The 66088-nt window shown below is 38.7% G+C and overlaps 1 protein-coding gene across 4 annotated transcripts; it reads left to right on the top strand.

The window, feature by feature from the left end:
- The first annotated feature begins 29227 nt into the window (after positions 1-29227).
- On the top strand, positions 29228-59297 carry LOC127442707 (RNA-binding protein FXR1-like). Of its 4 annotated transcripts, none has more exons than XM_051700902.1 (17): positions 29228-29859; positions 33051-33103; positions 34714-34807; positions 39406-39477; positions 42208-42356; positions 42466-42559; positions 44423-44539; positions 45849-46019; positions 47166-47244; positions 47380-47537; positions 47746-47832; positions 49415-49634; positions 50735-50914; positions 51036-51239; positions 54040-54138; positions 57068-57159; positions 57531-59297. In XM_051700902.1, exons 1-17 carry the CDS (start codon positions 29809-29811, stop codon positions 57636-57638), a joined length of 2028 nt encoding a protein of 675 aa, XP_051556862.1. In that variant the 5' UTR covers positions 29228-29808; the 3' UTR covers positions 57639-59297. The 4 variants fall into 4 exon arrangements, with proteins under 4 accessions (XP_051556862.1, XP_051556867.1, XP_051556868.1 ...); XM_051700907.1 differs by having other exon boundaries at positions 54043-54138; XM_051700908.1 differs by lacking the exon at positions 54040-54138.
- The last annotated feature ends 6791 nt before the right edge of the window (positions 59298-66088 follow it).

Genomic DNA, 66088 nt, shown 5'->3' on the forward strand with positions numbered 1-66088 from the left:
ACACACTGTTCTTGAGCTAATCTGAAGGCCACATGAACTTTGGAGGTCTGTAGCGATTGACTCTGCAGAAAGTTGGAGACCTCTGCACACTATGTGCCTCAGCATCCACTGACCCCGCTCTGTCATTTTACGTGGCCTACCACTTCGAGGCTGAGTTGCTGTCATTCCCAATCGCTTCCACTTTGTTATAATACCACTGACAGTTGACTGTGGAATATTTAGTAGCGAGGAAATTTCACAACTGGACTTGTTGCACAGGTGGCATCCTATCCCAGTACCACGCTGGAATTCACTGAGCTCCTGAGAGTGGTCCATTCTTTCACAAATGTTTGTAGAAGCAGTCTGCATGCCTAGGTGCTTCATTTTATACACCTGTGGCCTTGGAAGTGATTGGAACACCTGAATTCAATTATTTGGATGGGTGAGTGAATACTTTTGGCAATATAGTGTATTGTCAAATGCAATTTATTCCTGGGATCAAAGCTGAATTTTCAGCATCATTACTGCAGTCTTGAGTGTCGCATGATCCTTCAGAAATCATTCTAATATGCTGATTTACTGCTCAGCAAACATTTATTATTATCAATGTTGAAAACAGTTGTGTACAATTTTTTTTCAGGATTCTTTGATGAACGGATGAAACAACACAGAGCAGTGGTACAAAAGACAGTGCAAAAGAGACATTCAGGGCAAAAGTGCAAACATGTACAGTGCAAGATGAAAGAAAAATAATTAAAGTGTCCAGTGCACATAGGGAGAGACGAGAGTATTACCGAAGGTGGATGGTTTGTATGAGCCCACTCATCCACCTATGTGTAGCCTACCTGAATGTTTGACTTGGCCCTCTTTGCAACAGGTGTCTGATCACTATTATTCTTATAGCTGTAAAACAAACAAACAAACAACTCTGAGCATGTTTGTTACACAAAGAACTATGTTATCACTAATTATATAAACAAAATTAAACTAACATCTGTAAAATAGTGGGTAAATGTGTACTTACTCTTTCTGATTTTCCATTACGTTGCTGCATGCCCTCCTAGTGCGAATGGCAGGTGAAGGCGAGAGTGATGCAGCCACATTCCTTTCAAGTAAATAAATAAATTGTAAAGTCATACAGGTCACATACTGTATTATCACTAATTATATAAACAAAATTAAACTAACATCTGTAAAATAGTGAGTAAATGTGTAATTACTCTTTCTGATTTTCGACTTGGGTGCTGCGTGCCCTCTTAGTGTAAATGGCAGGTGAAGGCGAGAGTGATGCAGCCACATTCCTTTCAAAAAATAAATAAAAATAAATAAATAAATAAATTGTAAAGTCATACAGGCACATATTGTATAATCACTAATTATATAAACAAAATTAAACTAATATCTGTAAAATAGTGGGTAAATGTGTACTTTCTCTTTCTGATTTTCCATTACATTGCTGCATGCCCTCCTAGTGAAAATGGCAGGTGAAGGCGAGAGTGATGCAGCCACATTCCTTTCAAAAATAAATAAATTGTAAAGTCATACAGGCACATATTGTATTATCACTAATTATATAAACAACATTAAACTAACATCTGTAAAATAGTGGGTAAATGTGAAATTACTCTTTCTGATTTTCGACTGGGGTGCTGCGTGCCCTCCTAGTGCGAATGGCAGGTGATGCAGCCACATTCCTAAAAAAAAGTTGAAAATTATTATTACATATACACTATATTGCCAAAAGTATTCGCTCACCTGCCTTTAGACGCATATGAATTTAAGTGACATCCCATTCTTAATCCATAGGGTTTAATACGATGTCGGCCCACCCTTTGCAGCTATAACAGCTTCAACTCTTCAGGGAAGGCTTTCCACAAGGTTTAGGAATGTGTTTATGGGAATTTTTGACCATTCTTCCAGAAGCGCATTTGTGAGGTCAGACACTGATGTTGGACGAGAAGGCCTGGCTCGCAGTCTTCACTCTAATTCATCCCAAAGGTGCTCTGTCGGGTTGAGGTCAGGACTCTGTGCAGGCCAGCCAAGTTCTTCCACACCAAACTCGCTCATCCATGTCTTTATGGACCTTGCTTTGTGCACTGGTGCGCAGTCATGTTGGAACAGGAAGGTGCCATCCCCAAACTGTTCCCACAAAGTTGGGAGCATGGAATTGTCCAAAATCACTTGGTATGCTGAAGCATTCAGAGTTCCTTTCACTGGAACTAAGGGGCCAAGCCCAGCTCCTGAAAAACAACCCCACACCATAATCCCCCTCCACCAAACTTCACAGTTGGCACAATGCAGTCAGACAAGTACCGTTCTCCTGGCAACCGCCAAACCCAGACTCGTCCATCAGATTGCCAGATGGAGAAGCGTGATTCGTCACTCCAGAGAACGCGTCTCCACTGCTCTAGAGTCCAGTGGCGGCGTGCTTTACACCACTGCATCCGACGCTTTGCATTGTACTTGGTGATGTATGGCTTGGATGCAGCTGCTCGGCCATGGAAACCCATTCCATGAAGCTCTCTACGCACTGTTCTTGAGCTAATCTGAAGGCCACATGAACTTTGGAGGTCTGTAGCGATTGACTCTGCAGAAACTTGGCGACCTCTGCGCACTATGCGCCTCAGCATCCACTGACCCCGCTCTGTCATTTTACGTGGCCTACCACTTCGTGGCTGAGTTGCTGTCATTCCCAATCGCTTCCACTTTGTTATAATACCACTGACAGTTGACTGTGGAATATTTAGTAGTGAGGAAAGTTCTGCATGCCTAGGTGCTTCATTTTATAAACCTGTGGCCATGGAAGTGATTGGAACACCTGAATTCAATTATTTGGATGGGTGAGCGAATACTTTTGGCAATATAGTGTATATTCCAAAGTATAATACCAGTAGCCTATATGCATAAATGACGGAAAATTAATGGGTATAGACGCGTGCTCTATATGTCTGTCAATGGTCCATTACCAGAGATAGCACACCGCAAACATTTACTCATTTACGTACTTCATCGACCGAGCATATTTACTAAACAATTTACACATTTACACCCGAACAGATATTTGCGAGCACAAGTTTCCTTGATGATAATACTAGTTAAAATATAATCTAAACATTCATATTACTTTTATATCATATTACATATCATATTTATATCATACAGCATACAATTTAAATACCTGCTTTAGCCGAAACAACATTTAAATGTAACTAAAACTTGCCTATTAGGACATATTTCAAATTTCAATACTCTGAATACTGGCTGGCAAGTCTGGAAATAGTCCAGCTAGTAACATATGTCCATGTTTATATAAAATAGCATGTCAACTAATGTAAGTAAAACTAAATGACTTACTCATCCGGAATTGTATCCTTGGCTGGATCAAGTCGCTCTTCAAAATGTAAACGTTCATCATCGGAATCCCGCTCTTCTTCTGAGGAAAATGTGAACACTTCATCACTATCCAGGACCATATGTAGAGCTTCCTCACCTGTGTAGCGTGCCATCTTCCAAACGCGCAGGAAAGTGAATGAATCTGATGATGAACTTGATGTTTTTTAAGGCATTGTTGTGGGGGCGTTTACCATTTGCATTAATCGTCTCAGCACATTACCGTATGAATAGCGCGCTTTGTTGGTGGGTGGGATCACATTAGCGACAATGAGCTGAGCCAGGAGAAACTGTACATCGCTTTGTTTCATACAGATTACATTGCAGGAGAATATTTGTTTTAAATTTGAATTGTTTTATTTAAAAGTAGACATTTTAAGCTTTCTTTAGACATATGTATCATGTTTGTGTGATAAGTATTTCAGCGGAGTTTCACTTCATTTTTGTGATGTGTTTCAGAAAGATGCTCGTGGAGACAGAGACGGCTGAAAGCGCACCCTGTTTATTTTATTTATTTTACAAAAACACACGGTTTTGTTGTTATTGTGTGTACACAAATAAAAGTAGACCTTTTATAGTTTCTAATGATGTCTTACACTTATCTGTGTGCCCAAAAATGACGGAGTATTTTAAGTTGTTTCCGCTGTTATGTGGAAAAAATCCAGCAGGACGCGCCGGCGTGTCCGTCAACCCCAGAGGGTTAAGGGCTCTTGTCAGATCTGGATGAATTTGTCAACAAGAGAGGTTTGGAAGCATTTCTAGTAATTATTACAGTGAAAACATGAAAATGTCCCACAATATATACATTATATATAATGCTGAAATATAAACCAAAGCAAGATCATGTTTTATTAATGCCTACTTTAGCTATTTCATAGCTTTTAAAATCCTGTGTGGATTTATTTCAGTGTAGTTACAGTTTTCAGTGTTGAAAGAATTTAGATCATTAGTTCTGTACAGCAGTACCTCCGCTCTCTAAATGCAGAATACGCAGCCTAGTGCGTAGGGCACCAACCCTGGTCATGAAACACTAGCTGTGTCTGAAATTGCCCCCATCCACTATATAGTGCACTATTTCGGGTGTCTGCCTTTTTGTAGGAGTGTCTAAATTCTGAGTGAGCCACTCGTTCCCTACTTTTGTTCACTCATTATTACCCACAATGCACTCGAGTGTAATTTCGAGTGTACATTTGATGTACACTCGATGACGGTTAATTGCCCACAATCCACTACGGGGAAGACGTACCAGCTGGAAGTTTACTGCTTCCTTCTCTCCTGCAATGTTTTATTTCATGCTGAATGTAGTAAATTACTTTTTGACAAATCATTACTTGATTAAAATAACATAATAACATATAGAGAGGCAAAACATACAAATACATTTTAAAATGTACTCTTTATTTGATAAAATGTGTTTACTCCTTATATTAACACACAGTATATATTAAAAATGGCAATCAGAATAAAGATTTTTGTATTAATATATTATTTAATAAGAATAAAAAGTAAGGCCCAAGTATTTTCAAATTTCATATGTGATGTTGTTTCTGCAACAGCCCCAGAGCTCCGAAACTCGGTGTATACATCAGCGTCCGAATCACTCATTAATTTCGTTCACTCACTGCTGAGATATAGTGCACTAACTGCCATTCACTATATAGGAAATAGTGAATGTGTGAACGATTTCAGACACAGCCACTCCCTTCACCGTACGATCGTCTCACGCCCGCACACCTCGCTGTGCACGCGCAGAAATGCTGTCTGTTCGCACTCCAGTTGTCGATCACACGAATGGCAGAGCAAAATTAATTTATTTACACTCATCTTGGATGTTTACATGGATTTATACAGTTAACCACCTGAAGTAGCTGCGATAGTTTCCAGTACCCCCGCGAGGGCGTGGGGTAAATGCGTAAATACTGCTCATGACATGCGGGACGTGGGACAAAGCTCACTGATATATTATTGCTGCACTGATTTAAAAATGTACACTTAAAAACTGATGTCATAAGAGCCCAGTTACAGAATCACCCTGAAAATGACCATCTCATTACACAGAAAAGCTCGCATTAGGATTAGAGCCAAAGCTTACCTCAGCGTGCTGCCTTAAGTTGGAGCTGTGATTTTAATCTTGAAATATCCACTTGTCTTGGTGTTAAATGAAGGCACTGCATGACGAAACTATTCTTTTTTTCACTGTGCAGAGCAAAGAATGTGTTTCACTTTGAAGAGTTTGATGCTGCAGCAGTGATTGAGTGACAGTCGGTGACAGCAGCGCGCGCAGCTGCATGAACTTCCGCTCTCGTAAATGTCCCATTCAATAATCTCAATAAATTACGCATGAACTAAAATTAAACCCAGTAATGTAACGACAGGAACACCACCAATTATAAAGAAGTAAATGTAAAAAAATTTCATTCGAAATTTACTTGAGTGAGAGTAAAAAGTACCCACTTTTAAACCTACTCTAAAAGTAATTTTTTTCAAAAAGTTAATCAAATAAATGTAATGGAGTAAATGTAGTGCAGTACTACCCACCTCTGTGACCAACCTTTAGGAGATTTCGGTATTTTCCCATTCAAGTAGATAGGAGCTGTAATTTTAAGACAGTTGTGTCCATAAAAAAAAGCTGCCTGGGAGCGTTCCCAAGATGGCCACCAAGTGGACTGACTTGCCACGAATAGCTCTTTGATTGTAGTTTCCCATGATGTGCACAAAGATGAGCGTGGAGACAGGTTAACTGGTAGACATGATGAAAAATTCAGTATGGAAATAAATAGCAAAACATTTTTTTTTTAAAACTGCAAATGGTATGCAATTCACATTTGGGAAGACCCAAATTTCTTTTTATGTTTTTTAAGATCACAAGAAAATCTACAGAATATGCAGATCGTTTTGTATTCTTAAATACAAATGTAAAATGTGTTCAAATTAAAATAGCAAGCAGCGTATTAAATATGCTAAAATATCTTGAAGTAAGCCTACACAATCTGAATCTGTATATCTACAGTACTTTTGGCAAAGAAGGCAATGATTGTTTGTTTGTTTTTTTTGTTTTGTTTTTTTTGGTGCTTTTTTGTCATTTTTGGAGCTTAACAGATGTGTTCACTGTAAATATGAAAATTCTTCAAGATTTCTCCTTTTGTGTTCCACAGGAAAAAAAAACAAATAACAGCATATGTGAGTTGACAACATAATGACAACATTTTTATTTTGGGGTAAACTATTCCTTTAAGTGCAAGTCAAGTTAAGTCATTTTTAATTGTGTAGTACTTTTCACAATACACATCATTTCAAAGCAGCAAATCAGTAAAAATAAATAAATAAATAAATAAATAAAGAAAAACAAATACTGAAAACCAGGCTGTTATGTCTAATGTTTAAAATGTCTTAAAAGTCCCCATTGAGCAGTTACCTTGAAAACGGCATTGTAAACCATGCCTAAAATATTTTGTCTTTTGGCCCCCAGTGAGCAAGCCAAAGGTGACTTTGGCAAGGAACAGAAAATTACATAAGATATTCGTTTATGGAAAAAAGAAAAGAAAAAAAAACTGGGAGAAACCAGGCCCAGCGGGGGAGCCAGTTCCCGTCTGGCTATACAGTATCATATACAACATAATGCCAGTATCAGTTAGCTTTATATGTAATACATATTATGTATTAACTGAGTAAAGTGAGTTGATTTTTGGTAGTCAAATTTTCAAACTAAAGGGTAATGATTGAACTGTAAGATTAACGATTAAGTGTCTTGGAAGTCCATCCCGAACTGACTGTGGAAGTTCGACTGTTCTTTAATCAGTATATAATCATTAAACTGTAAAATGTGACTGGTTAATATAACTTTAAAAAAGAGAGCCTGTAATGTCTGACATTTTAATGTTCTCTAACTGCATATAAAGTTGTGCAGCAATGCACTACACAGATGCTGCCTCAGGGCCACTCTGATTGCCAATAATTTGTTTATTAATAATGACTCAAGGGATATATGAGAGCAAGGTAAAAAAATATTGTGAAGAAGTATTATGAATGATCCTTTGCAATTTAAAATGGTATGAAAGTGTTTGAAACTCTCGGTTGTACGCAGCATTTAAATACTTTGCAATCACAGGCTGTCAGGGTTGTATGTGTTTTTGTTCCATGCCATGTTAGTTCATCTTTCTTTGTCATGTGATCTTATCATATGTTTCCCATGTTCTTTTGTCTTGCCCTCATTGGTTCATCGTTTGATTAGGTTGTTAGCAGTCTTGTTATCTTGTTTAGAGTTCTAAGTGTTCATTGGTTTTCATTGTCATGTGTTCTCCCATGTCCAAGTATTTAACCCTCTTGTTTGCGATAGTCTATTGTCAGGTATTGTTTGTGTCAAGTTGAGGTTCATGTTTTGTTCTGTTCACGTTTGGATTTCACTTATGTAAATAAACTGCACTTGGGTTTTTCACATCGTCTTCGTCAGCCTGTCATTGCTAAGTGTACATTACACAGGCCCTGTTTTAAGTATTGAAAAATATAAAGCACTGACAGAATGTTGGCACTCAGAATGAGACACTCACTGTTTTTTATTATTATTGTCACAACAGCCCAAGATTCCACACGTACATATGCTGAGAAAGATAGAGGTAAATTATAAACCACATACCAACATTTATAAATTATATAAATGTAATTTTTTAAGATAGTATAGTTGAATGTCCACATTCCAAACTTTGACATATGAAAAAGTATATATGAAACACTGTAAATTGACTGTATCCAAGAATAGACTTGATATGATAACTAACCTGAGATATTTTTAATTTGTGTCCATGAACTATGTTTAAATTCAACAACATATACATTCAAGTTTAACCAAAACCGCTCCTACCCGAGAAGGAGACGAGAGGACAGACAGACTTGTGTTCACTCACACTAAAAGAGGGATGGAGATCAACTATTAGGACATGCACACAAAAAGACACAAGTAGATGTGCAGCATAGTCAGGAATACATATTTAAAATACAAAATATAAGTAACTGTATTCCACTACAGTTACAGTTTAAATCATTGGTATTCAGAATACAGTTACATTCAAAAAGTATTTTGATTACTGAAGAGATTACTTTGCATTTTATTGTCATTTGTTTCATTTAATATTTAGTTCTTTCAGATGGAAAACATTTATCCATATAAATGATGCGATCCAAGGTGCATTTGAACAGCAGTGAAACACTTTCTTATGATGTGGTACATTCATATGAGCAGACAGAGAAGTAAGTTTGAAGTAAGTTTGGAGCAGAAGAAATAGAAATAAACCTTGTGTTAATTGTCAGCTTTACGCTAAGCTAAAATGCTATTTCTAACCATTTTACATGCACATGTTACCAGGCACGATCATATTTTTTTATCAAGAAAATTCAGTTGGATCATAATTTCTTTTTTTCTAGTACGACCTTTGATATTAGGGCAAAAATCATATTTTTGATAATAATTTTTGTATTGTTTTCCTGTAAAAAAATATCTAAAATTCCTTAAAACAAGATCAATTTGATTTATCTTGTTTTAGAAACAACACTACATAAGATATTTAAGTTTTTCAGAGATTGTATTTTTAACATGTGTATTTTGTCTTACTGTACTGGCAGAGTTTTTAAAGTCAAAACAAGTGAAAAAATCTACCAGTGCTGAAGAAGTAATCCAAAGTATTTAGAATACGTTGCTGACCTTGAGTAATCTAAAGAAATACGTTACAAATTACATTTTACAGCATGTATTCTGTAATCTGTAGTGGAATACATTTCAAAAGTAACCCTCCCAACCCTGAGCATAGTTTAAGTACCTTCTCAAAGTCTCTGGTCAGGCTAGTTATATCTGTAATGAAGGAAATCCATCATTCTGTAGAAAAATAATTCTAAGAAAAAAATGTGCTCGGGCAACATTCTGTGGAAAAACTGCAGAAAAATGTCAGTCAAGTAAATGCAATGATGAGTGCAGGGAACAAATTTATTTCCACACAGGTGAATGGTTAAAATAATGTGTTTTCAATAAATGAATGCTTAATACTAAATATATCCCCCAAAATAATTATAATATCTCAAATACATAATTGGCCATCTAAAACTTGACAACCTGCCCCAATCTGCCATTTATTAAATATACCCATGTCCTGAGAACGTAGATTTTCTGATAAAAAATACCATCATTATATCATGGACTCAGGCCTGCATGTACACCATTTAATTATGTACACAGGAATTATTTACACTGACCCACTCGGTCCTTATCTGGGGGTTTCTGGAGAGGGATTGAATGGGACATCAAAACCAAGCTAGGCATTGGAGGGGCGGCTGACGCAGTCTCGTGGCACACCTCTCAAGTTGCTCTCCTACTTAATCTGTTGGAGGATTGGTTTAAGGACAGGCAATGGACAGGTGGTAGGCAGAGATTGATAGCTTGTGTTTTTTCTAACAGAGAAGAGGCCTTGGATGTAGGGTAGGTCTGCTAATGGGTGAGGGGACGTATTGAACCCTGGTTGTATGGTATGTCTCGATGGGAAAGGAGGAATTTCTTGATGGGAAAGCAAGAATGAGATGCAATCACAAGTATCCAGTTTCCATCTGCTGGTGGTGGCAGGAAGACATCCATAACCGTTGCCCCACCAGGAGATGTTCTGGGATTATTGGGGCGAAACATCCATGATAGGTGGCTCCTGGCTGATTGACACCGCAGCTGGATAACTGAAGGCCGTGGCAGAGGTTCGGCATGTAGTAATGCCCAGCAGGTTTAGACATTTACCTGTGCATCTGAGTAATATTCTGGGAGGCCAGTGACTACTGTGAATAGGGCAGATGGAGTTCAGAGAAGACTAACTTCAGGAAAGTCTGCACAGGGGTGGGCAGGCTAGTTACCTTACCCACAGGTCCTCATACAGGTGACACCCTAACTAACTAGGGGCACTATACAAGAAAACAGCCCGGTGGTCCTCCGAGAGAAGGACCAATTAGGACAGACTCTATGGACATGACTGGAATGGCCGTGGATAATGAGCAAAGGATCCTTAGGAAGTGCAGCTGTGGGTGGACGAGGTTAATGGCTTACAAGGTGCTGCGGATTCATCAAGGAAGGATGAAATGTGGCAGGAACAGCCAGACACAACCTTGCACTGCAGCAGCAGGTCAGACAAGAAGGATACAGAGCCAGGAACTAGACCAAAACCTGTGCTCCACCTTGGAGAATGCACTCAACGGAAGGGTGGAGGCCAAGCTTAATATGTTTAGTGACATTGTTAATGAAGAATGCATAGGTAGATTTGAGGAAGCATCAGGGAAGCAGCATGGTTCCAGGGTGATGGGTAAGAGAGAAAAGGAAATACTTCAGCTGGTGAAAGAGTGGAGGCAGCTTCACAAAACATAGAGAAGAGCAGATGAGCATAAGAAGGAGGGCTTGAAGGTGTTGTGGGATGCATAAGCGCTAGGTTGTTGGTTTTGAGGAGGACAGAGAGAATTCAACAGCAGAGAAGAAGGAAGGAGCTCGAAGAGAAGAGGAGTGAAAAGTTGGTGATGCCGAAGCAAGATCTAGATCACATGAAAGAACAACTAGGGGATCCCCATAAAGCCAGCCCGCTAGGCTCACCTGGATATGTCCCACAGCCAGCGGGTGTGAGATCAGGCAAGTGGTATAAAAAACCAGGGCAACTTCATCCCCGGGCCCAACCGGGATACCTTATAGGTTGTATAAGTGGCAGACTACTGAGAGTTGCCTGGAAGAAGCAGTGCATACCCCTGGACTGGTGAAAGGCAGTGGCCATCTTTATACCCAAAGAACAGGAATCCACCAACATAAGTATGTTTAGGAGTATTGCACTACTGAATGTATAGGGAAATATTTTCTTTTCGGTTGTAGTAAGGAGGATGTCGGATCTCCTCCTGAAGGGTGGATACATAGACACAAGCTGCCAGAAGGCAGGCATACCAGGTTTTCCTGGATGTGTGGGGCATTCGTCAGTAATATGGGAGCAGATTCAGTCTGCCAAGAGAGACAAGAAAGACCTCCATATAGTGTGGCTGGACCTGGCAAATGCCTATGGATCAGTTCCACACCAGCTCATCAGATATGCACTGGAGTTTTTCCATGTACCAGAGTGTATTAAGAGCTTGGTAGATAGTTACTATGGGGACCTGAAAATATGTCATGCAACACAGGAGTACATAACAGGATGGAAGTAACTGGAAAAAAGGATTGTGATGGGATGTTCAATCTCTCCCATCCAGTTCACACCTCCATTCAAGATCATCTTAACTGGTGCCAGACAGATGGCCCGACGAATCCATGCACAATCTGGGGTGAGATTGCCAGCACTGCAGAGCTATTTGGATGATGTCACAAGTATCCTCCAGACTGCTGCATGTACAAATAGCCTCTTAAAAAGGCTGGAAGAGCTTTTGACATTGGCCAGGATGAAGCTCAAGCCAGAAAGTTACGTAGCCTTTCTATTCGTAAGGGGATTAGAAGTGACCAGATATCATTTGAGGTGAATGGTGAAAGAATCCCGATGCTGGCAGAACAGCCCTTTCGAAGTTTAGGGAGATCATACACAGTAGATCTGTCAGATAAACACATGGCAGGGTTGGTTCTGAAGCAGCTGAAAGAGGGCTTGGATAAGATAGACAATTGTCATCTCCCAGGCAAATAGAAGGTCTGGTGTTACCAATTTACGTTGTATTGCCTGATGTGGCCGCTAAAGATGTGTGAGATCACTGCAGTGGCAGTGGTAAGGATGGACACCAAGGCCAACAGTTATTTCAGGAAGTGGCTGGGCTTGCCGTGTTGTCTTTCAGACATAGCATTGTTTGGAAGAAATGCCTTACAACTGCCATTAAAGTCCATCACCCTAGGTTACAAGCAGGAGAAGACCAGGCTGTTCTTAGAACTAAGGGAATCAACAGACCAGTCAGTGAAGGCTGGTCAAGCCCAGGTCTGAACAGACTGTGCCTGGAAGGTAGAGGAGGTTGTAAACAGGATGGTTACAAGACTGAAGCAACAAGAGTTTGTTGGAAGAACCCAATCAGGAATAGCAAGCCTTGGATGGGAGATGGCTCCCAAACTGTGGTCAGCAGCCTCTAATAAACAGAAGAAAGTGATGGTAGTGACAGAATAACTAAGATGGAAGAGGAAGGGTATATGATTCGAGCAGTCAGCCAGCAGCAAGGGTGCTGGACAATATGGGAAGGTGCATCTAATAGAGTTTTAGGATGGGCTGACCTGTGGAAGATACCCCAAGCTGGGTTAATAAAATCCACCTATGACACTCTTCCAAGCCCTGGAAATTTGTCTCTGTGGTAAGGTAAAGAGGAGAGTTGTCCCCTCTGCAGCACATGTTGGCTAGGTGCAAGACCGAACTTGGCAAATGGACAGTCTGACCTTGGCACAAGGATGGTATAGATGTCAGCATGATCAGGTTCTGTGAAAGCTGTCAGATCTTTGAGGTGTGTAGAATAAAGGCCAACAAAGACCATTAAGTACATTGAGTTTGTTAAAAAGGGTGGTGCCGCACAAGGCACGGCACGGCGGAAGGTCAATCATGGCACATGGAAGTGATTGGACAATGGTGGTTGATCTTGGCCAGCAGCTAAAACTTCCTTCTGAGATCACCATTACCTCCTTGAGGCTGAAATTGGTGCTATGGTCGGCATCAACTAGGAAAGTGATTGAATTTACTGTCCCATGGGAAAAGGGACCTGTGGAGGTTGGGTGTCAAGGGTTTAATGGAACATCAACGCAGCACCTGTTGACAAACATTGGTATCTTTGGATCAGAGTTGAAGAAGTCTCCGAAGGAAATGGCAGAGGAAGCAGAAAAAGGGAGCTTCTGGCTATGGTTAAGAAGGAAGGATGAAAAATGGGGTGTGCAGAAATGAGAAAGTAGGAATAGGGAACAATTGCGATATGTGGTGAGGTAGCATGTAGAAGAGAAAAGGAGTGGGGAGGAATTATTTACGCTTACCCACTCGATCTTTATCCAGGGGTTTTTGGAGAGAGATTGAATGGGGGAGCAAAATCAGGCCAAGCTAGGCATTGGAGGGACGGCTAATGCAGTCTTGCGGCTCGCCTCTGTAGGAATTTTAGCTCATTACTGGTTAAAAGGGGGAATAAAGATCTAATCTCTAGGGAATCTAACAGAATTAATATTTAACACCAAATCAACGTATTCTTCCACTGATATGTTGAAACTCGCGTCTTTATCAATTCTGGGAGGAATATCACCTAGTGGCCAACAAAATAATATCCTTAATTTAGCATAAACACTGTTTATAAGCAAGTAACAGGATCAGACAGTTAACTTTATGAGCATGAAGTACAAGACACTTCTCTTTGAATACAAACAAGACTTTATTAAACTATTCTAAACCTAATACATAAACTAATCTAGTGCACACACACACACACACACACACAAAGTGAAGAGTAAAGACAACAAGATTTGGAATACTGAAAATGCAGAATATTGAATTATGGCAATGTATGAAATTTAGCAAACCATGACAGAACAAACCATCAATCTAACCGTTTGTGACGAGGAGGAGGGTGTGGCCGAGCCGTGATGGTGCACAGCCGGCGCTGGATCAGCTGATCAGTGGGAGTGCAAGATAATGGGGAGCCGGAGGCTGCAGTTCAAGAGAGAAAGATGCACGCAGCCGTGCTGCATGTATGTTTGTTTATGTTTTATGTAGCTTTAAGTTCATTTATATCATTAAACCTTTATGCTGACTGTTCAGCCAGTTCCCGCCTCCTCCTTACCCATCCTTATGCTGTTACACCATTTCACATTTGTATTAGCCCACAATAACGTTATTGATTTAAACTAATACACCAGTTTAGCGAGACATGGAAATACTGTACTTGGTTACTTGGTCAGTTGATAAGTTGTTCTTTCGTTGTGTCGGCAGTCTGGGAGTTGAGTCAAAGATGACGTGAGGGGTCAGAGAATCCAATTGGGAATGACGAGTCAAGAGATGAATGAGCCAGGTTTCATTCATAGGCAGGTTGCTGCGGTGCGTTCAAGGACCGAAGGCAGTTGCGGCGAAATAAACTATCGTGAAAGACTTTGTGGAAAACAAAGACTGCATGATAATGCTAAAAGCTAAAAAGAAATATAGACTCAGCATAGACTTTGTGTTCAGCATAGATTCGGTGTTCAGCGTAGATTCTTAGTAGCCTTGGACACTGTTTTCAGCATCAACTCAACCCAACTCATTTTAACTCAACTCATTCATTCAATGTCATGAGGTTTTAACCTTTCTGACTGGGCACAACCCAGAAGACTTCTGACCAGTCAGAAATGAACTTGACCACAAGGCGTAAACAGCTTTTCCCGCCTCAAGTTAATTAGCATATCATTCTCTTGTTACATGCTTTCCAATATTTTCCTGCTCTCACTAAAGGTATTTCAGTCCTAAACTTTGATAGCAACAATACAATGCAAGTTATTGGATTTTACCCAACATCAACATGGACTTCATAGATACCAAACATGAGGGTAATGGTAATAATCATTACAATGGTCATAACATTCATGACAAATGATTAAAAGTGTAAAAAGAATAAATCATATAGTTAATGCCAGGATAACATTACATGAGGTAATAAGAATAAATCATATGGTTCAAGCAAGGATAACATTACATGAGGTAGTCTGACAATATTTAAGGTAGATATACATTTTAGAAGGACAAGAAAAATGTTAGTTCCATGTGTTAGTAAACCCAGATTAAAACGTATAATGGTTACTCCATTAACTTAGAACATGGTGATGCTTGATTATCTGTTATTGCAGAAGATATAGTCAGGCTAAGCCTGGGTATAAAATGATCTTGTAAGTTTTGTCCCACACACAGAGTTCAAAAGTTTGGTGCTTGTGTGGAAAAGTTCAGAAGGTCATAAACTGAGAACTGAATCAACCCTATGTCACTGTCCCGTGGGTTAAAGGGGGCCTCCCTAAGTAATGGCCCTTTTGTTTTAAATCATGCTGTTTTTGCTGTTTTAGCAGGATGGTTGACTCCTTAACCAGCCATTTGGCACTCGTTAATTATCTCAAATCAACAACCTAAAAGGAGTTAAGTCTCTCAACAGGGGACTCCTGAGGGGAGTGTGATCTTCCTCACAGTTCTTTTGTTCAGGAAAAAGGTCACAGGATGCAGTTGGGAGACTTTCGGCACCAAATGTACAGATTCATAGATTTATGGCCTGAAAAGGCCCTAAGGTCATTCTTACAGAAGGTTTGTTTATTGCTTTGTGGGTCCTTTTGAATGTTTTCTTCTTGGTGCACTTAAATCCTACACCTCTCACGTCGCTCTCCTACTTAAACCAATTCTCCAACAGATTAAGGATAGGCACTGGATGGGTGTTAGGCAGAGACTGATAGCTTGTGTTTTTTCTAACAAAGAAGAGGCCTTGAACATAGGGTAGGTCTGCTCATGCGGGGGGTGGGGTGGGAGGGTTGTGTATTGAACCCTGGTTGTATGGTACGTCTCAAAGAGAAAGGAAGAATATCTTGATGGGAAAGCAAGACCGAGAGGCAATCGAAAAGATCCGATGTCCAGCTGCGGGGGGTGGCAGGGAGACATCCCTTACTGCTGCCCCACCAACAGAAGATGTTCCACGATTAACACTTTCCAGCCGGAGCATCCAAATTTGGGAATAATTTTCCCATGATTCCTGTCTCAATATCTTCGCCGTCCAATCATGATTTTATTTCTGAAAACTGCCAGATACTCATGACAATATAAGCTAAAAGCACATATGATTGGTTAAGGGGTTGCTGGGCGTGAATAATAAATGTATCTTCATCGGCATCATCCTCCATTTGCCTGATCGAAGCCAGAGAGGATACGCCAGGAGATTACCTCCAGTGTTGGACTTACTGCTTCAAATTGAAAACGGAGGCGATCTTTTGAGGTAAGACAAGTTATTTAACGTGTTGTCAATACTGTCTATTGAAAGTCAAAACATTTTAGTTACGAAGCATTTATTTGTAGGAGTAACGCTAGTTATTTCTGGAAAAAATGACATGACCGTCGGTGTTCATCGGACAGGCAGCCAGCCTCTATTTTTAAGCAAATTTCTGTGAAACTTGCTAAATAAACATTAGCTAGCAGTACTATGTACATTTTTAGCTAAATATCAATAACTTTTTTGGCTTGTGAAAAATCCACCTGAATTTATGTGAGGCAGAGACCAGATGCTGTTCAGACCTTTTTTCTTTTTCTTTTTTTTTTACGCTGTTCAGACCTGCTTGGAAACTGGCTTGCTAGTTAGGTAAGTTATCTAGCTTGTTGATTTTCCCTTGTAATAAAACAAATGGTAGATACACTCACAGAAATATTTAAGCCTATTTGTAAGATTTATGTAATTTAAATGCATATAAAATTTCCATTCATTTGCATTACATAGTTTTAATATAAACATGTTTATATTAAAACTATGTAATGCAAATTAATGGAAATTTTATATGCAATTAAATTACATAAATCTTACAAATAGGCTCAAATATTTCTGTGAGTGTATATTTCTATAATTTAGCAGATAGCCTTACCCATCCATTACACAGACATGATTTTAGATTGTGTGTAGCTTCCTGTTCACAAGGAAAGTGTGATAGGGCTGTCTGCAGTTGGACATTCTGGTTAGTCTGCAAGCCTTTGGTGACTATTCAGTGTACGGATTTGGGAAGAACACACTGCTGGCTACCAATTGTGTACTTTTTTTCTGTTGTAGAGATGGATAGAGACTATGGCTCCCTGTTTAGCACCCTCAAGAGGAGGAGGCAGCTGACTGCTGATGAGTTTAGGTTCATAGCAGAGGAGGACATGGATCATGAGGGCATGTGCACACAGGAGGAAGATCTGCTGGACCAGGAACTACTGCAGGAAGACCCGGACCATGAGGAGATGGAGGATGAGATGGAACCTGATCCCCAGCCAAGACCATCAAATGGGTATATATGAATGTGTATGTATTGTTTGTTTCTATTTCTAATATGACTGATACTCACAGTAACACTAACACTTACTCTTATTATTTTGGGTATGGCTAGCCATTCTCACACAGGTCCCAAGTCAGCTAGAAAGCGTAAACGCTTCCCTGACTCTGTTTCTTATCCCTCGTAATCTGACATTGATTCACAGGCACCAAAACCTCTCCCATTTAAGCCTAGCCGTCCATTCGGTATTGACTTAGGTAGCGTGCGTCAGGCTGTGCGGTCAACCTCCAATGTGATGTTGCGAGAAATTGACTTTTTCATGCTGTTTTTTACTCAGGCTGTAGTTGCTGAGATATGCAGCTTTACAAACCGTCAGGGGTGGCAGCTCGTCCTAAACTGTCTGTCATATTCCAGCTACCAAGGAGCTTGGATGGAGGTGACCCCCGATGAATTTTACAAATTTCTTGGGTTGCTTATTTACATGGGGTTTTCAATTCTCCCTGATTCCCATCGTCATTGGGGAACCAAGTCACTTCAGGGCACGTGGGCGAAGGGATTTATGTCATGTGATCGCTACAAGGCTCTTTTAGCAGCTCTACATGTTGTAGACCCTACCACAGATGATAATCAGGATCACCTTAGGAACCTGCATTATCTTATGGACCACCTCAAACAAAAATGCCAGCAGCTCTTTCAGCCTAACAAAAATCCCGCAATAGATGAACGTATGGTCAAGTCTAAAGCTCTGTCAGGATTTAAACAATACATGAAGGGCAAGCCTCGACTTTAATGTTTACACAGGTAGTCATGATGGGCGTGTCACTGACTTGGCCACCAAAGTAGTTGAATCGTTACTGCAGCCATTCAAAGACCAGGGCTACAATGTTTGGTTTGACAACTTTTACACGTCCCCAGCTCTTATGGTTAAGTTGTTAGAAATGGGAACTCATGCCTGTGGGACATGCAGGGTGAATTGTAAACTGTATCCTGCAGAATTTAAAGACATCAAAAGATGGGAACTTAAGACATCTCTTGGGGATATGAGGTGGTGTAGGATTGAGGGGAATATACTTGTAATTCAGTGGAAGGCCACGCGTGCAGTTACATGCCTCTCCAATTTCCACAATGCGAATGGCTCAACCGAAATTACTAGGTTTGTAAAAAATGATGGCAACTGGACAAAAGAAGTATCCCTCCAGCCCACTGTCATCAGCGATTATAAAAAAAATTTTTTTTAAAATAAATAAATAAAAAAACATGGGCTGTGTTGATAGGTCAGACCAAATGATAAAATCTTACGACGTCTTACAAAAAACTCAGAAGTGGTGGAAGACTCTTTTTTTTTTTCACTTCATAGACATTGCCGTCATCAGTAGTTTCATATTGTTTAAGGAATGGCAACACATTCATGCAGCACCAGGGGATGAGCATAGACCAGTGAACTTAACCCAGATAGATTTCAGAGAAAACCTGGCTCTTCAGCTGGGAGGTATCAATATTCACGCAAGTTTCCCTTTGCATACACAAAAGCCTGTAGTCCCTCCATCATCACTCCACACAGCCCATGTCCCTAAATTTTAAGAGTCCTCTAAGAGATGTTGGCTATGCTATCGGAAAAGCAGGACTGACAATAAAGCTAAAGTAGCTTGTTGTGCATAGGAACGTAATGGCAAAAGACTTTGCTTGGTTCGCAATAGGAAATGTTTTCAGTCTTGGCACTCAGCTGAGTGTGACCAGTTTCGCGAAGAGGCCTAGGTTGGGCTGTGTTAACTGGTGTTGTCGTCCTCCCCCTCCCCTCTTTTCTCCCTCTCTTCTCTCCACAGGTATTGCAGTTGTTGAGTATTTATGAATTTATATATATTCTGTTCCTGCACTCTTTATTAAAAATGTATTTACTGTAGATAGTTCGAAATTTTGTATGTTTTGCTGTGTAATTTGTGTGTAATTCTAATGTTCAAATTAAATAAAGTGTGTGTTTTATTGAACACATAAAATGTATATTTCAGTGTTTGTGTCCTTCAATTTCAGATGCAATCTCAATTTATTATTACAGGTGCTCAAAAGGAGTATTTGAGGAGTGGTCATGTGAAATGAATCTAAATGTTTGTTTTATTCTGTTTTCCCACTAATCACTAGAATGGTCATAACTTATAAACAATAGATTATATTTCTAATCTGTCTGCTATTCTACATTGCCCACAAAATGATGCATATTTCATACACTCTAAGTTTCCCTCTAGCTTGTAATTAAAATGGTTAAAAAATGCAGTTGGAAGTATTGTGGCCGGAGAAGTTTTTGTAAAAATTGCTGTGTGAAATCTTATTGATAAAGGATGATAAGCCTTAAATAATCATACATATATTTATATCATTTGAAAGCCCTAATTCTTCTCTTCAATGTGGTATATACAGTTCAGGTGTGATATTATATAAATATGAATGTAATATGAATATGGATATGAATATCCTATTCTGGCACAGAATGGAATTTTCAGAATTTTGGGCTCAAGCTTTAAAGGGTTAATGGGGTGAAACATCTTTCCATGTCTTTTTATACACACAATGCGAACTGCAAAACATTTTGTTATTTTATTTTTATTCAACTATTTAGCTTATGTTATTAATATAGGCCAATCCAGTTATTTTTAGGAGAACATGTTTAAATCAGTATGAGGTTTTTATGCTTTCAGCACAGTATTTGTGGTTAATGGTCATATTCAAGTGTCAAAAGTATCACTGGTAATCAGCCACTGCCCATGCATTTTAAGTCTAGGCCTTCAGTGCGATTCATGCCATTAAGAAAACACAGTTTCACAATGAATAAGACACCATATGCCTATCATACATTATGTGTGTCATGGCAGATTCCCCAAAACAGCAATCGGAGCACTGTTGAGTCAAAGATTTCTCGGAGACGCAAAGTTCTGATTCTAAAAATAGACTTTTATTACAGAGTAACAAAGCTGAGGTGGTCTATGGAGCATATAAAATTACACTTTAGAACATGCATATTTTATACATTTTCTGTCCTCCTTATCTCTTTAGGTGATGGCCTCTTCATCTAATAAAATCATCTTATGCCCCCCTAGTTTCGTCACCACCATCTCCCTTCTAGCTGGTCATCCTGACCCAACTTGCTTCAATGGTGGCAAAAGCATGACTATTTCATTTTATATGCATAAAACACACTGTAATCACTTCATATGGTTACATATTTTATACTGACTAACAATCATTACTTTCTGCATTAATTTGATTAGTATATTAAATGATTTCCCTTATTACAGTCGTTGGTTACACAAAACATCCCTGTAAGATGGAGAAATGTGTGCGCTGCAACAGGAGGTGTTTGATCCTCAACACACACACACATCTCTCCCAATCCCTCCAGTGTTATTACACATATACATTCGTTTCATCTCGTTTCTAGCACTAATTAACGCACATATATTATCTGCATCTTTCAGGCACCAGGTAGTGCCTGACTCTGCTCTAATTGAAACATTAGATCATCCTTTTAGTATCGACACACACATCTCCTTCTGGGTTATTCACAGAAAGGGTCATACAGAGAAATACAGAGAGAGGCTATAATTCTCCATAGAGAAGTTAATTTGTATTTTTCCATTGATTTGCACTTTGATTATTAAACTGAGCAGAGCATGTGAGTGGAGCGGAGGGAGAGCAGAGCGTTGAGCGGAGCGGTGATCATTTCACCTGAGCGGAGAGCGCCTTTTTGAAGATTCCGCTCCGCTCGCTCAACCCAGAATGCGCTTCGTGATATGCTGGTTTGGGAATCTGCGAAATAAGCAATAGGCCTGATGTCATGGAGCTCTAACATTGTTTTAGTGAATTTGCCTACCTTATAACGTAAATAAATGCAGAGTATAAATCAAAGCTAAGAACGAGAAATCGAAAGGTAGTGTGGACTGTGGAGAGACCGTGAGAATTAGCAAATATTCCTTTTGGAGTCGTACCTGTCACATTGCCAGAGAGCACGAGGTTGTGCTACGCGAACATGGTAGCGCAGCAAAAGGTGAGCTAGTAGAGTACACTACTATTCGATAATAAATTAATAGATAAGTAAGGTATCTTGTTGTTTTGCCATCATATCAGTGCAGCTGCCAGCTTGATGCAGGCCTGGTTCTGCGGGGTTGTGAACATTAGAGCACCCTCAATTGAATATGTAAGCTTAATAATACTGTATATTGGCAAAGCATATTTCCTTGAATCCCGGCGAACACACACAAAAAAATCCCTGCATCAAATCCAATAAACATGTATGATCTTGCAGATCAGTGTGTCCTAATTTGCAGGCGCAGCATTCTGCTTTCATGCCTCTGTTGTACAATTGAGCATATGATTAGTAAAGATTTCCGCTCTCGCATAGAGAATTTCTTTGCAGAATTATCTCACTTAATCGACCGCCTGTTGTTTTCGATTTCTGCTTCGGGATAAAGTGGCACATAACTGCTGGTCAGTTTCCCAAAGCCAAATCCATACCTTAACGATAAGTGAAACGTAAAAAAAAAAAAAAAAAGACTAGATTAGTGGTTGCAGATAACATCTTCGACATTGCTTGCTGCATTCATGCGCAGAGAAAAAAGCTATAAATTATTGTACATTAGAAAAAAAAATGTCTTAAATGAAGGCAGTGTAATTTGTGAATTAAATAATTTTTATTTGTTTTAGGATCATTAAACATGAAACATGAAAACATTTCATCTTATATATATATATATATATATATATATATATATATATATATATATATATATATATATATATATATATATATGGACAAAATCTCACTTTATGCAGGACAAATATTTTTTATTTGTTAAATCCATGGTTAAACTCTGCTGTACATATAAAGAGTGCATGTACAACACATTGTTTGATGCATATAAAGTCCAGATTCACTTTATAATGCTTTAAAAATATCAAGAAAAAACAAAGGGGGCACATGGTATCTACTAATATAATAATTATTATATAAATAACCACAGTCCTTTATATTGCATATGATTCGTACATATAAAATTATAGGGAATATTAATAAAGCAACAACACTGAAAAAGAGAAAAACATTCACTGCTCTTTTCTGGATAACTTAATATACCCTTTAAAACTGAACACAAAATTAGGATGAGAAATTGCTCATATTAATTTACAGACCCAAAGCCTGATAGCATTAAATCAGAAATATATTAATGTATCAAATCTATAATCATTCCGTGGAGACAACGCAACTGAAAAACAATTATGAATTTCACTTTTACCTGGTACCAGTCCATGTTTTCATTATTGCCATAAACAACTCGAACAAACTTTAAAGTTGAAAAGATTGTGTTTTTCTGGGTCAGTTTTATCACTCGGGTCCAGTTTAAACTGAAAAGTGCAAATTTGCACGTAAGCGAGTTTCCTTGCCAACGCACGTTTTATCACTTGTAGAGGCATGTTTTATGACTTGTTTAAAGTAAATAAAGGTAATTAGAACTGAAATTTTTAGAACTGAAAAGTATTATTTGAAGATGTTGATGACATATGTGCTAACAGAGAAATATTTGACTGATTACAAATGATAAGGAAGTTCTGGTTGACCTGATTATCTAACAGCCGTTGCAAACCAGTCCAAAATAAACAATGAGATTTTATATACTAAAACACAACAATACAATCACATAATTTCAGATGTGTACATTACTAATCATTTGATAATTTAATAAATGTCAGCCTATGGTCTATATTTCACCCAGAGGGGCTCCTCAGCCCATGTGGGCAAAGGGGCAGTTGCTTGGGCCACTGTAGCTACCCTCCTGTGTACGTGTTTGGAACCAAGTATACTACAGAGAAATTTAATTTCGGAGCAGGATTTGAGCGGACGCTTTTTTACCAGTGAGCGTGAGCGGTACTTGAGCGGAGCATCCGCTTGGGCCGTGAGCGGCTTAGTGGAGCGCACACGCATGGAGTGGGTTATTGAGCAGAGTGTCACACTGCTCCGCTTCGCTCACATGCTTTGAAACTGAGTAAATGATAATTAAATCAATAAATGAATGATTAAATATCTAACATATTGACTAACATTCATAATGCAGTTATTCATAGTACATTGATTACACATTGTCATTTTTAGATCATTGCATATTGCATAAATTTTAATTCAATTATCAAAATAGATTAACTGAATGATTAAATGAAAATATTCCATACATGGCAGTCAACTAATAATAACAACTGACATTTTAAAAAACATGCACGAAAGCCAGAACCAAGGAGCTCTAATACCAAGAAAAAGCTCTCTAATAATATTTGTGATTTAAATTTTGCTTGCAATAAATTTTGTTTCATCAGGGTACACGGTTACTTTTCAAAACTTGATCCGGCACTGAATGCACAAGCAGCCTAATTTACATTTAGAAAACTCCTGATGTTGCTATAACAATGCAAAAAGCACTTACCAATTTCCTTGAAGTGAAAATCAGTCCTCCTTTCCTGTTTAATTAATCAATCGCACGATCGTGCAGAACATCTCTGGTTTTTAAATCCATAAGGATCTCTTTCTCAATGGCAATAACAGCAGTGATGACAGCCTTCTTGTCAGCAAGATCTCGCGCTCTTCGCTTTCAAATTACGTACATCACTTAAAGCGTGATTGCGTCACTCAAGGCCAGCTAGAAGGCCTGGACTGTGACATATCCTAAAGACCACCCACCAAGAACAAATAAATCAATCTGATTGGCTGATGAATCTGACAGTCTGAATTTAGATGCCCATTCACTGCACTGTTGAGGGATTCTGAAGATTATGAAGGCCTGGGGGTGGAGCTCAAACTCACGCGCTGCTTCGGCTAACAAGCTTGGCTTCGGGCATGCAATTTGTGAAACAGTTGTCACACTTTGCCTGTAAGCAATGAGGAATAAATTCTGATTGGATAAACTTTTAGTTTTTTGCTATTCGTTTGTAGATGAATTAGGAGTGGAAAGAGTTGAAAATACATAGGCAAAAAGGTCAATGAGAATGAAAGGATGAACAAATATTTATTTATTAGGCATGTTACGCCAGCAGAGAAGGCTTTGCTGGCCCTGAGAAATTGCCACTGCTGGTAATATTGAAACACTGTTGACAAGTGTGTACTCTCTTTCTTTTCTGTAGGATATAAAAAAGCAATTGCTTGCTGTTGCAGAGCTAATGGTGTGACCCTGAAGGGTATTATGTAGGAACTGCTCAGAGGCTAGTGTAGTAAAGCACCTATAGGGAAACGGTCGGAAGGTAGCCTAAGTAAAAGCCCCTAGAGAAACGCTAGGAAGGTAGCACAAGTAAAGCACCTAAGGAAATGCTTGGAAACTAACCTTATTAAAGTGGCTATAGGGAAACACTTGGAAGCTAGCCCTAATAATGTCCATAGGGAAATGCTCGAAAGCGTGCCCTAGCAAAGCAACAAGGGAAACGCTTGTAAGCTGGCCCTAGTAAAGCACCTAGGGAAATGCTCAGAAGCAGGCCCTACTAAAGTGCAATTGGGTAACATTTGGAAGATAGCCCTTGTGAAGTGCCAAGGGAAATGCTCTGAATCAATCTATCTATCTATCTATCTATCTATCTATGTGTCTCGTTTCTAAGGCTGTGTCCTCCGAAGTTCGCATTTGTCGGCCGCATATGTCATCGAGGCTGTCTCGTTTTAGAAAAACGAGTAGGACACTCCGAATGCATCCTTCGAATGCGACCTTCTTTCACGGGAATTCGGGGGATGCATGAGGTGTATCCTTCATGGGCACTCACAACTCACAATTCTTTGCTTCAACGGAAATGAACATCATTAAAATTATGCTAATTTGCCTGAAAATATGATGTTCAAACTCAAGTAATATTAATTCCCAAGTTGAAGTACCTCAGTAGACGGGTGTAGAGTATATAATATGTATAATTATAGTAATATATAATTAAAATATATTATTATAGACAAAGTACACCTGTAAAATCTAATTTCTTTTCTCTCTACATCATTATAACTCTCCTAAAATGTACCTCATACATTCCCTTCCAGAGGGACTTTGTTCCCTTCTCACTCAAAGTGCTCGAGCTTGTTGAAGAGTGGCGTGCTGTCATAGCAACCATGTTATGTTCTTTTTCCATTTGTCCTACGAAGGCCTTCTCCTTTAAATGAGGCTTGTTTAAAGGAGGGCGCTCGGTATACTGCAACCTTCAAAGGACACGTCCTAGCTAGCATGCAGCCTTCCAAACGAGACACAGCATATCTATCTACCTACCTACCTACTTAACTACCTACCTTTTGTCTAAGTATCTATACTTATATAGGACACATCATATATATATATATATCGGTGCTGTGAGTGTAAATTTCACTATAATAGTACAAATATTTATTGAACAAGATCACAAATTCAAATCAACAAGCTCTCGGTTCTGCAACACTGTATGGATGAACATTGTGTGCTAAAACTGTTCTCTTGTTGTAACAGGCACATGGTCATGATAGCACTACATTGCCCACTGTTGGTAGCAGAATGTAACTACAGAAACATGCCGAGCATAAGGAGGGGAAGCTTTGTGTTGTTTTGTTTGGCTAGCCATCACAGCTTATATCTGACTAATATGTTTTCCTTGCACCTGTTCTGTCACATTCTGAGGGGGTATTTACACTTGGTTACTTCATGCGTTTTTGTTGATCGAATAGCTATCCGATCATGAAAAATCATAGACGGGTAGATGCCCTCCAAGATGGATTTGGGACAGATATAAATCTGATCACTCAAACCAACTAAGGAGGGGGTTTGAGGTGCATTAATTCCAGACAAAACTTGGTCACGTGTAAATGCATCTGGCTGTTCAAGCCATATAGAGTAAGTACACTTTACTCCGCCCGAACATTGCTGCATCAGCATAGGGAAAATGCGAAACATAATAGCTGCTACCAAGTATTTGTATCCTGCCTGGCATTAACATCGAAAGTGAACTGTTTTATTTGCATATATCACAGGAATTGAAGGTCGGATTTATATCCGTTTGGCGAACACACATTTATGTGGCAAGTGTAAATGGAAAGTGCTTATTCAATTGGATAGCAATCCAATCCGTAAAGAAACGCATGGAGTAGGGCTGCACGATTATGACGAAAATCTAAATTGCAGATAAGTTCCTTTGATATTGTAATTGTGATTATTCATTTCAATTAATAGAATTTACATTAAATACTTATTTTGTGTGGGGCAGTTTCATGCCATATTCTTTATGTTGGCTCTGCATCAAAACAACTTGAGAACTGTGGTCCTGAATTGCTTTAATATTTTAACTGCATGAAAAAGAAATAGTGTTTTTCACATTTTTAATACATTTTACACAGTATCATTTAGATTGTGAGGATTACTGATATGCCTTTAGACTGGTTTAAACACGTCAGATTTTCCTTTGCATTCATGCACACAATGGCCCAAAACATATGCTGTAAACAATATTTTGGCACAATGGGAGTACACCTAAATGGAATTTTCACGATTATATAATTACAGCTGCCTGTAACTGTAATCTCAATTATATTTTCGATTAATTGTGCAGGCTTTGCATGAAGTGGCCAAGTGTAAATACCCCCTGACTTAACCTGCTTTGCTTGACTAAGAAGCAAATGGTTGTAATATACTGTACTCAGCTGTTCCCCCTTTAACCTCCCCCTGAGATCCTCTCTCATGGTCATGCTGTTTGATGTGTCATTCCTCACTCATCCACAAATGCTCAAGTCAGCCAACATCCTGGAGAAGTTTACACCTTCCACATTTGTTGTTAAGTAACCAAGCATCGTGCAGAGTTTATCGTGTATATTATTTTGTGGTTAGACATTATAAACCTCTTAATGAACTTTTGTTCTTTCCTATCAAATATCAGTCCAGTGTATATGTAAAATTGTCTGCAACATTAAACAAAGAGGTAAATTTGAGTTCCAAGCTGTAAGAATCAAACGTAATATTTTCCCAGCTAGTGGGCACATGTATTTTACTCCTTTGCTTGGCTAGACCAGTGAAACAAATGTATGCCTTTTCTAAATTAAAAAAATGTATAGATAGTCAAAGTATGAGTATTTTTAATTTAATTTAATTTTTGTTGTTTTACAATCAGGCAATTGTGGGGGAAATGAAATGATAAACCAAGAATAAATGCATATTTCTTTTTAATTTACTTTGTTTCATTTATCGTAACAATACTTTAAAATCTGCAATTTTATAATAGTTCTCAATGAGTCGCATATTTGTAAAAAAATACAGTATATATATTCAAAGTACGTGTTTACTTGTCCTGTGAACATGATTTACAGTATATGAGCCAGAATAATTGTATTACTAAATCATAATAGACCCTTTTAACATTATGTACAAAATATGGTAGTTGTAAGTGTTTTGTGACAGGTTTTACATGCTTCCGTTTAAGGAGCTTTGACAGAGACATCATCTTTCAGAGGGACACAGTGGAATTATTTGTTCATGTTACTAATTGCACCACCCATGTAAAAATGTTCACATTAAATCAATTCATGACAATAATTGACAACTCTTTGTAAAAAAAAAAACAAAAACGTAGGCCCTTCAAATTTCAAACTAAATTTCGGTCACAATTGTAACCAGTGGTATAAAATGTGTTGAGGCTTTTTTTTTTTTTACAAAGATTTTGTTACAAAAAAGTGCTGTGGCAGTACCGTGGTTCAGTAATTATATCAGAAGGTAATGCCATGGTATTTTTATAATATCATATATAGAATATGGTACTGTTTTAACATTAATGCATTAGGTATCATGATGAACAAACAACTGAAAATATATTTTTTACAGCATTTATTCATCTTAGTTAATGTTAGTTAATACAAATACAGTTGTTCATTGTTAGTTCATTGTGCATTAACTAATGTTAACAAATACAACTTTTGATTTTAAAAGTGTATTTGTCTATGTTGGAATTAATGTTAACTAAGATTAGTAAATGCTTTAAGAGTATTGTTCATTGTTAGTTCATGTTAACTACTGTAGTTAACTAATGGTTAATAAACAGATCCTTATTGTAGTGTTACTGATATTTTCATATAGGCCTACAATTGTGGTGGAATGATACTGTAAGGTACTTCAAACCATACCATGGTATTACCATCATGGCAGTGTAACAAAAGAAGAAGTTATATTTATGGTAATAGCATTGCACTTTTTGTAGTATATATATATATATATATATATATATATATATATATATATATATATATATATATATATATATATATATATATAAAGCAGCATCCAAAACGAAACTGAGTACAATTTTTAAGATTCTTCCTCGAAAATTATTCAAAAAGAAATGCACACTGATTATTATACAAATAAAATTTGCTGGAACTAAAAAATAAATAAAAATAATCAATCTGAAAGCAGTGTATTTTAAATTTGATATATTTGATGATTATTTATATTGTGGTTGCACGATGTGTTTGATGTCATGAAAGGCCCTAAAACATCTCTTCAAAATATATCTTAAAATAAGCATCACATTCCGTGTATGACAAAATACACAGCAGAGACCTGGAGACTGCAGATAATAATCACATTTTCCTTATAACGTGCATCAGTAGCTTTTTGAAACTGTTTTCTTTATGTGACAATAACGTAAAGGCCATTTTTGTGAATCAGTAGCATCTGGAAAAAAAGGGTGGGGGGGGGGCGGTAAAAACAGTGCCACCTAAATTTAGCAACTACGCAACTGACGCGATCCGGGACACACCCCACTGGCACTGGCTTCGCGTCGACCGGCCCTCAACAGTTTCACCAATCACAGCACGCGGCTGTTTTTGAGTGTCAGGTCATTAGACCACTCACGAGATACAAAGTCATGATGGGCGGGGCGTAGACTGCCGAGGGGTGGAGATTTGGCGGTCATTCACAATCTTGCTGCTCCACTCTGGACGGCGTGTGTTGAGGGGAAGGGTGAAGTAGCACAGCACTACAGTATTTATAAAGAAACGTCCTAACTAACAAAGTTCCGAGGCACTTCAGAAAGGGTCTTCGCGTGGAGCATCAGGAAATCAGTTCGACAGATGCAGTAACCGTGAGTTTAAGTGTCGGTGACCGTTGATTAGCGGCTGCGCTAGCTGTTGTGCTAACATCGTTTACATCCACCGTCATCAAGCAGCATCAGCCCCGTCCTCTTCAGAACCGAGTTGATTCGCTCCACCCCCGCCTCTGACGGGACTCCTGCGAGCACTCGCGCTTTAGGCAGCCGTTATTGAGTTCACCCGCCCCGCTGGAAAGGGTGTCGGAGCTGAGACCTTCTCTGTGGCTCCCTTGCCCCCCCTTCACCTTTGCCCCTCACCCTCACCTGAAACACTGGACACACACAAGCGGCCGGAGAACAGCGAGAGGCCCGTGAAGCTGGGGGTGGTACCGGACTCGCACGCTGTCGGAGCGCCCAAAGAGAGGCACAGTCGTGGGGACGCGCCGACGAGCATGGACGGGATGGCGGTGGAGGTGCGCGGCTCAAACGGGGCCTTCTACAAGGTAACTTCATAAAAATAGAGATTTAAACAATAAGAAAACACATTATGCACGTGAGAGTGGTCCAGTTTAGGCATGCAACTCCATGTCAGGTCAGCTGAAGTGTGATTCACAACTGATCTGAGTCTGCTGAGTGCAATATCACTTTCAAAGAGGCCCGAGACGGAAGGACGCTTTGGATCGGCGGTACCGGGTCGGGTGTTTTGGGGAAGCGTCGACCCTGGTCGCATTAACTGTTCATAGCCAGGCTTGGGTGTAGTTTATTCATTAGTTGGTAAGCTAGAGAACCATTGAGTCCTGTCAGCAGGTTAGCTAATGGGTCCGTGTAAAGGAGCCAGTGGCATCTGACTAGGTTTTGAGCCACAAGGCCGTATATATGAAAAACGTCAGGGTTATATTGTGTATGATGTCCGATATGGGACATCTGCTGCCCATGCTTCTGTGATCACACCACTGTGCTCTTTGTTTGGTCGGTCAGCTTGAGTTTAGGTTAGTCCGTGGGAAACCACTCAGTCAAGCTTTTTAGATGAGAAAACATGTTGCTTCTGTGTCAAACAGATGGGATGTTTGGACCCAATACTCGTTTCTGTGCCTGGGTTGCTTAATATTAAGGTAAATTAGTTCAGATCAGTCCTAGTTGAGATGAGCTTTTAGTCACACCCTCCAGCAATAACAAAGCCATTGTCTAAGTGCAACAGCTATTTCACATACATGTATCAAACAGAGTCACACACTTTTTATATTCTAAACAAAACAGAGGGGCGAATCCCTTTACTATGAATACAGCTCGGTCAGTGTTTTGGTTCTGGCATCAGACCATTTTTGTCTGTCTGTGGGCAGATGATATCATGGTTTGTGATTTCTTCTGTGGTGTACTTTTTTGCAGTGAGGTGACAGTTACGGCTGTCTCGAACTGTAAAACTCTGAGGGGCTGAAGCAGGTGGGAGAGGAACAAGTGATCTTTTTCCTGACACTGGACACTCTACAACCCCCCACCAATACTATTACTACCAGTCTCATCTCTGTCCTTATCCTTCTCTCTTTTTCCACTTTCCTTCCATAGCCATTATGCACTCAAAAAGATTACATTTTCAATATCGTCAGTTTTACTCAATCCTCCCATGTTTATATTATTTAAAACATTCATGTAACCAAGAGAACTTCAATAAATGGAGTTAATTCAACTAAAAGAAGTGTCTTGTCAGCTTTACTTAATCCATTTGTGCTAGGGCAACAAGAATATGTTTTTGTTTGGTTAACTGAATTTCTAGTCCTCAGCATCTTTGCATGGGACTCATTTTGTCTTTATGAAAGATGAATATAAAAGGGAGACTTGTTAATGTTTAGTGTTTTGTTATGTTGAGATTTAGAAGAATCTCTGTTAGTTTTGGGGGTTACCATAATGGAGGTTGAGGACCAAAACATTGAATATTGTACATATTGCTTCATCCATTGAGGAATTGATGTGCTAACCATAGCATAGAGACTCAAATTGCACTCAGTAGTGCTTACATGAGATTACATAGTATTTTTAATTTAAGAAAACGAATTTCATACATGTGGAACCGCTGTCCATGATTGAATCAAGTTCAGCCAAAGATTTTTTTGCAATATACATACTAAAGATTAATTCTTACCAATTTAGTCTCACGTTTTTTATACCTTTCCATTATGGTTCCATTTTTAAAGTCCTTTCAGGTTATTTGCTCCTAGCAATTTCACATGTGTGCCTCTAATTCTAGATCTAGACCATCTATCTCCTATTTCCTACTAGAAGTGTAGCAACATTTGCTTTAATTCCCCCACTGATGTCAATCCCTTTCATATCACTCCACATCTGGAGTATCAAGGTGCCACCAAGTAGCGTATCTGTAGGTTCCCAAATTATTGATTTGTAAAAAGTTATGTGTATAGGAAATTGTATACATTCATCCCTGGTTTTCACACTCGTGCAAGCTGCTGAAGGCAAATTTCCTTTTCAGTGGTTAACATGGGAGTGTTTGATACAATAAACACATGGCAAAAGTTTGAGTTGCAGAACAAAGCGTTTTAAAAATCCTGATTGTAAATGAAGTGAATTAAACATTCTGGTTCAAGAGATGACTACGTTTTCAAGAGGTGCTCATTCTTAAAATCCACCTCACTTCCAAGGGGAAATTGGAATAAAGATGGAGTCTCTCTTCAGCTGCATGGTAGGCAGTCCATGGAGGAAGCTCATGGAGGTCTTCACTTGGTCCAGGACCTCCGTCACTTAGTGTCACCTGCCACTTAGCCTGTTGAGTCCTGCTCCTCAGTAGTGTCATGTTCTCAGAACTGCCATGCTAATGTTACATAATCAGAGGAAAACATTCATTTACAGTCTAGTATGTAGAAATGGTTTCAACACAAGACAGATGGCTGATTTTAAAAGGCTCTTTTGAGGACATCAGTGTTGAAATCAGACATGTTAATCTTAATAAGATCTTAGTTTTTAATAGCTCATGAGTAAGTATTAAACACACATTGCTTTCACACAATACTTGGCATCTTTGCACTTTTTAAAATCAGAGTAAATAATGTGGACCTGGCAATCATAAACATGCATCCAATGGTTGTCTATGAATTAATATGTCTTGTGACTTTAAATAGACCTGCACATGCACCAGTCAGACTTGTGCTAGTTTTCCAGGGAGCAGCCAAGCAGGTTACATACTGGAATTTGTTCTATCTAATTTTCTCTCTTCCTCATCATGGTCTCTCTGTCCCATATTAGGCAGTGTCTGTATGTAGCTAAGCTCTCTTCCTTTAAAGTGGGTGGCGACTGGGGTAATAGTTTTTATTGCAGCTCTGATAGATATGTGGAGGAAGAAGTGATTGATGTGGAACAGATTTTGAGGAGGGGTCTTGGTGCCTCCTCCCAACCCCTCCAATTACATCTCACTTTCACCAGCTATCACATGCTACACCTGTGACGTGCTTGTGCCCATATCTGTGGCACGTACACACATTGCATACGCTGGACTGGCTAAGAAACCTTAAGAATTAACATTTCCGTTCTCTCTTTATGGAAAGCCTCATGAATGTGTAGCTGCTTTTTGGATCACTATTAGTCTCTGATACGTTCCATAATCAAATGTTATGGATGCTAAACAACAGATACTCATTTAGCATAATTACTTTCCCTGGAACTTAACATGTTTTCTCTTCCTTTTTAGGGTTTCATCAAAGATGTACATGAAGACTCCCTCACAATAGTCTTTGAAAACAAGTAAGTTGTCTGAACATTTCCTGTCTACGCTCTTTCTTTGTGCCTCTGTCTGTCTGGCCAAAAATAGTGACTTTTGCCTCATTGAAAAGCAATACATCTATCAGGTTGTGCTCGTCACCTTACATTAATTTGGCTTGTTTTCTTTCAGACTTAACTGATTGATCACTTCCCTCACCCATTTGCTCTCGCCCATCTCTCTCAGCACCTTTGTGAGCTCTCCCAAACAGCTGTCAGACAGCCCTTTTATAGTTCTCCCCCTTTTTTGTAAATCCTGTCCCCCTCTTTTCCCCTCCCTCTCATACTCCTCCAGTCTTTATCCCTGACTCCCTGTTTAAGGCTGAGGGAGGTCCATAAATAGCCCGGTGAGGTATGCAGGCAGGGGAGTGCGGGACAGAGGCCATGCCATTCTTGGGATGGTTCTGCTGACCCATGGACAACCAGTAGCACTATCATCTCACTGAAACGTGCTCAGGAGTTTAATAGATTAGTGTATAATAAATCCTTGTGAATTCTCTGACCAGCAGTTGATATGGTTAAACAGATTGAGAAGCTTTTTCCCAAGTTTTTTACCAAATTAGTAAACAATTATTATATTCAGAACCCTCAATTTAATTTTAAAGGAGTATTTTTGGTTCAATACAAGTGAAGCTCAGTTGACAAATTTGTGGCAGTGTATGTTGATTACCGCATAAATTAATTTCAACTCGTCCCTCCTTTTCCTTAAAAAAAATAAAAATAAAAAATAAAGCAAAAATCGAGGTTACAGTGAGGCACTGTGTAAGTGAATGAGGCCTATTTTTAAAGTGTTTAAAGGCAGAAATGTGAAACTTATAATTTTATAAAAGCAAACATTAATTCTTCTGTCGAACTTTTAAAAGTATGTATTATTTGAGCTGTAAAGTTGCTTAAATCGTTCTTTTTTTTTTTATGGTCGTTTTAAGGTTTACAATGTTATGCTGTTTTGGCAACAACGTTGTAAAATTGGATACATGTTTACACCGGAAAGGTTTGTAAAAAATTGAATCACACTAAAATCATGTTTACACACATTGATTGCATTTTGTGGCTATACTTTTGAAACAATCAGTATTTTAATGTTTACAGATTGGCCCCATTCACTTCCATTGTAAGTGCCTCACTGTAACCTTTTTTTTTTTTTTAAAGAAACGAGGACAAGTCAAAATTATTTTTTGTGGCAATCAATATTATGACATAAATGCTATCGTTAGAGCTTAACTTGTATTGAACACGGAATATTCATTTAAGAGTGACTCATTCAAGCTTATAAGGGGTGTGTAAAAGCCTTTTTTTCCCCCAAAGCAATTCAGTCAAGCCACCGTGAGTACTGATATCCCGATGTTGGCACCTCACACACATTGTTCCTCTAGAGCGATCTCTACTGTATTCACACTGATATCCGTCACAACTGCCGAATAGACACGTATTCTGTTTATCTATTCTGCTTCTCTCAGCACTGGGTTTGTTAGTCCAACAGACTGAAGCAAGTCCAGGATTTGGTGATAAACTTGCGATTAGTTATCCCTTGATGTTAGAAAACTAACTGACAGCTCCGTTTCTGCATGTGTGTGTGTGTGGCTTCTTTCCAAAAGCTGGCAACCGGAGAGACAGCTGCCGTTCAGTGACGTGAGGTTGCCGCCCCCACCCGATTACCACAAGGACATTTGTGAGGGAGATGAGGTGGAGGTAGGGACACATGTACCTCTGAAACAGCCAGAACACACCTGAAATCATCACCCTTAAAGGGATAATTCACCCAAAAATAAAAATTCTCTCATTATTTACTCACCCGCATGATATCCCGGGTGTGTATGACTGTCTGTCTTCAGCAGAACACATTTGAAGAAAATTAGAAAAATATCTTAGCTCAGTAGGTCCTTAAAATGCAAGTGGATGGTGATCAGACTTTTGAAGCTCCAAAAATAAGACAGTCAGCATAAACATTGATACGACTCCAGCGGTTAGATTAATGTCTTCTAAAGCAACACGATCGCTTTTGGTTAGAAAAAGATAAATATTTAAGTACTTTATTTAAAAAACTTTAAATCATGCTTCCGTTCTGCAGCAGTACTCATGTGTGACAATCGCATTGGCATTTGAAACTCGCAAGAACTGATGCACGTGAGTCACAGCCGGAAGAGCAGTGCTGTTTACAAGTGAGGAGGAACACTGTACAGTATAGGGTTGTGCAGCGAAGCCATTATCTGTATTTGTATTTGTTATTATGATGAAGTTATTTGTATATGTTTCTGTATTCGGATAGAAACGCAGTGTTTCCCCTAGAATTTTTACAGCAGCGGTGCTGTTGTGCGCATCCACAAGCCCGCGATGCCGGACCCGTATTAAAGATTGTTGGTCGAAGAATAGATTAAAACAGGGTGTCAAACTCAATTTCAGCCTGAGCCACATCAGCGTTTATTTGTGCCCTCAAAGGGCCTGTTGAAAATGTGGCACCAGTACCTGATTTGGTAGCACCCTTGCAAATAATATTACATGTTATGTGCATTGTAATGCACATTTGACAGTACAGCATTGGTTTTGAGGTTGGGATGCAGATGAAAATTATGATATTAACAACAGTAGCATCTGCGGAAAAAAATGAACACCTAATTTTTATATGGCTAAATTGAAATATTCTGACAGTGTGAATAAATTGGGTCATGTCTTGGAATTTCTGAAGGCAAACAAAACAAATTACATTTTCCTACAATCAGAGAGCATTACAGGAGTACAGATTTTACACAGATGGAAAACTGATAGCTTGGTCAATAATTATGAAAATTCACCATAGTTCTTTCATAGTATCGATAGTTTTAACAATGATATTTGTAATAGTTCATGGCAAAGGTAAAACCATGCATGGCTCCTCACTACCATGGTTAGTAACTATAGTTTCTGTGTAAAGAACTATGGCATTTTTGTAATGAAAAACAGCAGTCTAAATACATTCAGAAAGATTTTCTGCCACAACTACCATAGGTAATACAGTACAGTTAGTGCTACTACATTAAATCCATGGTAAAGTTTTGTAAGCATTGTGATCTGTGAATTGAAAAGCCTTCAAATTTGTTTTCTCCTGTTTTCTTTGTCAGTGCCATTTAGAATGTTGGGGCTGTTTGTTTTAAACTAGTTTCATCACCGAGACATAAGAGTTTTGCAACAGACAAGTCTGTACCGCATTCAAACGGGTTTCACAATCCCCGCCGCGCATCTCACTGGTTCACAAGTGCATTTAAAATAGTTTGTGTGGTTGAGACCAGTCCGCGAATTACTGCACCTGCTCTGCCCTCGTGCTGCTATGATTAAGCCGTGTTGATAATTGTCCCGTGTTGCGCTGTTTCATTCTGCTTTTGAAGCGAGCAAAACAGGCTCCAAAACATACAGCTAACGGGAAGACTCATTTATATTCACGAGGAAAGAGCTAACTGACTGTTCATTGAAACGTTGCGATCCCCTGCCATCCCACTTTGGTTTTACACGTGTTGTTATTCGGTGACGTCACTGTGAGTATGTGCATGAATGTTGCATCAAGAATATTAAATGAACCATGTGAAATTCTAACAGCGGCACTCATAATTCAGCAGTGGTGCTGCGCCGCTGCAAATTGCATAGAAGGGAAACACTGGAACCGGATGCAGGCATGGCTTAAACTGGAAGCGCCTCGAAACTAAATTTAAAATGTAACTCTCTTACATAGTTTCTGTATATAAAATATGCCTCAGATAGGCCTATTTATATTCTTGTTATTATTATTATTATTGTAGCCTAATAATAATTATTACTATTTAATTTATATTATTGATATTTTCTTTATTTTTTTTCTCACAAGATGAAGCTGGATATGTAGGCTGCATTAACTGTGAAATGTGTTTTTAACTTTGGTTTCTCCTGGTATTTCTGACATTCTGCTGAAACAGAATTTTCGTTTAGCCTATGTCTGTGCAGTGTGCAGGTATAACAATGTTATTCTGGAGGCACGAGGTGTCAAGCAATTGTGAAATGTCAAGCACACATTTTGCAGCAAATATTAAATAGCCTACAAATACAAACATTAAAAGAAATGAGAAAAAATTAAGCCTACAAACAGGTGAAAGGACCGTAAATCTATATCAAAGTTTTATGGAAGGCTACACTCTAGGCTTATTTTGTGTGCACTAGGGCTGCCCCCGACCAAAGATTTTGCTAGTCGACTAGTAGTCATTAATTTAAGCTATTAGTTGACTAGTCGCACATTTATGATATTAATTTAATTACTTGCATATATATTTTGGGGGGAATCAGAAAATGGTTTGAGTTCCAGGGCTGAGAAAGAATGTTATGTATAAGTAACACTGCTAACACTTCTACATTACAGAGAAAAACTAAACCGTAATAATGAGCCTTTAAAATATACATTTTACAAGCACATGCACGAAGCGAGCCGCAGCGACACCGGCAAAAGCGGTAATGATTCTGAATGTGTCGGAAAAACCAGCAAGGAGACAGTCTGAACATTTTGTTAATTTATAGAGAGAAATGCACATTAGGGTTGTGCCAACAGACGATGATCTCTGGGATCGACGATGGTCACAGTGATCACCAATAGCTGATGCCTTTGACAATGTCAAGGCGATATTTGGCTCGATTTCCCATTAAATTATTATTATTATTAGACTATTATCAAATTAATATTACATATAATTTGCCCATAGACGCGCTTGAAGAAACACTTTATTATATTATTAAGAACAGATGACAGAAAAGACATCTATGTGCATATATGACGCGCTGATACAGAGGCGTGCAGTCTCGTGGAACACGTGCATCTAAAAGGTTCTCACTCTTGTTTCAGTCTTCTGATATTTTTTGTTTTTTGTTGCAAGAACAGTATCGTCTATGAGTGCTGCATATGACCTCCGACATCTCAGCTCAGGAGGTGCTTTGAGTTCAGTTCGCTTTATTTCAACAGAGCAGTTCATTGTGAACGCAACTCATACATCTGTGATTAAAACATAAAATAATACAAAAACACCTCGAACCAAAGCCCAAGCCATTACATAAAGAAACATTAAGATTTTTCTTTACTGGATTTAATGGAGTAACCAAATTCGTTAATTAGAAGGGGGTGTCCACAAACTTTTGGCCATATAGTGTATTTAAACCTCTTTGGGGCATTTAAACTGTTTGGGGATAAATGTTAAACCATGCAATTACCTTCAATGGCGATATGGATGTAATCTTGGATCTTTTTTTTTCACACTAAAAGTGATCGTTGAACTTTAGAAGACTTTAACCGCTGGAGGTGTATGGATGATGTTTATGCTGACTTTTTTTTTTTTATTTGATTTTATTTTTTTATTTTTTTGGTGCTTCAAAAGAGAAATCTCCATTCACTTGCATTTTAAGGACCTACTGAGCTAAGATTTCTTTCTGTTTTTCTTTAAATGTGTTCTGTTGAAGCAAGTAAGTCATACACATTTGAGATGATATGAGGGTGAGTAAATAATGAGAGAATTTTCATTTTTGGGTGAACTATCCCTTTAAAAAGGCTCTCGTAGCACATCTGACGCATCACCCAAAACACCTCTTTGAAATGCTGTGCTTTAAAAACATCTCAAATTTGAAATGCATCATCTTACATCACTTAATAATTTTCCTTGCTGTACACTAAGCACAGGTCTCACTTTAAAGACTTAATGGGTCATTTGCAATACATTAACTTCCATCATGTGATGTATAAAACAAAATGTTTAAAAAAAATGTTTTTTGCAAGATTTGATTGGACCCTGAAAAATGGGCCAAGATATTATTGGATAATATGATTTTTTATATTTGTATTTATTTAACATCAGCAGAACAGTTGTTGTTATAGATAATAATTTTTTTTGACCCAAGACATGTAAATATTACATGTTAGTACAGTTTGATAAAAGATGAAAAGATGTGGGGTTTTTTTTGTAGAACAGCATGCACCGATGGCCAATTTTAAATTCACGTCGTCTTTAAGAGTGATGCCTTTCAATTTGGATGTGGACCATTTTTCCTGCCTTTCCATCTCAAAGTGTACAACATTGTTTATCTGCCCTATACCTGTGCAACTTTCACAGTTACAAACATACCTTGTTCACACTGTTCAGTCACACACTCTCTACACTACAAACAGAGCATTGATTCATTTCTTGCTTTCTTGTACATACAAACTCACCTGGCCATTCCTTTCAGTGTTCTTTAACACACACACACACACACACACACACACACACACACCTGCCCCAACCTTTGCTGACCTGCTCTTTCTCTTGCAGGTTTACTCAAGAGCCAATGAGCAGGAGCCATGCGGCTGGTGGCTGGCAAGGGTGCGGATGATGAAGGGAGAGGTGAGTCGAGACCAGGTGTACGAGGGGCCTTTACTGCGCACATGAGCATGTGTTTTGTCGGATGTGGGTTACAGGGTCTGCATTTGAAGTATTCTCTCTCATTATTCACTCATTCGGTCTCCGTGCTTGAGTCCAAAGTGAACATATGAATTTTGATAGCAGACGTTTCAGGTCTTTTAGGGACTCTCTACTCCAGTAGGCCATTAACACACACATCTGCAGCACTGACCCAGTTACCAATAAACACTGGCGTTGTCTCATTTATGGACCCCATTTACACCTGATATTAAGATGCGTCCCGGGTGATCCGATCACATGTGGTCAGGTGAGATACATCACTGTTTACACCTGGTCACTCAGATGCTTCTGATGTGAGCAATGTTTGGATTTGGAGGGGAGGGTCTCTGATTTCATGATACATACATCAATCACTTTGTCTGAGCATTACTGTATGACAATAAACCACAACAAAAACATAAAAGACAAAAAAAAGACAAAAACAAAAAACAAGTTGCTTAACTTGTAAACTCAAAGAGATGGTAGAACAGTTTTTTTTTTTAAATATGATTGAAATGATGACATGAGATGAAGATTAGTCATATCAGTCTTAAAGAAAAACCTGCTTCATTCTACATGCGTATGGTGCTAGTTATACATTCATGAGTGCCGCCATGTGGAGATTAAATGACTAGCTGAGTATTACTCACTTTATCTCAATCACCTGTAATTGTATGCGTTCACTCACAGATTAAACTAATCATGGCTGTCTGCGAAGAGAGCATATTTATATTGACATCGGTAATTCAGAACTTCTGTTTTTGCATAATGCTGTATCTACGCCGCTAGGTGTCAGTGCAACATAAACCAAAATTGTACTGATTGCAACTTTAAATAAAGAAGCATAGATTTAGACCAATGGTTCTCAACCAGGGGTCCAGGGCCAACAAACTTCCAAGGGGGCCTCAAGATGACTTACAAATGGTTTAAAATAAGTTAGTACACTTAAGATTATTAAATCATATTTACTATAATCTAAAAATGCTAAATCCAGTAAAAGTGTCAAAGGTTGAGAACCACTGTATTAGACAAAATTTTAAATCATTACTATATTACAGCAATGTAATGAAATTATCACAATGCAAAAAAACAAACAAACAAAACAGCCGTAAATTAGGCTTCATCTTCTTTATGAAAAATGTTTTCTAATTGGGACCTGTGAAATGTTACCTGGGCATGTTTTCATGAGATTCACCCATTATTTTAAGTTGTCAAATTGTTTTGTGTATGGAAACATCTACATGGCATAACAGTAGTTGCTAGTAACATTTTTAAACTGTTTGTTAGACATAAACTACACTTGCTAATGCCTTAGAGCTTGTGTCTCTGTCCAGTGTTTGCTGATACCTGGTCAAACGTGCCTCTACACACAGTGTGGCTAATCCAGTTACGGCAGCACATGGGTTGATGCTGGGCAGACCTCTCATAGTGCTACATGAAGCTCAGGGGAACTGTCTTCTCTCTCTCACACACACACTCACTTCAATACTGGGCCAGTCGAATAATAGGACAATTTTGGCTTGACTTTTGACTGGATTCTAGGTTAATATTTGATATGTTGGCTGCAGTTTTATTATGGGGTATGTGTTTAGTTAGGAGGGACTAATTGATTTTCTTCCCGCAGCTTTAACTATTCCAGGCAATAGATACTTAAAATGTTGGCTTGTTTAAATGCTTCTGCCAGAAAGATTGTTTCAGTCTCGTTCTGAGCGCTTGCTGTGCTAACTATTCTCATCACAGAGACTAATTACTGTCATTTTGAGCTGGTGGTCTTGCACAACAAAATGGTCTTTGAGCAGCTTCAGTCTGTTTGCTGTCTTCTAAGCTGTGAAAGAAGCCATTGTGACACTAATGTCTTTAGTGTCCAGGCAGTAGAACATGTGCTATAAATAATAGTTTAAAAAAACATATCAAGATTTTTTTTAGCCTTTTGATTATATTTGTGTTTGCGCTGAAATGGCTTGAAGGGGTGGATTTTTTTTTTATATAGTTTTTAACAAAACACTACATTGAAATTATCAGCAATATTTAACAACATGTTTACTGAAACATTATAAAACATGAGAAATGCCACACAAAGTGAACATTTTGGAATGATGACTCAAAATGAGTCTTGAATTGATTCATTAAAACACAATTTGATCCGATTCATGGGAATGACTCGCTTAGTAGAGAACTTGCTGACTCTTTAGTTATTTTTGTTACTCAGAATTAAATCGGTTACACTATTAATGTGTGTCTCTCACATTTATGCATTTTTATTTTATTTAATTTATAAAAAATTTATGGAATATTCCAGGTTCATTATAAGTTAAGCTCAATCGACAGAATCGGCCCCCATTCCCTTCCATTGTAAGTGTCTCACTGTAACCTCAATTTTTGCTTTTTTTTTTAAAGAAAAGGAGGGACGAGTCTAAAATTTTTGTGGTAATCAACATTATGCCAAAAATGCTGTCGATTGAACAACTTGTATCGAACCCAGAATATTAAAGTATTTTTTTTTTTTTTTTTTTAAGTCTTTTCAGATAAAGGTCATGAAATATTAGTAATGACCAATCAGAACCTGAATGAGACCTGAACAATTAAACATAACAGACTCAAGGCTGTGATTTTTGTTTTCTTGATTATTTGTGTGTGTTTTGGCATTTTGATAATTGTATTTTGTCCGTTCAGTTCTATGTGATCGAGTATGCAGCCTGTGATGCCACATACAATGAAATTGTCACATCAGAACGAATCCGGCCAGTCAATCCCAACAGCCCTTACTCTCAAAATTCATTCTACAAAGTCCCCATTGCTGTACCGGAGGACCTCAGAGACATGTGAGTGACCCGCACATACAGTACATTATTCTCCACTCTATTGTGCAACTACTGATAGAATATGTTGATGAATTGTGGAAGAGTCAGTTTTTTGTTATGAATGTTGCAGCTGTTTGACCGAGAACATCCACAAAGACTTCAGGCAAGCAATCGGAGCCAACTTTATCTTCTACAACACTTCCACACACCAACTAATTGTCCTGGTCAGTATTAAACTCCTACTTACTGTCTCTCTATGATGCTGTAATATCCACGAGTACATTTACATGCACAATCTTACACTTATTATGCTTAATAATTCAATATAAAATATGACAACATGTACAGGTGCATCTCAATAAATTAGAATGTCGTGGAAAAGTTAATTTATTTCAGTAATTCAACTCGATTAATTCAATTAATTAATTAATTAATTAATTCGAGTAATTCAATTGGTGGGTTTTTGTTAAATGTGAGCCAAAATCATCACAATTAAAAGAACCAAAGACTTAAACTACTTCAGTCTGTGTGCACTGAATGTATTTAATACACGAGTTTCACAATTTGAGTTGAATTACTGAAATAAATGAACTTTTCCACGACGTTCTAATTTATTGAGATGCACCTGTATATACAACTGACAGTTGTGTATATACAATATATGACAATTGAACCTGCGCTAAGCTTCCCCCCACGTCTCAAATCACACTCAATTTGATGCTGTGTGGACTCTGTATTTACTATCGCCTTTATTAAGACCTGAATCAATACATAAATGTATTAACATTCAGTTATTAGATTTAATTTACCTTGGAGAAAATGTAGGTGTCCTCTCTGATGTTATACATGCTCATTTGGGAATGAGGAATGACACACTTTAATCCATAGCATGCTGTTCTCCAGATTTATTTAAAAATTAATAAAAGGAAAACACTGCGTGTATCCGCTCTAGGTAATATTACAAGTGACCCGACTAGGGCTGCCCCCAACCAAAGATTTTCCTAGTCGACTAGTAGTTGTTAGTTTAAGCCATTAGTTGACTAGTCACATGTTTATGATGTTAATTTACTTAAATATTAAATATAATTTTTGGGGGACATCAGAAAATGGTTCCAGGGCTTTGAAAGAATGTTATAAGTGAAATTGCTAACACTGTTCTACATTACAGAGAAATACTAAACTGTAATAATGAGCCTTTCAAATATAAATTTTACAAGCTCACGCATGAAACGAGCCACAGCAAAAGCGGTAATGATTCTGAATGTGTCAGAAAAACCAGCAAGGAGACTGTCTGAACATTTTGTTAATTTATAGAGAGAAATGCACATTAAAGTTAAACATGCAGTAAACGAGGTACTAATTTAGCTTCCCCACGAACACTTGGATAAGCCTAATAGCGCATATTTATCTGGGTTATCTAACGTTAGAGTGAGCGGCCATGCTAAGTGGCTAACGTTAGGCTACTTGCATGTTTCAAATGATAAGCCATGTTTGAGGTCAATGAATGATTGCATGTTTGCAGAGTTTGCATGTCACCTTCTTGGGGTCATCCTTTACCCTCTCGAAATGATCCCACACTTTGGATTTCCTGCCCGACATAATTCATTACTGCATGGACCAGCCGTGTAAACGATCATGTCTGTCAAACATGAGGCTCATGACTTCGCCACTTCCTGTGGAGTTTTTTTTTTTTTTCTGCGACCAACTGACCAATCAAAACTTGGTCGACCAAGACTCTTCTCATCGACTGATGTTTGGTTGACTATTAGGGGGCAGCCCTAGACCCGACAACAATGTGTTTTACATTTTTTGGATCATTTTGACAAAACCCTGCTTAAAACTACTTACACTTAACCCACTATAGGCTCTCATTGTAAAAAGGCAAACGCTTGTCAGAGAAATGACGGCCCGGGCAAAAGTTGCTAAGATGGGATTGGTCAGAAACACTTTAAGGGCAAGGCTTAGCGAAACGTCAAGTGAAGAATGTTATGGTGGCTTATTCAATGTGATTTATGATAGTTGTCAATGTATTGTTGTGCAAGTAAAGACACTTATTGTGTCTAATGTGTGTATCTGTTTCTCCTCAGTCCACAAACGAGTCCACGGTGAAACGAGCAGCGCTGCTGAGTGACATGCACTTCCGGAGTATTCGCACCAAACTCATGCTGATGTCCCGCAATGAGGAGGCCACCAAACACTTAGAGGTACAGATGCTTAAATCGCTCTGTATTTAATTCAGATGAAAAATAGAATTGCCTTTGCTCTTCAGAAATAATAGTTTGATATACCATCAGACACGGTATGCAGTGTAACTCCACAACATTTAACATTTGACTGCCCGCATTAAAGGAATAGTGATGAAAAATGCAAATTCTGTCATCATTTACTCACTCTTATGCCGTCTCTAACTTGTATGACTGACTTCTGCGGAACGCAAGCAAAGATATTTTGATAGAGATATGTCTGTTTGTCCATACAATGCAAGCAAATGGGGTCCAACTCTTTCAAGCTCCAAAAAGGACATAAAGGTAATCCATGAAACTCAAGTGGCTTAATCCATGCCTTCAGAAGCAACACAATTGCTTTTTGGTGAAAAACAGACTAAAGTGTAACTCCGCTTTAACACGTAAAGTGTGTACAGCGCTCTGCATCAAGCGTGAGGAAGTGTAATCGTGCCGAGGAGACTGCAAATGTCAATATTTAAAGTAAAAAAGATCTGTTTCTCACCCAAAACAAATCGGATCGCTTCAGAAAACACGGACTAAACCGCTTGATTTTTATGGATTACCTTTATGCTTGCTTTATGCCCTTGAGAGTTGTGGAACCCATTGACTTGCATTGTGTGGATATAAACACATCATGTCTCCATCAAAATATATATTTTTTGTGTGTGTGTTCTGCAAAAGAAAGAAAGTCTTTTGAATTGGCATAAAGGTGAGTAAATGATTTTTAACGCTCAATTGCCTTTTCAATATCCAGCAATTATAATAGCAGTTATAACAGTTCATTTAAAATATCCTCTTATAGGTACAGTAGCAAACACAGCCAACCAAGGATCAGTGAGAGGGTGGAAAATTGTTCTGGTTCAAGAAATCTTTACTACCATTTATAAGCAGACCTGGGGGGGGGAATAAAATGCTACAAAAGTACAGTGTATGGCCCTTATTATATATTTAATTTAATTTGTGAAATACAAATTCACTTGCCAAATAAACAATAACAAAAAGATAATCCATCTGTGTATTTCAGTTGTTTTTGCCCTGAAGCGTCACATTTGTGGGAGGAATTCCAAAACGTAATTAATCCTTTTATATCTTTCAGCAGTTCACACTTCTTTACACAGTTGATTGTCTGTGCAGTTCTCCTTGTGTTGAGTCTCTCAGCAGAAGTCTTTGTACTTTTCATTGTGCACAAATTTCTGTTGCATCCGTGTAACAAAGATCCTGGTCATGCTGGATTCCCCCTGTGGTTTAATTAAACAGACAATCAGTGCAACATTTGTGTGTATCACAGACAAGTAAGCAGCTGGCGTCTGCATATCAGGAGGAAGTGAGGGTGCATGAAGATCTAATGGGTCTGGCCATCGGTTCTCATGGCGCCAACATCCAGCAGGCCCGCAAAGTTCCAGGCATCACAGCCATTGAGCTGGAGGAAGAGAGCTGCACCTTCAGGATCTATGGAGAGGTGTGTGTGTGTTTTTCCCACAATCATGGAAAACATGAATATCTGAGATTTGTAACATTGTGATTTCCAAACCTGGAAAAGTCATTGAAATTACTTTAGTGAAACATTTCTTGTTATTTTCTGCTCTAAAATATTTCATCTGCTACATATTGCAGTCTTATTGGTGACATTTGTATACAAATAAAAAATAAATGTTTCAAATTGATTTTAATTTTAAAATTATTTAAAATTCAAATTAAATGAAACATCTATGGTAATTGATCAGGACACTTGATCAGTGAAATTAAATGAATATTGTTTTAGTTTTGTCACCACACTTAAAGGAATAGTTCACCCAAAAATAAAAATTCTCTCATCATTTACTCACCCTTATGCCATCCTAGATGTGTTTGACTTTCTTTCCTCTGCTGAACACAAACAAAGATTTTTTTAGAAAACATTTCGAAGCTCTTTTGGTTCTCACAATGCAAGTGAATGGGTACCAAAAATCACAAGTCAGCATAAAAATAATCCATATGACTTCAGTGGTTAAATCAGTCTCTTCAGAAATTATTTGATAGGTGTGGGTGAGAAACAGATCAGTATTTAACTTCTATTTTTACTATAAATTCTCCTCCCTGCTCAGTCAATCTTCACTTTTAATTTTCACATTCTTGTGTTTTTGGTGATTTGTATTCTTCATGCATTTCGCCCGGGAGAAGAGAGAGAGGGAGAAAAATGACTACAAATTTGTTCTCACCTACACCTATCATATCACTTCTGAAGACAAGAATTAAAACACCGGAGTCATATGGATTACTTTTATGCTGCCTTTATGTGCTTTTTGGAGCTTCAAAATGTTGGCACCCATTCACTTTCATTGAATTGACCTATAAAGCTGAAATATTCTTCTAAAAATCATAATTTGTGTTCTGCAGAAGAAAGAAAGTCATACACATCTTGGATGGTATGAGGGTGAGTAAATGATGAGAGAATTTTAATTTATGGATGAACTAACCCTTTAAGTTTCATGTTCACATTTCGAGTTCTTGCATATCTTATGAACTGAGACAGCATGTTATAAATGCAGTAAAAGACTGTTTATAAATATGAATGCAAGATGTTAGTGACAGCAGTGATTTTGACTGTTGCTTCTCTCTGACTCAGACTCCAGAGGCAGTAAAGCAGGCCAGGACATATCTGGAGTTTAAAGAGGATTCTTTCCAGGTGCCAAGGAGCCTTGTAGGTGAGGAGGTTTTCTTCAAAAATATTACAGAATATCAGAAATTTTGTTCAGGCTTCTAGATGCTGTTCTTTCATGTACAAACTTTGGCTTAATAAAAATTCTGAAAAATTTCAACCAGTCTCCTTTTTACCACAGGCAAAGTTATTGGCAAAAATGGTAAAATCATTCAAGAGATTGTAGACAAATCGGGAGTGGTTCGTGTCCGGATCCAAGGGGACAATGACAAAAAGCTGCCCAGGGAGGAGGTAGGCAGGCAGGGGGCTGGCAGAGACAACACTGTCAGCAGCCAAGAGGTGAATGAGCGGCTAACCTGATACAACAAACCCCCTCACTGCTTCAGCTAAATAAAAACATATCAATGAGGAAAACACATCATTATAGGCATCTGTTTCTGTTGTGTTTACATGCAGATTTAACCAACATTTTAAGCTTAACATCACAACTGCAACCCCCTTTCTCTCTTTTTTGTTTTCTTTTTTTTTTTTTCTTTTTTTTCTCCAGGGAATGGTTCCCTTTATCTTTGTTGGAACTAAAGAGAACATCAGTAATGCCCAGGCCTTGCTGGAATACCATGTGGCCTATCTACAGGTCAGTCACCAGTTCTAATAACTGATCTAGGTACAGCTTTGTCCCTTCTGCCCCTGTATTTCTCCTAAAAGTGTCCAGCCTCTCAGCTGATCCATGATCAGTGCTGTGTGCGCCATTCAAGGGTGACTTCAAATGCTCTGTGCTACTTCTGATATTGTGCAAGGCCCAAAAAGTACAAATGTTGAAACTTTAAAACAATATAACTGTTGAATAATCAGGCTAAAGAAGAGAAGCTTTTGAAATGGTGGCTTCCTTTGAATGGTCAGCTGTGTGGGGGGGGGGGGGATGAAAAGTGTGAATTACATACTACCTAACTAGGCGCCTCTAAAAATAGTAATTTTCCCTCTCCCCCTACCCAGCTTTACCACATTATCCCTTCACGACTCAGGATTCAGCTGTTGTTTCAAACCGGCAGCTGTCACATTCTGATTTGACACCCACACTGACACTTTTCAAAGGCATGTTGCACCAAGCTCAAACCCTCCCCAATAAATGTTGTATAGCAGTGGATCCTACTTTTAAAAGATGTTATTAAGGGCCACCACTGTCAGTGCCACCCATTTCATCTGACCAATTTACTTTTCTTTGATTGTTGAAAGGAATATTCAATTTTAAAGGGACAGTTCACCCAAAAATTTAAATTCTCTCATCATTTACCCTCATGCCATCCCAGATGTGTATGACTTTCTAATTTCTGTTGAACACAAACTAATTTTTGGAGGGTTTAAACAGAAATGTGAAGCTTATAATTTTATAAAAGCACTTGCATTAATTCTTCTGTTAAAACTCATGTATTATTTGAGTTGTAGAGTTGTTTAAATCGTCGTTTTAGGGTTTTAAGGTTTGTTGACATTACATCGTCATGGTAGCAAAGTTGTTTACACAGAAAAGGTTGGTAAGTGATTTTTTTTTTCACACTAAAATCATGTTTACACGTATATTGTTTGTCTTGTGGCTATATTTTTGAAACAGTGATTATTTTAATGTTCAGAAATTGTTCCCTGTTCACTTCCATTGTAAGTGCCTCACTGTGACCTTGAGTTTTTTTTTTTTTTTTATATAAAGAAAAGGAGGAACAAGTCGAAATTAATTTGTGTGGTAATCAGCATTATGCCACAAATGATGTCGATTGAGCTTAACTTGTTTTGAACCTGGAATATTCCTTTAAATATTGATCTATTTCTCACCCACACTTATCACTTCTAAAGACATGGATTTAACCACTGGAGTCGTATGGATTACTTTTATGCTGCCTTTATGTGCTTTTGGAGCTTCACATTTAATTTTTGGGTGAACTATTCCTTTAAGCTCTAACAACAGCATCTGCGACATGTTGATGAACATAGAAAATCATTTTGGCTCATCAATGATAGACTTCCATTTTAAGTGCATTACAAACTGTGGAGCGAGACAATTTTATTTTATGTGGTAATGAACAGCTTTTAAAAGAGGCTTAAGTTGTATTTAATGCAGAATATTCCTTTAATAATATAGTTGATCTTACCAGTTCCATGTATTTTTCTGGGAAGAGTTTCATTTTAAGGTTATAAAACATTTCTCGCATACACTCTGTGATTGTCAGGAGGTTGAGCAGTTGCGTCTTGAGCGTCTACAGATTGATGAGCAGCTCCGGCAGATCGGGGTGGGATATCGTGCTCCCCCAAGTCGCTCTGGTTCAGGGGTTGCCGGTGAGCGTGACAAAGGCTACCTCACGGACGAGAGCTCAAACTCCTTGCAGACCACACGTACCTATGGAGGAAGAGGCCGTGGACGCAAAACAAACAATACATACTCTGGCTATGGTGAGACCGTGACTCCCATGATGCTCCTCTTTCTTGTATACCAGTTATGCATTTCAAGAGCCTTTTTTATTTTTTTTTTATTTTTTTTAAGTTGAATTCATGAAAAAACATATGCCTGAACTGATCACGAATATCTGTTCTAAAATATGTTTTTTGTGAAAATATTGCTAAAGTTCCATCTGTCAGCCATCTGCTATGAATTCAGTGGCAATACAACTCAGTGCTTCAGGTAGTCATAATAATGCTTTCATCGTGCTTTCGCTCATGCTTACAAATGTGACACTTTGCTGTAGACTCCATTGTGCTTTACTTTTGGCTGATCAGTTACGTTTGTTTGTTTAAAAAAACAATATCAAATGTCTCGTTAAAAACCTGTTCTGTACCCATTTGTGGAAATGAATTATTACAGGGTATCCACGGGTCATTAAAAATTCTTAAATTACATTTCCCGATGTATTTTGTTTGTACATTTCCCTCCTTAGGGAAAGTTTGTTCACAACAGAAACCTCTGTTGTGTAGGATGATTTTGTGTCAGCGTAGAAGCCAGTGGATTCATGATTTAATTTGACACCAACTGTTCTGTTTGCTCGTACCGGACTTGTGGTGATACACTGTTTATAGCACTCTCAGTGGTTGAGAAAGCAGTGTTGCAGATTCACACAATAGCGCAAGTCCAAACATTTGTAACCAATACAACTTATGCTTTTTATTAGCCTATTGTATTGGTTCAAATAAATAAAAATTATTAAATATCATTCTTGATGAACATAAGAATACAAAACTTTTATAACTAATATAGATGTCTGCATAAAAATACACACCGCATTAAAACCAGCTCTTCTACTCTAACATCAGCTATGTATGTAAGCTACAATGCATTGAGCACAATGTATTGTAGCTAATGTATCCCGATAGATGCTGAAGTGACGTGCAGGTCTTAATTTGTTTTTGGAAAGTTTTGAAAAAGGTATTAAATTGGAGGTACTAATACCTGCAGATACCCTGTATTTTCTGAACTGAAATAAACATCCAACTTTTTTTTTTTTTTTAAATCTAACAACTAATATTTTTAATAATATATTGACTTGTATTTCACATAGGAACAAACTCTGAAATGTCCAATGCATCAGAGACAGAAGAAATAGTGGACCGTGAGCTCAGGCCCAGAGGAATTGGAGGAGAAGACAGGGGCTCTAAGCGTGGCGGTCGTGGCGGTGGCTCTAGTGCTGGCAGGGGCCGTGGTGGCCCGGTACCCCGAAACACTTACACTATCAGCTCAGGTAGATGCAGCTCGACTGTGTAAATGTTTTAAGAGAAATGGAAATCAGTCATTATTGAATGCTTGGAGCAATCAGATTCCTGCCTGACGTCACTCTCCTTTACTGAATGTGTATGTTCCAGTACTCCAAGATCCAGACTGTAACCCGTTCTCTCTGCTGGAGGGTGAAGGTGAACTTGGCGGAGAAACAGACGCCAGCGAGAGCATGGGCGGAAATAACCGCAGGAGACGATCCCGTCGTCGCCGCAATGACCAGGAACCCAGCCTGATGGATGCAGCTGCTAACGAATCAGACAGTCAGGCAGCAGCCAGTGATAACGGATTGGGTACGACCTAGTTTTATTTTGATATACACAGGTCAATTAAGAAGAACATTTGAGCACACACAGATTATATCCTTTATTTGCATAGCAGTGTAAACACTTGCTTTTATCAGTTTCCCCTTATATCATTTACAAAACAAATTGCAGTCTAAACTACAGTGGAGTGTGACAGCAGGTTCTGTGCATCTCACTTCGTTTGTCCTCATGGTCTCTCCCCAGCATCTCACTGGTAGCTTACTGTAAATGTATTACTTTTTAGTCTTTTCAGACGGTCATATCTTGTTTGAAAGAAGCCAAGCACACGTAGAAAAGTGCAGTGAACCAGACAACTGTATTGTGGTCAACAACCCTGGAGCACTTCAGCTGTGCAGCTTAAGATTAACACTTTGGAACATGGCAACCAATCAGAAATATGCAAATACAACAATGTTGTTGACTAGAGTACAACAGTGACCACTCAATTTTTAAGAGGCCTTGGCTCCAGAAGTATTTTTCCCAGTCATTTTCTTCATAGGCATAATGTATAAAAACAAAATATGCTCTTTTAAAGGTGAAGTATGTAATTTCAGGGCTACTAGTGGCACCAAATGGAATTACCAAAAGTATGTTTTCAAACAACCTTCGCCAACACCCCTCAGACTCATCACGCCCTTTCGCATTCTCTGATTCCCTATGAACAAATAGGCCATACTAAATAAAAGGGTATGTAGTGCAGGGTATCCAGCACATGAGGTAGGACGGTTCTTCTGGTATCTAACATATTTTCCAGAATATAAGTCGCGGTGTTTTTCATCATCTGAAAGGCCCTGCAATTTATAGTCCAAAGCGACTTGTATACATAATTTATACGTAACTGATGTCGGCTGGTCAAACACACGCACACCTAAACAGATGGAAACATCAGTCATAGAGACAGTAGAAGCGTTTTAAAGTTGCCAATTCAGAATATTTTGCATTTACAGTACTTTATGAAACCAATTTAAATATTCTGTCCATCATAACATTATTGTTCCAACAAACCAACCCAATCTCATGAAAAGTCGTATATTATTTACGAGTTCGCTATTTCGTATGGTCACGCACGATGTTGTTCGCATAAACTCGTACGAATTCATCGCGTGCAAATTCCCGGTTGTGTAATGCGAAAGTAAGCGTGAGTTCCAGGCACGAGGTGTTAAGGACACACTTATTAATATTATGCCCTTACCCAAACCCCTTATCTAAATCTAACCAATCAGTAGTGTGTAAACATGATAGGAAGCTGTTTTTTGTGACAAAAGCAAGTAATTGTCACATATTATATGGAAACGATGTCCAGCAATGTCATTTGCTGTAGTGAAAGTCATTGGAATTCAAACGAGTGCAGTCGCACAATATCATACAAATTGGCCAAATTTAGAAAAGTCGTACGAAACCTGACGATTTTGCCTTGAGTGTGTTGAAACTTTAGACCGCTGTCAAACGCAACTCCTCACATGCCCACAATGATGTTTCATCACACTCGTAATAAAAACATTCAGTCAGGGAATCAGATAATTAATACACTGGAAAGAGGGTTGCAAAAACCAGAAATATCCACAGAAAGACAGTCGCTAACGTTAATGAATGAATAGAATACAACAGTCATGTTGTTTTACTCAGACTAAAAGCTGTTTGTGTACAGTATAGAGATACATAAACAGATGTGGCTTACTTGACGCGTTTCTTTCATGAGACATAAACAGAAAATTAGAAACTGATACACACAATTACTTAAAGCAAATTCTCCCATTTAAAACAAGCCCAAAACATCGTGATACGATGTTTAGATTCTGAGGTACTGTAATCTTCACGGAGCACATTTGACACTCACAGGACCTAGTGCCTGCCACATGCAACCTCTGTCAGTGCGACTTATACAGAGATGCAACTTATGTGACTTATGTTTTTTTTTTTCTCTCTCTCTGAAAAACGCAGATTTTATGCTTTGTGACTTGTAGTCAGGTGTGACTTAATTTACGGGAAATACTGTAGTAATCGTAACGATACATATTCCTAGTATCTTGTGAATTTATCTGAAGTTTGACAGTAATGAGCTAACTTGAGTGTAGCTTACCTGTCGAGAAGCAAATCGGCAAGAGCGGCATCTTTATCGAACCCCCAAAATTCCCATAAAGTCCTCCCACCTTGTAAATGCGACGCCAATATTCACTCTGGTTTTACTCCGTTCTCTGTCTCGGTGTCTTTTAGCAAATTTTGGCAAAGCTAAAAAAAATTTCCTCTGTAACATGTCTGCCATGGTTGTTCATGGTTGAACCAGGTAGCCATGCCCCAAACTCATGCTGTAGGTTGAGCAAGAAAGGGATGGGTGGAGCTGAGCTGGTTGCTCAAAATGTAAACCAGTGTTTCCTGGGAGGGTCAGTGTTTATACTTTTGAGGGAGGTAAACCCATGAATGGCTTACTTATAGTTGCCAATTAACAGTTAACTGTGATACTAGACTGTATTTTGACATTAAAAAAAGTTACATATTTCGCGTCTTAAGTCACTAACATAACGGCAATTATTTTACAACAAACACTTTAATCACATTTTGAGTAAGAAATTACATCTGTGAAACAGGAATACCTGTATGCTTGAGAGGGCATCTCCAGAAAATATTGTCCACATTAAGAAAGCCAGTGGGTCAAAAAGAATCATCAAAGGAAACTTGGTTAATGGGAATTTCGTGAAACTGCATCAAGCAGATAAACTGAACACAAATTGGTTCCCAAGCGTCACATGCTCTCTTTTTCTCTCCCCCATTTTCTCACTCTGACTCTCAGAAGAGGAGGGCAGGCCGCAGCGTCGCAATAGAAGCCGCCGCCGCCGTAACCGTGGCAACCGCCCTGAGGGAGGCTCTGCCAGCCCTGACAGGCAGCCAGGTGAGCAAGAAGGAAAGGGTTGAGATTGTTGGAAGAAAAGTGACTGACAGGAAAGGGCTAAAGCTGAGACACTGACCACAAACTTTGTTCAATAAAGAGGCAAAAAGCTTCTATTGCCGAACAGAGTGACAAGAAATGAGTGTAGGGGGTGTGTGCGCTAACTGCTGCACCCTGCACCACAGCTCCATGTTTTTGTTTTGTTCTTTTAGTCTTCTCAAGCATTGTTTGTCAGGACTAAGTTTCAAAGTATCAATCACTTTATTCGCTACTGCAGCAATTTGCCTTTGTATTGTTGTTAAATTGTTCTGTGCTGACAACAGTGCAAATGAACAACAGGATCAGTACAGTACAATAAATCTAAACAGGTCTTGACTAAATGATAGGTCTGGGTAAAAATATAGATTTTCCGACGCATCGCAATATTTGTTTGAACAATCTCAATATCAATTCTTAAATCCCAAGATAGATCTTTCACTCTATGCAACAACCCTCTACAAAGTTTGTAAATCACCAAATTTCACACTACAGTGGATATAAAAAGTCAACACACCCCTGTTAAAACAGCAGGTTTTTGTGATGTAAAAAATGAAACAAAGATAAATCATATCATACTTTTTGCACCTTTAATGTAAAAATTACAACCTATGCAATGCCACTGAAAACCAAAGTGACACATTTCAGAGAAAAAAAAATAAAAAACGTAGAATAATTTAACTGCATAAGTGTGCACACCCTTTTATAATTGGGTGTTCAGAATCAACCAATCATCAAGCTCATGTGAAATAGTACACATCTGTCTTCACCTGAAGTGACTCTGATTAACTCCAAATAAATCTCAGCTATTCTTGTAAGATTTTTCTGACATCATCTTGGTTGCACGTAACTACAAGAGCCATGGGCCACAAAGAGCTTACAAAGCGTCAACAGGATTTCATTGTTGAAAGGTATCGCTCAGGTGAGGGCTACACAATTTTTTCCAAGGCATTAGATATACCATGGACACAGTGAAGACAGTCATCAACAAGTGGAGAAAGTATGGCACAACAGTGACATTATCAAGAACAGGACGTCCCTTCAAAATTGATGAGAAGACAAAGAGAAAACTGGTCAGGGAGGCTGTCAAAAGTCCTACAACAACATTAAATGAGCTGCAGCTCTTTCTGGCAAGTACTGGTTGCTCCCTACATGTGACAACTATCTCCCGTATTCTTCATCTGTCTGGGCTATGGGGCAGGGTGGCAAGATGCAAGCCTTTTCTGATGGAAAAAAAAACATCCAAGCCCGCAAAAACCTATATCCAGTCTCCCAAATCCATGTGGAAAAATGTGTTATGGTCTGATGAGACCAAGATTGAACTTTTTTTCCCAAAATTGTAAAAGGTATGTTTGGTGCAAAAACAACACAGCACATCAGCAAAAGAACACCATACCCACGGTGAAGCATGGTGGTGGCAGCATCATGCTTTGGGGCTGCTTTTCTTCAGCTCGTCCAAAGACGAGATCCACACAGTCCATTTGTCATTGAATAATGTCCCTTTTAAAACCCTTTCTTTAGAGTCAGTTGTTGATTAAAAACAACAAAAAATTAATTTAAAATCTTTTATTATAATCACACATAGCACGGATGTGCTAAAGAAACACCTTTTTTTCCCCCTCATTAATATGTGCTCTCTGGCTGATGCCGGTAGTCTTAAAAAGAAACAATTTAGCACTTGTTCTACATATCAGTGTAAATACTTGTAAATAGTACAAATTATGCATGTAAATGAACAAACATGTAACAAAAATATATATGCAATATAATATGTGCAATTTTAAGACATTTATTGATGGAATACTAATTCAAAAATGTGTCCAATATGATGAAAAACAAATGAAAATTTGGTTTGTAAAATTGTTAATATTTTAGATTATAATTAGCAGCATTTGCTCAGAGAATTTATTTCAGGTGTAAGCAGGAATGGACATTGTAACCAAAATATACCCATAGGAATCAATTCGAGAGCTTGTGAATTGGAATCAAATCAACTCGGTTAATCTGTATATCCCAGCCCTACTGAATGATGAACACTTTTTGGCTACTGCAAATCGCTACTTTGCTGTTGTCATGACAATTTATGTCCTCTGTACACAAGAAACAGCTTCTGAATGTATGATGTGTTTCCTGTGATTATGATTCCTCTTTAGAAATACTGTATAGGTATTCTACATCTGTACAGCATTAAAGTCTGTATTTCTCGTATATCGTTCGACCAGTTTTAAGTAGTAGAAGTGTCTTTATTTATCCCCCTGAGGATATTGTCTTTTAGTGGGTTTAGGGACATTCATAAAAGTACGTAGTACTAAGATAAAATGCAGTGTATATAGAAAAAGCACGTGCTTTATCCCAAGTACTCCCCATACCCCAGCATTCCCCATTTAAATGTTTAATAGCTCACCTGTGGCAATGAGGATTGTTATCCTCATATTTACCACTCTACCAGTCATAGATGAAAACTGAGTGTATTAATTTGACTAAAAACTCACCAGGGGAGTAGATGGAAAATTATCTACCTTTTGTAGAGCAATACTTAAAGGGAAAGTTCACCCAAAATGAAAATTCTCTCATCATACACATCTGGGATGGCATGAGGGCAAGTAAATGATGAATTTCATTTTTGGGTGAAATATCCCTTTAAGGAAATTGCAGAATGGTCCCATTAGTCAGACACGCATCAGAAAATTAAGCATCAAGTTTTAGAATGAGGACACAATTTCTCGCCTAAAAACAAAAACAAGAACCATTCAAAGTGGAACATCTCGAAGGCAATTATACTTTGTGGCCCTGTGCCAAAAACTTTATAGGATTAGTTCACTTGTCGTATCTCTTTCTGTTTTACCCTCATCTGACTGTTTCAAACTGTGCTTCCTTGTGTTCTGTGTTCATATAGTTTCTGTTGCTGACTTTATCTCTCGTGCCGAATCCCAGAGCAGACAGAACCTCCCAGGGAAGGAGGAGATCCAACCCGCATCCCATCCAAAGGTGCGCACATACTGCAATAACACAAACTCTCTCCTCTGCAAAAAGTGCAGATAAAAACAAATAGATGTGATGAAATGAACTGTTGTTGGCTATACTGCGAATCGCCACTTCCCGTTGTCGTGATGATTTTCTGTGCTCAAGTACTATAATAAAACAATAGTTTTATACAAAGGCAAAATGCATTAACTATGGCAACACTGAAACAGAAAAAAATGTCTTCAGATGTTTTGGATTATTATTATGGGAATTATAAAATATTCTCACAGCTTTCTTGGGTTAAAAGATGTTATTTTATAGCTATTATGCAGCATACGGCACCAAACAAAATCTTGGAATATAATATTTAAACCCTTTCTTTCTCTCCTCAACAGGAAAATGGGACTAGTGTAAGCAAGGATGAACGTACTCCCAAGTGTTCCCCCAGCAATGGTGTTGCATCCCCTGGGGAGGCTTTAACCCTGGTGAATGGGGTGCTGTAAAACAGTCATCTTGGCCCCTTAAGACCCACGTCTAGAGCAAGACACCATGGCGAACTATGCCCCTGCTTGCATTCACGTAAACCTTTAAACCGACGAATGAAAATCGACTAAAATCCTTGAATTCATACAAGGTTACGAGGAGAAAAAAAAAAAATGACGAACGCATCTACTTTAAACCACACATAACGGTGTATGTTTATCCTATCTATCAGTACTTAGTGCTTATTTAAGACAAGCTTGCCAAAAATGAGCTGGTGTATATGACTTAAATATCTGACATAACACAGAAAACAGGACGTGACTATTTAGCTTATAATTTAGAGAAACTTTTCGTTTTTGTTGTCGTTGTTGCTGTCATTCTTTGTTTTTGTTTGTTCGAACTCACTGGTGTGGGATTGTGAAAACTCTCCCAAACAGATGCATCTCTGAAACAGTGTTAGCAAAACGAGGGAGGAACTAGTGGAGAGGCGATTGATAAAGGCGGAGCCTCTCGCAAGTGATTTTGACAGCTGAGTCGGTGGTATTCTGAAAATAAGGGCAAAAAACGGAGGGACATTGTGCCTTGAATTTGAGAAACTTGAGTTTTTTTTTGTTTGTTTGTTTTTTTCTTGATATTTGCATTGATCATGGGATGAAGTAGATGGTTCCTGTTTTTTGGTGTTTTTATTTTGTCCAAGGAAAGGATTATGCAGAAAAAGAGTGCTGGTTTTAGATTGGTGGGAAAAGACGGATAATTAATGCCAAACATGAAATTAGGACGTTCGTCCACTGTCAAGGCATTATTTGAAAGCCGTTTAATCCATTTGTTTGTGTTTGTGTATGTTTATGAGTGTGTCTGTTTGTACACGTATAGTTGTGAGAGATGCAGCACGAGCATATAAATTAGGAGGAACGTTACATGATCCAAGGAGGCAACCCGGTAGAATCAAGAAGGGATTCTGTGTCTCCAGTTAAATGAGAAAATGACACATGTCTTTCCCTCATTCTATGCCAGAGTCCTGGGCCTTTTTCAAACAGAACCAGAGAGATAGGCGTATAATTAACAACAAACTGACAAGTTCAGGGTGTTCACATTTTTAAGTGCTTCAGCACCTCTTTTCCCAGCAATCCACCAAAAGTTCTGGCAGAAAGAATGTAGAATGAATGCGTGTGTGAGTGTGGAAGGTAAAGCATACACACTCAATAGCTTCCAGCCCTTTGGTCTGAACTGACTGTAGGGCAGAAGGGGTTAACACCTCACGGGCGCCCCCTCTGTTTTGGATGGTTGGTCATGATTGTAAAGGACTCATTTTGGGAACAGCGTAACCTCAAATGATGAGAGCCAGAAACACAGAGACGGATGCATTCATTCACACACAGGTGTGTGCATACACATACAGAAACACATCCGTGAGCATTGTAATACACTCCAATTTCATCACAGCGTTGTTCTGTCTGTGCTGGGAGGTTTGAAGCTGCAATTGACCACGGCAGAGAAACTGATCAAGGCATTTGTCGTGTCCCTGGTTGTCACGGTTGAGGGAGAGACCTCCATTTTGCTACTGATCTTGGTTCCTGCCTTTTTTCTTTTTTTTTTTTTTTTTTCTTGGGTTCTATCCACATCATAGAAAAACAAAAAGATTCAAATGGAAGTGAAATAAATTATTTCTGGAATGACAACTTTGTGTACTATTTTTTATTTTTTTTCTCTCCAGTGTTTTATGGTTGTCTGTTATTAAAGTTTAATCTAAGGAATGTTTGAGTAGAAGTTAAGCTCAATTGACAGCATTTGAGGTATAATGTTGATCACCACCACAAAAAAAAAACTCAACTTTCCTCGTGTTTATAAAAAAAAAAAAAAAAAAGGGTAAAATAATGGTTTCAGTAAGGCACTTGTAATGAAAGTGGGGCCGGTCCATACATTCTAAATACACACTGTATCAAAAGTATAGCTACAAGACGTAAACATGATTCACTTGCAAACCTTAATAGTGTAAAGGTAAATCCAATATCGGTATTACAGGGTTTTGTTTTCATGAGAACGATGTTGTAATATCAGATATAACTTTACACCGATGAGCTTACTAAGCAATTTGATCGCACTTAAATCATGCGAATACTTATGTTCATGTCTTGTGGCTATACTTTTGAAATGGTGTATATTTTAATGTTTACGGACTGGCCCCATTCACTACATTGCTGTGCTAGTTTTATGTGTCATATCACTCCACACTCTTTTCGTCTCACAAAATAAGCTAAATTCTCAAATCAATATTTCATGGACTTATAATTGGATAGTAAACATCCAATGAGTAAGATAAAGTCAGTTGGTCATTATCACAAAATGATCCCCTTCAGGGTATTTAGGGTTTATTTAGCAAAAATTACTGGCTGTTTGTACATTATCATTTACGTATTGTTGGGTCTATGCAGTTCATTGTGATATTAATACAGCATTTGATTTTAAGAAGTTTTGTTTACTTTAGTACAATGAACACCTGTGTTGGATCATCCTGAAGCAAACCAGCTGAGAACCACTGCTCAACCTTTGCTTTTTCTTCTTACAAACATAACACACATTGGCAAACTACTGCTAAATATAACTTGTATTTCAGATTTTACTTTTATTATTTTTATCACGTAGCTGAGGTCAATGATTGAATGCCTCCTAAACAGATTCATAGTCTGAACTTTCGAATCATATTAAATATTTTCATTGCTTGCCTTCACTAAGAGACTGCTGATGTACTTACAAAATGAATCAGGGTCAGCACTGAATAGTGTTTGTGGTTGCCTTTTTTTTCATATGCTGAATTAATATTAAAAGTTTAGAACATGATCCCAGTTCATATGTCACGGTCCATTCAGACCTTCTCATAAAAATGCATGTAATTCCTGGAACAGGCATTATCTTTGTATTTTTATCAATTAATCATCATGCACATCACGTTGTTTACGTTTTACGTAAAACTCCATTGTTTATCAAAGTTTTAGCCTGCTCATTGCCTGTAGACCGGTTTTGTTCTAGTATGTTCCACCCGAGGAATTACTGTACAAATGAGAACTACTGTAATAATTTATTATCATAATACATGCTAATTACATAGTTTTATATATAGTTTGAATAGGGATAGCCAACAATTGTCTTCATTTCTGGGATTAAAGTTAAATTGCACCAGCTATATAAAGATGCATACAAAACCACAGTGGCTAAGGGTTTCAGTGACGCACTAAAGCAAATATATGCTTTTACGCTCTCAGTCCTCTCACTTGCACTCACCTGTGGTCAGTACATGGTGACATTTGTTCCACCACAGTCCGCGTGTCGTCACATCCTGCTCCAAATAGTAGCATAATAGTCGTTGTCCATGGACGATCGCAGTTTTTAAAAAAATAAATTAAGCCAACTTGGCAGTAAACATCAGCTGTTTAATAATTTCTTTGGAGTAACTCAGCACTTCACCATGAGTTATCTATCACTTTAACGTGTAATAGTATCTGAGCGAGGTGTTTATCAATGGAACAAAAGCCACCAGGTACTGACCACAGGGTCACAGCATATATTTGCTTTAGTGCATCACTGAAACACTTAACCACTGTGGTTTTGTATGCATTTTTTTTTTTAACTAGGGCTATTATTTGTTTACCATGAACAATAATCATAATCTTCAAAGTGAAATAAAAAGGATTAAGCTACATTAGCTAATGCTTGTGTTAACATGCATGCTTGTCTTAACGTGCGTGCTAAAAGACACAAACAGACAAGTGCTTGCGCTGTCACAAGGCTCATTCAAACAACAGGGATCAGTGCCTTGCAGAGGTAATAGAAAATCAGAGAAACAACTTCTGGACAGTAGTGTAGTCTAGGGCATATGCAGGCATATGCTGTATGCCCACCTGAAATAAGTGATGATACATATGGCCACCAGAACAATGAGTAGTCTTTTTGACCAGGAACTTTTAATCTCCTTACGTGATGCCACAGCACTGTTGAGTGAAGTGTGTGTGTGTGTGTGTGTATGTGTGTATATATATATATATATATATATATATATACACACACACACACACACAGTTGAAGTCAGAAGTTTAAATATACCTAAGCCAAATAAATTTTCACAATTCCTGACATTTAATTGTAGAAAACATTCCCTGTCTTGGGTCAGATAGGATCACTATTTTATTTTAAGAATGTGAAATGTCAGAATAATTGTAGAGTGTTTTATTTCAGATTTTATTTCTTCACATTCCCAGTGGGTCCTAAGTTTACATACACTTTGTTAGTATTTGGTAGCATTGCCTTTAAATTGTTTTACTTGGGTCAAACATTTTGGGTAGCCTTCCACAAGCTTCTCACAATAAATTTCTGGAATTTTGGCCCATTCCTCCAGACTGGTGTAACTGAATCAGATTTGTAGGCCTCCTTGCTCGCACACGCTTTTTCAGTTCTGCCCACAATTATTTTTTCGGATTGAGGTCAGCTATAACTCAGTACACTTGACATTGCGTTTCTTAACGCATTTGGGGAGTGCCTTCTTACACAACCTAGTTGAAACCTCTCTACAATAAAGGCAATATTCTAATATTGGCGACGGTGTTTGAGCCCCGCTTGTTTTGGCGCAAAGCTGTCCATTATAAAAGCAGGTGCACAAACACCATTTCCTCAGAATTTCTTCCTTCAAGACAGCAATCATCTCGTCTAGAAGCCCTTACCCTTCGCCGTCGATATACACAAGTCAGCAGGTGGAATCTTCACAGCAACGAGAAGACTCTCCACTCCCCTGCAGTGCTCCGGCAAACATCACTCCGCCTCACCGCTTGACGCTTCGCTAGTGAATGGGCCTCAGCATCCTGATTCCCCACAGCACTTCGGCAGGTGTATAAAATATAAATATTTATTTATATATCTAAAATAGTCGCTTACGTGCTCACGTCTTTTTAAAAATGTCATTCCATAAGTGTTCCTTGTGCGAGAGGGACATCCCGCTATAAGATCAGTATGAGAACTGCATTTACTGTCTGGGCTGCGCCAGTGCAGAGTCGGCTCTCATGGAGACAGACTTCCTCACTGCAAGGGCATGAGTCTCAAGATGCTTCGCTTGTGAATCGCCCTCGTTCTGAGGGACGATTCAGCCTCACGCGCCTCATTTTCCTGTGCATTGCGGTAACTCGTCACTGTCTGGCTGCTCTAGCACCATGGACAGCGCCAGCACTTTACCAACACGGTGTTATGCTGGGTCAAGTTTTCAGAAACTTGCTGACCGAAATGCATACAACATAGGTGGGGCGCGGTGTATAATGGACGCCTGACTTTCGACACCTGGAAACATGTGCGAAACGGCCGTGACATGTCAACTGCCTAAAGCTACTGGCTGTCTTTCTAGCTTTGAGAGCTTTTCCGATATTGTGAATCACCACATTCTGATTTGTTCGGACAACACAACAGTAGTGGCGTATACAGTTGTGCTCAAAAGTTTGCATACCCCAACAGAAATTATGACATTTTGGCATTGATTTTGAAAATTTTACTGATCATGCAAAAAAAACTGTCTTTTATTTAAGGATAGTGATCATATGAAGCCATTAATTATCACATAGTTGTTTGGCTCCTTTTTAAATCATAATGATAACAGAAATCACCCAAATGGCCCTGATCAAAAGTTTACATACCCTTGAATGTTTGGCCTTGTTACAGACACACAAGGTGACACACACAGGTTTAAATGGCAATTAAAGGTTAATTTCCCACACCTGTGGCTTTTTAAATTGCAATTAGTGTCTGTGTATAAATAGTATCTGAGCAGGCTAGATACTGAGCCATGGGGAGCAGAAAAGAACTGTCAAAAGTCCTGCGTAACAAGGTAATGGAACTTTATAAAGATGGAAAAGGATATAAAAAGATATCCAAAACCTTGATAATGCCAGTCAGTACTGTTCAATCACTTATTAAGAAGTGGAAAATTTGGGGATCTCTTGATACCATGCCAAGGTCAAAGATTTCAGCCACAGCTGCCAGAAGAATTGTTCGGGATACAAAGAAAAACCCACAGGTAACCTCAGGAGAAATACGGACTGCTCTGGAAAAAGACGGTGTGGTTGCTTCAAGGAGCACAATACGACGATACTTGAACAAAAATTAGCTGCATGGTCGAGTTACCAGAAAGAAGCCTTTACTGCGCCAATGCCACAAAAAAGCCCGGTTACACAGACTTAACGTTAGTCCTAAATGCTCTCGCAGGGCACCCCTTCGAGCCTTTGGACTCTGTTGATTTGCGCATGCTCTCTGTTAAGACCGTACTACTGCTGGCTCTGGCCTCAATAAAACGGTTCGGTGACTGCATGCACTATCAATCGACAATTCATGTCTGAAGTTTGGCCTCGGTCTTTCAAAAGCCACTGTCAAACCCAGAAAAGGCTATGTGCCTAAGGTCCTAACCACGCCCTTCAGAGCGCAGGTGGTTCACCTTCAGGTATTCTTCCCTTCTCCATTTAATTCGGATGAGGAACAATCATTGCATTTGTTATGCCCTGTGCAGGCGCTACACGCATACTTTGAGCATACACACCAGTTCAGACTGTCTGATCAGCTCTTCGTATGATATGGAGGATGCACGAAAGGATTGTCCATCTCCGAGCAAAGACTTTCTCACTGGATTGTCTATGCAATTGCCCTGGCTTATGAGTTGCAGGGTAAGACTTGCCCAATTAGTGTTAAAGCACACTCAACTAGAGGCATGGCCTACTCATGGGCATGGACGAATGGTGTGTCCTTACAAGACATATGTTTTGCAGCAGGATGGTCTTCTCAAAACACATTCGCAAGATTTTACAACATAGACGTAATGTCTCTCTCTTCACAAGTCCTCACTGTTTAGAGCGCTTGCTATTTCATTGGCCAAATATGTATACTTATGCTCCTCCCTTTAAGGACGAGCTCCCCATCTTTTTATACAACCACCTGCATTCAGGCCATTGTAATTTACCATAAGTCACAAGCACTTACATTATAAATAAACTCCCTTCCCGACTGGGTCCGTGAAGGTGTTAATTTGTTTTATATGACTATAGTTCATATATTCATTCCGAGTGATCCTCTCCTGGCCCAACACGAGGGTCACTCACTGCGGCATACTCATGTCGGTCGCCATCCCACGAGACTGCGGTATCATGCTTCCTTTCTGGGAGGTTATGTCGAGTAGTGCGCCATGATGGGATTCTGTTCCCCACATGCATTAATAAATGCAATGTCAATTGTCTCAGTTACATACGCAACCTCGGTTCCCTGAGATAAAGGGAACGAGATATTGCGAACACTAGCCATACTACAAGACTCAAAGTTCTTGAGGTACGAGCGATGCACTGCTTGTTCTCAGTCAAATTCTGAGGAAATGGTGTTTGTGCACCTGCTTTTATAGCGGACAGCTTTGCGCCAAAACAGGCAGGACACAAACACCATAGCCAATATCAGAATATTGCCGTTATTGTAGAGAGGTTTCAACTAGGTATTGTAAGAAGGCACTCCCCATATCGTCTCGGGGAACTGAGGCTACGTACGTAACTGAGATGTTTTACTACAGTAATATTGTAGTAGTAACCATGGTTAATTGTGTGGTAACTATGTTTTAACTAAATACCATGGTTAAATTATAGTTAATGTAGTGAAACCTTGGTTAATTTTTGTATGAGTGAACAAAACTGAAGTCTAATAATTTTCTGTTAAGGCTCACAAATGTAAAAAAAAATTTTTTTTTAAAAATTGAGTTAAAAATTCAAAAATTAACGACTTGTGTGAGGCAACGTTGGCTATATTGTTAAACATGTTCAGAGGGTGCCTGGGTATCTCAGCGAGTATTCACGCTGCCTACCACCCCTGGAGTCACGAGTTTGAATCCAATGTGTGCTGAGTGACTCCAGCCAGGTCTCCTAAGCAACCAAATTGGCCTGGTTGCTAGGGAGGGTAGAGTCACATGGGGTAACCTCCTCGTGATCACGATTAGTGGTTCTCGCTCTCAATGGGGCACGTGGTAAGTTGTGCGTGGACCGCGTAGAGTAGCATGAGCCTCCATGTGCTGTGAGTCTCCGCGGTAACGCGCTCAACAAGCCACGTGATAAGATGTGCGGATTGACGGTCTCAGAAGCAGAGGCAACTGAGACTTGTCCTCCACCACCCGGATTGAGGTGAGTAACCGCACCACCATGAGGCCAAGTAATGGGAATTGGGCTTTCCAAAATAGGAGAAAAAGGGGATCAAAAAAACAAAACAAAAACATGTTCCGATACAATGCAAACATACAAAAACAATAACACAATAAAAGTAGGTTAATAGTAGTAATAAAATTAAATAAGAGGTGTTTCAAAAGAAAAAGATAATTAATCTGTTAAGTTAGATACATCAAACATTTTAACATCTTTTTGCTTTATTATTTTTACAAAGCTTTACCATCTTATAATAACATTGCCGTTCTATCAGA

The sequence above is a fragment of the Myxocyprinus asiaticus genome, chromosome 1 (genome assembly GCF_019703515.2).
Source record: "Myxocyprinus asiaticus isolate MX2 ecotype Aquarium Trade chromosome 1, UBuf_Myxa_2, whole genome shotgun sequence".
Lineage (NCBI taxonomy): Eukaryota > Metazoa > Chordata > Actinopteri > Cypriniformes > Catostomidae > Myxocyprinus > Myxocyprinus asiaticus.

What these genes read in the sequence shown, in the direction of transcription:
- LOC127442707 (XM_051700902.1), top strand. Translation starts at nt 29,809, where the DNA reads ATGGACGGGATGGCGGTGGAGGTGCGCGGCTCAAACGGGGCCTTCTAC. An exon ending in CCGGAGGACCTCAGAGACAT is followed by an intron (nt 42,357 to 42,465) that starts GTGAGTGACCCG and finishes TGAATGTTGCAG; the next exon opens with CTGTTTGACCGAGAACATCC. An exon ending in AGGCCACCAAACACTTAGAG is followed by an intron (nt 44,540 to 45,848) that starts GTACAGATGCTT and finishes TGTGTATCACAG; the next exon opens with ACAAGTAAGCAGCTGGCGTC.